This window comes from Salvia splendens, chromosome 19 (assembly GCF_004379255.2).
Source record: "Salvia splendens isolate huo1 chromosome 19, SspV2, whole genome shotgun sequence".
Lineage (NCBI taxonomy): Eukaryota > Viridiplantae > Streptophyta > Magnoliopsida > Lamiales > Lamiaceae > Salvia > Salvia splendens.
The window spans coordinates 4,175,421-4,247,509 of NC_056050.1; the positions used below are offsets into that span (position 1 = coordinate 4,175,421).

Here is a 72,089-nt window from a genome sequence, read left to right on the forward strand (position 1 = left end):
TGGGATGAAGTTAACTGTATTGTATGAATTTTATTAACTGTGTTATATGCATATTTTGTGAAGAAATAACAGTTGGGTGAAATAACTAACCTATTTGATGAAGTAATAACCTCATGAAATGAAGTAATATAAACTAACGTGTTTTGTATGCATATTTTGCTAGGAATTAAGATTGAATGAACTAACTAGCCAATTTGATGAAGTATTAACCTAATGACATGAAGTAATATAAACTGACATGTTTTGTATGCATATTTTGCTTTATAATTACATTGAATGAACTAAATAACTTATTTGATGAAGTAATAACCACATGAAATGAAGTAATATAAACTGACATGTTTTGTATGTATATTTAGCTGGGAAGTATACTTGTAATCAACTAAAGAACTTAATGATAATGTTACAAACTATTTTAATGATGATATAAACTATGTTTCAAATGTTGAATTGTTGTTATGTCTCTCTTATGTTACACATGGGAAAATCCTCTAACTCACAACGGGGTGAAAAATAAAATCAGAGGAGAGGGATGAAGAGTTTCGGAAGATGTAGTTTTTTTTAAAAAAAATTAACTCCTATATAAAGGAGGAAATTACAAATAAACTCCTATATAGGAGGAAATTACAACTAATGTCAAGAGAGCTCGAACTCGGCACCTCTTGCAATAATGTCTAAGCCCCTTGCCGCTAGGACAAAGGCTCTGGACGAGTTTCGGAAGGTGTAGTTGAGGCATGGTGACATGATGATGAGGACATTTGTAACATCCCAAAATTTTTGTGATTCTTTTTATATGTTTATTTGAAATTTGGATTACGAAACTTTTGTTTCTATGTGATTAAGTGAATTGCGTGAAACAATTGTCGTGAGTGATGTGGAATGAAGAGCTTGGTATTTTATATTTTTCAATATGGGTAAATAATTAATAGGATCATGCATTTATATTTTTCGAGCCAATTCATTGGAATATTCGGCCTTCCTAATTATTGAAATAATATTTCATTTCTTGGATTTAATTAATTGTTTTGGGAAATTTATCCAAATTAAATCCAAACCAAATGATCCCTAAATAGTACTGCATGAAAACTCGAACTCTAGCCTATTATCCTTGGGAGTTTCGAAAATCCCCTATTTAAAATAGGAGGATGAATTATTTTCTTTGACTTAATTGGTGCTTTGTTGACTCCCTTCTTTTGAAGTAGATCCAATTAAATCATGTCATACTTTATTTCTTCACCCAAATTAAATAAAGATTTGAAATAATTCCTTGGCTAGTTAGGCCTAATTATTTTCGGCCCCCTCATTATTTTTGTAGAGGAGAATTTATTGTTTCCTTTTTGTGAGACCCTTTTATTCAATTTAATACCTAAGCCAAATTAATTGGGAATGTGAATATTTCCTTGTGTTGCACCCTCCATATCACACGCCCCATGCTATTATTTTTCCTTGTGGGAATTTATTTATAGTTACCTATTTTATGGGAGTCTTTTCCTATAAAGAAATTACCAAATTTAAATCCTATTCTATTTAATTGAGGATTTAAATCATTTCCTTGTGCAATTCCCTATGGGAATTTTTGGCCCCTCCCCATTAATTTCCTACTTGAAGATTTAATTTATTTTGTTCCCTTGTTTATGAAATAATCATTATTTTATTTCCTAAGTTGTGAATATATTCTCTCCAAGTAAATATCAAATAAATTCCTTTTTAATTTTACCATGGAATTTTCGAATTCCTCCCCTTCCCACAAGCCTATTTTATTCTTTTACTTGTGGAATTTATTTAATTGTATTTACCCCACAATTAATTAATTAATTAATTTTAAACCTCCCTAACCCTATAAAAACACCTAAACTAAACCCTAGCCCCCATTTCTCACAAATTTTCGGCCCCCTCCCTCTCTCCCTCTCCCTCACACGCCTCTCCTCTCCCTCACTCTCCATCCTCTCCAAAAACTTCTTCCACCTTTGTTCTTGCTTCAATTGGAGTGGATTTTCCAAGAATTTCCGACGAATCGTGTCAACGTTTGCTTCTACCGTTCGTTTTCTTGATTCAAGAAGGTATAACTAAGTTTTTCTTCTCATCTCCTTCATTTAAACTTTATTCTTGAATCCTACATGCATATAGAGGGTGTAGGAATCATAGATCGCAAATTAATCGGTGGGAATGTGTGTTTGCATGAGAACTTTGATGAATATGCATTTTTGAATGAAGTTATGAGAAGTTTGATTTGAATCCTTGGTGAATGATATGAGTTTATGTGCAAATATGATTATGAGAACCTTTTAAACATGATTGTGTGTTATAAGCATGAAAAAAATTGGTATTTGGGATGAATGAAGAAGAAACCCTAAATTCGAAATTGTGATCTGTGACGTTCGAACAGTGGTTTCTGATGTGTAATTGACATATCAAACGATCGAATTTTGATATGAAATTTTTACTGAGTAAACTTCAAGGTGTCTTCTGTGTCTCGTGTGAATTTCAGCCCTTTCTGTCGAAAAATGAATTCTTAATAAATTTTTGAAGTTGACTGCGCAATTCTGCCAGAAACTGGTGTTCTCGCCAAGAAAGTTTCGTATTCTGTTTGACCGACCCAATGACCTCCGTTCGTTGTGATTCTTGTACTAGATGAAAATTTTAAGTGTCTTCTGAGTCGTGTAAAAGTTTCAGCCTTATTGGGCATTGGATGAATTTATGGTGAATTTTTCAAATGAACTGCGCACTGCCAGAAATTTTATGTTCCGACCAGAGAGTTTAATTATTGATTTGACTGACTAAACGACGTGATTTCAGTGTGAAAATTTGTCTGGATGAACTTGAATGTGTCTTCCGTGTTGTGACCAAAATTTAGCTTCATATGAGGTCGGGTGAATTTTTAGTGATTTTTACAACACTGTCGCGCAGTTCTGCCAGTTTTCTGCCTTGATAAAATGACACTTATTTCCAAGTTTAAAAGTATTATATGATGCATGTAAGTCCAAGGAACGTGTTTAACGATGTGATCACGTGTGATACGTTGAAATATATTATGGTGTATTTTTCCTCCTTTGTGACGAACGTTGGGTTGGGTAAATTGAGAATAACGATGAGAGAGAAACCATAGGACATGCATAGTAATATGATTTTGTGGAAGGCTAACTTGTGTTGTCGTTGACAAGGGTGATTGTGTATTCGTGAACTCGAGGAACGAGAGTTTCCATAAGTTGGATTGTGAATTGTTAAGCGAGAGGTGGGCTTTCTTTTCAAATCTCTTTATTTTCCGAAAATATTACGTGGTGTTATAAGGGTGGTTTAACTGTTATGTCATGCCATGTTTTTGTTTGTGAGATTGTTGCATGATGCCTAGTTCGTCTGAGCTTGCTCCGTTATGCTATAGGGCTGTGTTGTGAAACGAATTCGGGTCTGAGTAGGGCCGCAAACCCTATCAGGCTGTGTACACTGGTGGGATCGTGAGCCGTCCTTGCTAGTCAGCCGGTCTCGTGGGCGAATAGTGTGGCCACACTTTCGTCGCACTGTGATATGATGATTGTGATTGATGGAATGATGTGAAAAGTGGGGAGATAAATTGTCTGACCAGACTTGAAATGTTTTTGTGTTCTCGTGATATTTCTTACTACATATAAAACTCGAGATCACTGGTATGGATGACATAACTAATATAAAATGTTTTCGGCATGAGCCCATTGAGTACAACAAGTACTCAGCCCTGCATATTATTTTTCTTATGTGCAGGTTGAGCGGGATGTTGCGGAGGATGTTGAGTTGGCCTTAGGATGCGTTGTGTCTTCTTACATAGGCGTTATCCTTGACTCTCTTTAAACCTTATTTCCGCTGCTATGTTGTTTTTGAACTATGTTTCACTACTTTAATCTTTTCCGTACTATGTTTGAGTATGTTTTGGTTGTGTCAAGCTTGAAACGAGTATTTACAATGTTACTTGAAAATGATGTCTCCCGCTCTTTAAACTAAATGTTTTCTTAGGAGTTGATTGAGTTTTAATATTTATTGTTTCTCCGCTGCTTCTTTTAAAAGTGTTTATCATAAGTCGTTTTTATTTAATAGTAAAATTATAACTTTAAGCTTCTTTAAAACAAAAAAAAAGTTTTTCATCCTTTAAGGTAATTAAGTTTTCATAAAAGGCTATCCTTGCATGTTGTATCACGATCGCCGCGTTTATAGTACCCCTAGTATGGGCGGTCGTGACAACATTTGTGCAATCACTGGATGGGCCGTCTCCACACCCTAACAAATGGGCGGTGCCTAGAATCACGGCTCAGCCCATTGAGAGATGGGTTGGTATGTCAAATTTGGATGATTTATTGTATTGGACAAGTTTGTATTTATTTTTTCTTTTTTCAAATGTAGAGTTTGTATTTGGTTATGGGGTTTATATAGTGAGGATGGTGTGGTTTACTAACTTTCTCCTACAGTGGAAATAGTTGACTATTTTGGAGAAAACTCAAACGAATTTATTCACGCACAGTAGTAAACTACTGTAATGAATAACAACTACTACAATGATGTAATGAACCTCCTGGGATGAACAATAAATACTAATAAATATTTTATTAATAAAACACTTCACACAATCTATTCGATTTAAAGTTTGTCAAAAATGTAAAAAAATTTAAATTCAGAGTGTGATGAAGTAATAAAACAAATGGAATGAAGTAAATAACTACAGTAATGAAGTACGAAACCTACTGGAATGAAGTAATAAACTACAAAGAAATTAATGAAATACGAAACCTGCTAGAATGAAATAATTTTCTACTATAAGGAAATAAGCTCATCTATCTTGTCACAATTCTTGAATCATGCCGACCAACCTCGCCAAATTTGGTGAATTTACAGCCAAGCTTGGACATATCCTTTATTACTTTCTCAAGGCGTGAAACTTTCCGACTGCTGCAACCCTTGGTGTTGATGATATCAGGAGGATGGACTTCAATTTCACTAGGGACTTGCGAACCATATAAATTCTAAATCATCTTTCTCTTGTCACTTTAGGACAAGAGAGCCCTCTCGCTAAGTACTTGTTTTTTCATTTCAGCAATGATATATTTTAATGCACGATTTGATCAATATTGCCCTCAATAATCCATGCGACATCGTAAAAATCTGCATACCTACCACCACCACAACAACAAGAATCATCATTCAACCAGAATTTAAGTTCATTAGTCCATTCTATTACTTCATTTATAAAGGTAATTTAGTTCATTATAAGTACAATTATCACGTACTTATGCATACAATACACTTCAGATTATCATTTCATATTAACCGGAATTAAGTTCATTCAAACATGTTATTACTTCATTCAACTAGATATTTGGTTCATATTAACTAAAGCTTTATGCAAACTTATGCATACAACACAATTGAGTTCACGATACTTCATTCAACCAGCGGATTACTTCATTCAGCCTATCTGTTACTTCATTATTGATTTGTTTATACTACCGGCATGAAAAATTGAAAAAATATTCATCAACAAGGTTCAACAAGAGATTGTTCATCACATTGGTTAAAATACCTTATCAATGTTAAACACATATCAGGTATCCAAAAAAAATCGGAAAAGTCATGAACCATCAAATGAGTTGTCCTCTTCTTCTAGCTTATATGAATCTGTTTTTAAAAAGTGTCATCTGGTATTGTAGATCATCCACAATTGAAGCATTACTTTCTTCATCATTGGTCGTAGGAGTAGATCCATATCTTCAACCGCCGAATGAGTGGGTATAGTTTCAAATCCGTCAACATGTTGTCAATTTTCATATCATCCTTGCTCTGGGATGTTGAATTCACCATGGAAGTTCAGAACTAAGCTTCAAAAGAAAATCAGAATTACCCACGCACAAAGTAATCGAACTAATTAAACTTCTTCGCGTCGGGGCTTCGTTGTGCAGATATCTCAAGCTTTATATTCAGAGATGAATCACGATTTGATGAAGATTGCAACACAATTTGAGGAATATTGAGAGGTGAAGATAGAGATTTAAGATCATGAGAAAAATCGCAGCAGAGAATCACGTTGTATGGAAAATAACATGCTCCTTTCCATTAATACACTACAACTATTATTTTGTGAATAAAATAATAAAATATGTAAATTAAATTTTGACCACAAGATTATACTAATTCAAGATCATATTATGAAAATGGGTGGACAAGATTTGGTCTTTGGTTCGATTTTTAAAATTAGTTCGACATTAATCACAACTCAATGATCACAACTCTGTGCAATCATGAAAATAAAGTATTAGTATATATATAATGAAAACAATCATCATTCTAACTAAATTCAATTTGAAAGACAAAAATCACAAATATCTCAATTCACGACATCTCTTAAAATTTGTTAATTTTTAAACACATTAGACATATCACATATATAGTTCTTTATAATTAAAATGAATTGTCTAAAAACACCAAAAGTTACAATTCCGAAAGGGTACCATTTGAGTAATTCACAAAATGATTTTATTTTGATTAAAATTGTTCATTAAGAAAAAATTAGAAAATCTCATAGTTCATTTATTTAAATTAGAAAAAAGGAAAGCATGGGGAAAATATCAGAAAACGTTGAAAGTTCGTATATTTGCAGGGTAATAAGATGTCCTTTTGATTTTGCCACGTAGATGATAATATGGCAAGTGAACTCCAGATCAGCTTTAATTTGGCTGGAATTTTTTGTCGGGGTAAAAATTAGAATCATTCTAAGTTCATGTATTATATTAAAAAATAAAAGCTTAGGGAAATAAACAAAAAATGTTGAAAGTTCGTGTATTTACTAGCAAATAACTCCTTATTTTATAGTACTATTTACAAAATATTTATTGTTGTTTCATATCTTGTACATCGTGTAGGCAAAATAGTAATGACGTCCAAACAACCTAACGAAATGTATTAAAATGAAACACAAATGAAACCCGTTGTAGTATTTATGCAAACTTCACACTTTTATAACAATATCAAACAACGAAGAAATAATTTATATAAATGGTGTAATTACCCCTTGAATTTTCTTGTTTGATGATAGTGATAGTATTGGTTTTCTGTTAGAAGTAAGTCAGTCCAGGGGCGGACGCAGAAAAATATCTTAGTAGGGGCTGACTATATATATATGTCGTATAACCGCTATATATAGGAGTATTACTATATTTCGTTCTTTACATAAAAACAAACACTATTTTAATTTTTATTCGTTCCAGAATAGTAAATATTCTTTTTATTTTTGTTAGTCCTCCACTAACAATATTTAAATCATTTTCTTTCGATCCCTCTTTTATTTTATAAATTGCACATTAAAAACTCGTATCGTTTCAAAACTGTCTACTTTTACACAACGAAAATAGTACATAAAAAATATTCCACTATTAAAAATCACAAACACAACAACTATAAAAATGCATTAAACCCAAAACATTAAATCTATTGATAGGTTTATTATTTGTTAATATAGTACTCATCCGTCTCATTAAATATGAAATATTTGTTTTTTGTGATAAGATTTGATATAATGTTATTTTGTAAGTTAATGAAGAGAGAAAAAAATAAGAGAGAGAAAAAATAATGGTATTTTCATTATTAATGGAATAACTCATAAAAGAAAACATTTTATATTTGTTGGAACCTATAGAATACAGATTATTGAAAATAGGTTATGAATTTGGAAGGAAAATTAATACTCGTACTATGCAATTTGTGATTCCATCATAGTATATTTAATCTATTGAGAAAAAGAAAAATAAAACCATCATATGTATTTCATGATTTTATCTGTTGTATCGTTATGGAAAAGAATAGTAGCACTATTAATTTATAACAATAAATGAACAATCAAGAAAAGTCTTTTACATTCAATAAATAACTTGACACAGTTTTTGAGACACTAGTAGTATTATTATAATATAAATTGAATCATTTTCTTCACAAATACTCGGCGGCCATTGTTGTCCATTTCTTTTTGCAGTTTATATTTTCAGATTTATTTCAGCCCTTTTATCATATAATTTTTGATGATTTAGTCTTCAAAGACACTTATTTTGTAAGGGCTATGGATGATTTTTAAAAAATATAAAAGAACTTAGAAGTATAAAAAACAAAAAAATTACATTTTGGGTGAGGGCTTAGCCTATTATCAATTTCTGAACTTGTGGAAACATGGGTGTGCTGATGCATAAGAAAAGGGCATGCATCTTGTTATTACAAAACATTGGGCCAAATCTGTGCATATTATTACACAAAAAATTTGATCAGCCTTTAGAGAAGAAACGAGAGAGGTTGGGATCGTCCGACATCAATGAGTCCCACAATTCTGGGTTCAACTTTATCTTACAGTGTCGAGGCACAGCCAAATCCACATCCACAGGAAGTTTGTTCATCAATCTTGGGCACTTTGTTACTGAGATACGTTCAATGGAGTTGCAAATGATGGCTGCTGTTCCCTTGCATAGGCTCTTCAGTTTCGGAAGCTCATACAAGTACAACTGTATTAATTTGGGCAGGGTTAGGATACGACTTCCTCCATCATCAAACACATCTTCTATTTCTCCACACTTTGTCACAGAAATCCATTCAAGGTTGGGAACTCCTGATAGTATCCCCACCTTCCTAAGTCTTGGCAGCTTATGTAGCATTAGATATTTTAATTTAGGGAGGGTGAGGGAACTTGTTCCTTCATCTTCAAATATCTCTTCTATTTCTTTACACTCGCTGATATGAATGCCTTCAATGTTGGGAACTCCTGATAATGGTATCCTCATCTTGTCACACCTATCAATTCTTAACCGCATCAGAAAGGAAAACACAGGCTGTGCAAGTGCAGCTGATGCTCCTATTTCCCCCTTTTTGATCAACCGCATCCGTAGGCACACACTCACTAATTTATTCAATGTGGAATGATCTTGCTCCACTTGCGCTCTCCTTGTCTTTCTTTCAACCAAGCCCCCTGAAATGAACGTGCAATACTTTCATGTCAGTGTTGGTCTAACCAAATACTTTCTAGGTATTTCAGTATCTTCAGGATATAACGTGCAATGCAGGAAACAATGTTGCAATGTATTGAACTCATTACCTTGGCTACGATGATTCCTATTCAACCGATCAAAACTATATTTCAATACTTTATAAACATCACCATCTCCCATGACATCATTCCGTGAGACACGTTCTGTTAGTTCTACATAAGCATTTCTCCATGTATGAATGTCTCTCTCGCCCCTCATGCTTCCAGCCACCGTAACAATTCCTAGGGGCCGACCACCACACAATTTTGCCACAGATTTGGCAATTTCTTCTGCCGAAGAATCAAGTTCTTTCTCATTTCCTAGAGTTTCCTTGAACAAATTCCATGCCTCATGATCATGTAGATTTTTCACTTGAAACACTTTTTGGCAACAGATTTGACGACACACTTCTAAGGAGCGAGTAGTTATAATCAGCCTACAATACTCGACCGAAAAGGGACATCCAACCTTTAATAGATCAATATTTTCCCAGACATCATCTAATATCAGCACTGAATTCTTCATCTGATACAAAGTTTTATGTAGTCTCGACGCCCTTATGTCTTCATTATCCACACCCACAAGGTCCACACCTATAAAATGAGCAATCTTATCTTGTAAAGTCATAACACAAAATTCTTGAGAGACTGTAACCCAAATCACACGTCCCTGAGAATGTTGGAGGAGTCGATTGTGAATGTGCTTTGCCAGTGTCGTTTTTCCCACACCACCCATACCATAAACACCAATGCTCGACACTTCCCCACTCTCCAAAAGTTTCAAAACCATTTCCAAATTTTCATGAAAAGCTTGACCAACCATCCCATTTGTCAATAACTTATCTCCCCCACTTCCACAAATATCAAGGACAAGTTCACCAAAATTCCGACTTTGCTCAACAAGTGTGTCAACCTCTTCAATTAGTTTAGCTGGCAACCCTCCATCCATCAATCTCATAATAAATCCTTCAGATTCCACTTGAGTGCCCAACTCAACAACTTGCTTTTCAATGGACCTGACTTCTTCCAACCATTCCTCAACTTCACGTTTCCTCTTCTTTCGACCAGAAAGCTCCGAGTTCTTGATTTCCTCCTCAACATCAGATGCCTTAGCACCCAATGATTTCAACTTTTTCTGCAGAACTTTTAGATTGAGCTCAAATTCCTTTATACTCTTCACATTATTGTGTGCATTATCTGCAATTAGTTCCACCACCTTTGACAAAAATAACTCGAAAATCCGGCTTAACATTTTCGCCACCTTCGCTCTTCCCAGAGAAAACATAAACCAAAAACAAGTATTATTTGATGAGAAAAAAAGCTACAATCTCATTTTTCTAGCAATCATTTATCCAGTCCGAAATTAAATTTGCAAGTAATGAACAAAGTAGAAATCCAATATATGTTGAATATGTGAACATGATGCTATAAGTAAAAGAGGAAACGCTAGCAATCTACAAGCAAGATTATAATTCAAAATTTCCTTCATTTTTCACGTACAAGAAATTAAAATTTTCATTTCCCGAAGCCTTGTTGTAGTATTAGGAAGATCATGTCAAATTCTAACAAACAAATAAAAGCATAGATGTAAATTAGTATGAGAATTGTTACCTGAGAGATATGAAGAACTGAGCTGAGATTGAATAGATTTGTAGATCTAGAAACAGAGAATCACAAGATGTGTAAATATGACCGTGCAGAAAGGAAGAGAGATTCACTATATGAAGTTGAATTGGGTAACTTCTCCAGAGATCACATAAATAAAAAACAATAATTATTTGATGAGAAAAATAGCTATAATCTCACTTTTCTAGCAATCATCTATCTAGTCCGAGAATGAATTTGCAAGTAATGAACAAAGTATAAATCCAATATAGTATGTTAAAATATGTAAACATAATGCTAAGCGCTACCAATCTACAAGCAAGATGTTAGAGTTGACTCTAATTCAGATGATTATTCGAAATTTCCTATATGTTAAATGTACAATAAATTAAAATTTTCATTTCCCGAAGCCTTGTGGTAATATTAGCAAGATCTTGTAAAATTCTAAACAAACGAATAAATGCTGAAATGTAAATTATTATGAGAGTTGTTACTTGAGAAATGTTAGGCCACCAGCAATGCGTCCTGCGGATGGCTCGTATCTCGTCCCGCCGAGACGAGACAGCGGCAAGAGACACCCGTCCCACCGAGACGGCTCGTGGGCTGGCTCGCCATGCGCCTGCGCCACGTGGCGCGAGCAGGCGCCACGCGTGACGCCCACTCGCCGGCCCGCGAGTGGGCTCGTCACGCTGACGCAATAGATCATTTTTTTTTAAATTCGAATTTAATAAAAAAAATTTTAAAAATCGAAAACGGTAATAATACCGTTTTCGACCGTTTTCCTTTTTTTTTAATTTTTTTTACTATATAAATACTTTTATTTCATACTCATATCACACACAAATACACATCTATTCTTCCCAAATCATCTCCATTTCCTCTCCAGTTTTCATCTAACCTCTCCAATTGTCATCACAAAATGTCCGGCGACGGAAACTCTGGCGGTGGCGGCTCTGGCGGATTTGACATCAAAGCGTTTGGCGACTGGGGGGCATGTATAATGTCTTGGGTGGTTCCGGTTCGTCGACGCCGGTGAGATACCAACCACCCCATTTTGATGTTGATGCATACGCTCGTCCCTCCGCCCCGAGGAATTCGCAGGGAATATCCCAAATTCGCGATGATTATCCGGATGAACCCACTCCGGAAGGAGGACGTGGCGGTGGAAGTTCCAGGGCATTCGACGCCGTGGAGGAAGAGAAGGAGGCGGCCGAGGAGGAGGATGTAGGCCGACATCCGTACAGCCACAAGGACACGATGGCTATGTACAACGCCTGGATCAGTGTTTCGTACGATCCCATCGTCGGGAATCAACAAACCCGGAAGTGCTTCTGGGAAAAGTCACTGAGGCCTACAACGAGATTAAGCAGAAGGGGTCCCGCCGCCGCACATTGAAGATGCTCCATGCTCACTTTGACCGAGTCGACAGAGAGGTCAAAAAATTCTGCGGCATCTACAAGAACGAAGCGGCTCATTACCAAAGCGGAGCCACGGGAGCCGACATTCTGAGATCGGCTTTGCGAGTTTATATCGACGACACCGGCAAAGAATTCAGACATGTCGATGTTTGGGAGTCCGTCAAAGACGAGGAAAGGTGGGTCGGCGGTGTCCGGTGCAGCTCGGGCTCGACCTCGAAGCGCACGAAGCACACGGCGGGTGGCCAATACTCATCTAGTGGGGCGGTTCGGGCAGCGCCGCACAAGAGGTTGCCTCGCAGGAGGTTGACGGCACGGCAGACGATGCCAGGGGGTTCTCCCGTGGGCGCCGTCAGCCGCAAGGGACTAAGGCGGCGAAGGCGGCTAAAGGGAGGAAGGGCCGAGGCGAATCAAGCCAGGCGGGCTCGGGCTCGGGCTCGAACACCCTATTGTCCATGTACTTGATCGCCACGATGGCAGACACTTCCCGCATGACGCCTCCACAATATCAAGCCCATCTTGCCGGAATCGAGTATATGGCAAGACAAATTGGTATTCCGCCTTCAGGTAGATTGAGTGCACCGCCACCGCCTTCGGGGGATGATTCGCCGGCGGAGTAGTTTTTTTAATTTCAATAAAATTGTATTTTAAATTATGTAATTTTTATTTTTTTAGGATTTTAATTATGTGCTTTTTTTTATTTTTAGGATTTTAAGTTGTAATTTTATTTTATTTTATTTTATGAAGTGTGTGTTTATTAATTGAATTTGTTGGAAATAAAAATAAAAAATGAAATTGAATGAATAGTTAAGGGATGAGATGATTAAGAGACGGATAAGAGATGGAGGGTTGCATGTTCTGTCTCTTAGTTAAGAGATGGAGTGAAAAGTACAGTGGAGTCCATGAATAGTTAAGAGATGAGACGGTTAAGAGACGGATAAGAGACAGCGTTGCGGATGGCCTTAAAATCTAAGCTGAGATTGAATAGATCTGAAGATCTAGAAAGAGAAAATCACAAGATGTGTAATTATGATCGTGGAAAAAGGAAGAAGCAAAAGCGAGACTAATCACTTGTCCTTGACTCTGTCTTGCAGTCGATTATAATATTCTCCCTCCATTTCATAAAAGTGGAGTCATTTTACCATTTTAGTAACGTTCTATAGTAGTGGAATTATTTTCCTTTTTAGTAAAAGTCAAACACATTTTTGCTCACTTACTTTACTCTCTCTTACTTTATTCTCTTCATTTTTCTACCATTTTACTTTCCTACTTTATTCTAAGCTAATTTGATCATTATTTTTTAAATTTCTTCTTGTAGCACCCCACTTTTTGACATCTTAGCTATTCGCAAAAGGATGTCAATGGTTGACAAATTTTTTACCAGATACAACTTTAAGATAATCAAAGGAACATCGGACATTTATAATTGCGGAAGAAGATTTTCAAATGTCGGTTAGAGTACCCACAATAGTGTGGACACTTCCACCCGCCCCGCCACTTTTTTTGTCCACAGTCCCTTCTGATTTGTCCGCGGCCACAAAAAAAAGTTTCCGCAGCAATAGTGGACATTTTTTTAGCCACATTTCACTTTATTTTATTTTTTGTATATATATTAATTCAATTATATTTAAAATTATTGGACTGTAAAAAATTAGAAAACGATACAATACTAAAATTAAAAAAAAGTATTGGGACCAAATATTCGTTGTATTACGAATACGTAAAAATTATACAACGAATATTAAAAAAAACAAATAAAAACACCGCCACCGTCTACTCGGTGGTGGAGTCGGAATCCGCCGCCTCTTCTCCACTGCTTGAGCCTCCGTCGGCCGCTGCCTCCGCCGCCGGCCCAGCCGCTGCACCAGACAACCCCAGCTGATCATTGATTCTACACATGAGCGCGTAGTATATCTCCTTGTTGATCGGCTCGGTTGCGGTCTCGTAGAAACGATAATTTTCTTGCAGTTGTTTAATCAACTACACATCTAGGTTCCTGTTCAAGACGTCGTGGGGACCAGTGCCCATGGAGTGCGATCTAGAAGCGGGCTGCAAGATGCGTGATCCAGACGCGGCCGACGAGAAGCGGGAGGAACCTGCAGATCCACTAGCGTTTCGGATAGAGGCATGTTGCCCCAGAGGGCGTGGGTACCTAGTGTGTGTAGCGGATGACTCATCCGTTTGTGCGTCGTTGAGGTCGATTGATTGTGAGTAGCTGTCGCTGCTGTAGTCCCAGGCTCTGTTGTGTCTAGTTCGCTTCGCCCCAGGAGGATGCTCCTCAGCACAGATGGCCTTGAATTTCGGACAGTTCTCGAGAACGAGATACTCCCTCCAGGAGTTGAACTTAGGAAAGCCTTCAGTGTTGAATTGGGCCATCGACAGTTCCTTCACGTCGGCTTCGCTGTGACCACTCTCAGCAGTGAGTAGGTTGTTCTGGTATATGCCCGCGAACCTCTTGGTGGCTCTGAGAATCCTAGACCACTTTTTGCGGATCTGTTCTGCGTCACGCGGTTTGGCGCCTCTCGGCTTGAACTCGTTGTAGACCAATAGAACGCGCTTCCAAAAGCTTGTCTCGGTCTGATCGGTGCCAACTATGGGATCCGATGTGACGGCATCCCAGGCCCTCGCCACAACAATGGACTCCGCTTTGGTGTAGTGCGTCGACCGACTCGCTGTCGGCTCCACCCCCGCCAACTCGCTGCCGTCCCCGCCACTGCCGCTGCCGCCTCCTTCCCACCCCACCGTCGCCGCCGCTTCCACCCGCTCCACTGATCTCGCCGACTCCCGTCGGAACCGGCGTATCCACGCATGCTGGCGGAGTATCTGGTAAACTCGGACTCAGCAAACCCATCATCTGCTCCAGGTCGAATCTATCAGCATCAGACAAAGGAGATTGACTGGGTTGGAAAGGGGTATCCGGTCGTGGATGGTTGAGCGCGTCCATGTTGGGTCTGTAATCTCCGAACGCCGATCGACCCAAATTCCTCTGAAAAGAGGTCTGGCCCCGAAATTGGGTCTGTTGCCACGGCGAGGATGTCGGCGACCACGACTGGAATGGAGGGGGAGTGGGACTCGATCTCCACGGCTGAGATGGATGGGGAGTTGGAATCGATCTCCACGGCTGAGATGGAAGATAGTTGTCATATCCCGATTCGTCGGTGCCCGGTGATTCTTCATCTCCACGGTGCACTTTTAGAGATAGATAAATTTGAGAATGAATAATGGATAGAGAGTGAAATGGGTGTGAAGATGTGTGTGGAGGAGGGGTATTTTTAAAAAAAAATTGGAAATTAATTAAAAAAATCCAGCGACCGTCGGGCCTGATGGCCGCGCCGCTTGGGGACCGGCGCGTCCTCGGCGAATACCCGGCGATGCCACTTCCGCCCCCAAAATTGCGTCCGCGCCGGGGCGGACGCTTCTCCCATTATAGATAGTCGCGTCATCGGCGTTTCCGGGGTGGCCGGCGCGCCGCCCCTATTGATCGGGCTATACATGTCTGTTTTGTGGATTTCCACGATACAGCACCACCCCCAATAGTAAAGACATATCCACTTGTTGAAAGTGAGTCTCTATTATCGGATATCCAATTCGCATCACAGTACCCTTCAAGTACCGGGGGGTATCTCGAGAAGTGTAGCCCATGATTTTGAGTATGTTTTAAATATCTCAAAACCCTCACAAGAGCTCTCCAATGCTCTTTGCTTGGATTGCTCGTGTAACGACTCAATTTGTTCACGGCACAAGCAATGTCAGGTCGAGTGCAATTAGTCAAGTACATAATGCACCCGATGACCCGTGCATACTCTTCTTGTGCAACGGGCTCGCCTTTGCTCTTGCTCAAGTGAACGTCAAGTTCAATTGGAGTCTTAACCGGCGCACCATCATAGGCTTTGAATTTATTCAATATCTTCTCAACATAATGTGATTGTGTTAAGATGATTCCATCATTCGTTCTTAGAATCTTCATTCCAAGAATTACATCGGCTAGACCCATGTCTTTCATGTCAAAGTTTCTCTTTAACATGGCCTTTGTATCGTTAATTACTTGAGTGTTGCTACCCAAGATTAACATATCATCAACGTATAGACACACTATAACATGACCGTTATTAGTGCTCTTGATATAGACACATTTGTCGCACTCGTTGATTTTAAACCCATTTGATAACATCACATTATCAAACTTCAAGTGCCATTGCAATGGCGCTTGTTTCAATCCATATAGGGACTTTACGAGCTTGCATACCTTTTTCTCTTGTCCAGGTACTACAAACCCTTCGGGTTGTTCCATATAGATTGCATCTTCTAGTTCACCATTTAGAAACGCGGTCTTTACATCCATTTGATGAATCTCAAGATTGTGCAATACAGCAATAGCGAGAAGCACCCGGATAGATGTAATCCTTGTTACAGGTGAATAGGTATCGAAGAAGTCATGTCCTTCCTTTTGTTTAAAACCATTTACTACTAGTCGGGCTTTATACTTATCCACTGTTCCATCGGCCTTAAATTTCCTTTTAAGTACCCATTTACAACCTAGAGGTTTCGCACCTTCAGGTAGATCAACCAACACCCACGTGTGGTTTAGCAAAATTGAATCAATTTCGCTTTGAACAACTTCTTTCCAATGCAACCCGTCTAGGCCATCAAAGGCTACTTTTATAGATGTCGGTTCTTCATCTATAACCACGTCTTAGTACTGTATCGTTCGGATCGGGCCTTGCACGCTTGCGCGATTTAGGTTCCTCATCCGCTGATTTAGAACTAGTGGCTTCTTCTTCCACTGGTTTAGAACTAGTGGCTTCTTCTTCAATTCTTGTCTCAGAATTGGTTACGACTTTTTCTTTGTCTTTGCAAGGAAATGTATTTTCGAGAAATACAGCATTCCTTGACTCAATTGTTGTCCCTACTGTTATAGTCGATATTTCAGACTTGTGAACAACAAATCGATATGCACTGCTGTTAAGTGCATATCCAATGAAGATGCAATCAACCGTTTTAGGTCCAATTGTAACTTCTTTGGGCGGAGGAACCATCACCTTTACCAAACACCCCCACACTTTGAGGTATTTGTAGGATGGCTTCCTTCCCTTCCACAACTCATAAGGAGTAACATCTTTTCCTTTGAGAGGGATTTTATTCAAGATATAGTTGGCCGTCAAAACGGCTTCCCCCACATGTTATGTGGTAATCCTGAACTGAGTAGCAGTGCATTCATCATCTCTTTTAGAGTTCGATTCTTGCGTTCTGCAACACCATTAGATTGTGGTGAATATGGTGCAGTCGTTTGATGGATTATACCACTTGCGTTGCATAATTCCTCAAACGGGGCTACATATTCGCCTCCTCTATCGCTTCGAATCGATTTGATTTTACAACCAAGTTGATTCTCAACTTCGTTCTTATAATTTTTGAACGCTTCTATTGCTTCATCTTTACTTCTTAAAAGATAAATATAGCAATACCTTGTGCAATCATCTATGAAAGTGATAAAGTACTTTTTACCACCTCTAGTTTGCACCATCTTTAAATCACATACATCTGTGTGAATTAATTCAAGGGGTTTTGTGCTTCGTTCAACCGAATGAAACGGCAACTTAGTCATTTTTGCTTCAAGACAAATTTCACATTTATCTTGATTATCCACTTCATTAGCCTTTAGTAAATCTAAATTCACTAATCTTTTAATGGCTTTTGAACACTCAGTCAAGTAAGAGGAAGTAGATGCTTTATTTTTATTAGCCAAAGGCTTTGCAACACTGCGAGTTGCCACACTAAGCTTAAAAAGCCCATCGGTTACATAACCTTTTCCGAGGGATTTTCCAAACTTATACAAAGTAAACCTATCAGACTCAAATACAAGTTTAAACCCCTTATTAACTAGTATTGATCCTGACACTAGGTTCTTGCGGATGTCCGGGACATGCAGCACATCCTTCAAAGTGATCGTGACGCCAGACGTCATCATGAGAATCACGTTACCAACGCCGAGGACTTCGGACGATGCTTGATTCCCCATGTTGATCTTCCTCCCTTCAGCAGCAGTGTAGAAGGCAAACTTGCTCCTATCTGAGCAGACATGAGCAGTAGCGCCGGTGTCGATGTACCAGCCACCCTTGTTATCCACAAGGTTAACCTCTTCGGTGACCACAGCAATGAGGTCGTTTTCATCCCAGTCCTTGAACTCCTTCTCAACGACGTGGGCAGCCGGTTTCTTCTTTTTGCTGCGGCAGTCTTTAGCAAAGTGTCCTGGTTTGCCACACTTGTAGCAGCCGCCTTCAAACTTCTTTGAAGGCTGCTTTCCCTTCCCTTTGTCGTTTGGACGGTTTGGGCGAGGGCGTTTGTTGGAGGGACCGTCCCGCTCCAACAGGTTGGCTTTGGCTTCATTTGGGGTGAAGCCCTTAGCCTTTTGATCACTTTTGTGCACGTCGGCCTCAATGCGCAACTTCACGATCAAGTCTTCAAGGGTCATCTGCTTTCGCTTGTGCTTGAGATAACTCTTGAAGTCCTTCCAACTTGGAGGGAGCTTGTCAATGATCGTGCACCTTAGGAATTTATCGGGCAAGGTCATCCCTTCAGCCACTAGTGCGTGGATGATCATTTGGAGCTCTTGAACTTGCTCCATGATAGGGCGAGAATCGACCATTTTGTAGTCATTGAATTTGGCTACTATGACGTTCTCGGTACCTGCAGCATTATCTATGCTATACTTCTTTTCTAGGCTTTCCCACATTTGTTTAGATGTGGTTACATTGGAGTATACATTGTATAGGCTATCATCTAATGCACTTAATATAAAATTTTTACATAGATAATCCCCTTTCCTCCAAGCCTCATAGTCCGCCATGACTTCGAGCCTAGTCTCTTGGTCGCTTGGCACGGGCGGCTCGTTTTCCGTGAGGAAGTTGGCGACGCCCAATGTTGTCAAGTAGAACAACATCTTTTGGTACCACCTTTTGAAGTCGGATCCTCCAAATTTTGGTGGCTTCTCGGCGGGTGGCATCATTCTTGGTGCCAAAGGTGCCGAACTTGGTCCATGGAAGGACCCAATTCCCTTGCCCCCGAAGGAGCCAACAACATGGTTGGGCATAGAGCCCCCACCATTCATGTTGGGCATAGAGCCCGCCATGATCGTACTATCCCCGAAGGGACTAGCACTCGCATGAGACCCGAAGGCCCCAGCATTCGTGTGAGACCCGAAGGCCCCAGCACTCGATCCATTAAAGGACCCGAAGGAACCACTAAAAGTGGAACCAACCGAACCACCAAAGGTGGAACCACCAGTGGGCCCAAGGGGGTTAACAATCTCCCAAGGGGTTGTTGAAGAAGAAGGATAGCGCCCGGGAGTGGGCATCATCGTCGGAATCGATGAAGTGTTGACAGGTCCAGTGGTCGCCATGGTGGAGGAAATGGCAGCGGCGGAGGTGGCAGCAGCGGTGTTGGATTCAGTCGACATCTCCAGCAAAGGTTTAAGTTTCGAAAGTTATTAGTTCAGTTTAAGGTCCAAATTCCTTCAAAGGCAAGTTATCTCGTCTTGCGATTGTTGGTTTTTGGATTACAAGAGATAACAAAACCGGGCGTAATACAACCCAAAAGAAGAAATACAGAAGATGAAACTGAACTACAAAGAAAATTACAGAATTCGAAACAGTAACCGTGAACGAAGTTTAGCCGAGTCGAGGAGGCCTCTTCCCGCAAGATGAGATACGCCCCGGTAGTGCTCTTCGGTTTGGCGTGTCGTCCCCAAAGGTAAAACGGCTACGTCTCTATTGATGCAGCACCGCAATCAGTAGAGCTCCGGTGAACGGGATGGAGGAGAGAGCAGAGCTTCGACAGAAAACAATGCAGAGAGAGGGAAAGAGCTTATGATGCAGAATGCTTGTAGGTGTGTCTACTAATGCAGTGGTATGGCTAGCCTATTTATAGGCCAAGCCACCATGCAGGGTCAACCAGCCATTGAAGGCTCATCATGGCAATTCTTAACCGACATCGGTTACAGGCGTGTGGCTGGAGTGTGCCATTCGCGTGTGGAGCGTGTGGATTTCTCACGTGGCATCCGTGACTGTGCCTCGCTTGACGACGTGTCAAGCTACTTGGATTGCTGACTCGGCGGTGGTCCAAAAAGAAAAGCCCCAAGCCCACAAGATCCAAGTCCAAGATCGGGATCGGGATCGGGATCGGGATCAGGATCGGGCCCGCGGCCTGCGCCCACGAGCACGGGCTCGGGCGGGCGGGCGGCGGCGCGCGCGCGTGTGCGCGCGTGTGGGCTTTTTCACCCATCTTAATCCACTATAATTATTAAGTAACATAAAGGCACTTAATTTAAGCACATTAAAGATGTATTAATCTTCCAATGTGGGATAATTAACACTAGTTAATTATTCCCTAAGCTCCAACTCCAAGCTTTAATAAAAAGCTAATTATGCCCAACTTTAATCCACTATTTCTCACTCACCGGAAATCGGATTTGAGAAAGTGAATATACTACATTTATCTACGTAAAATGTAGATCGACGCTATGTCATTTAATTTCACAAAATTAAATGTCTCGTCACATTTATTATTTGGTCAAAATCCATTGACCGGGCATATTTAATCTATGATTTTTACAATTTGTAGATCTAGAAACCGAGAATCACAAGACGTGTAAATATGATTGTGGACTTGTGGTCTGTGGAGATTGGAAGAAGAGAAAGAGAGACTTATCAGTCATGAAGTTGACTTTGTAGATCTAGAAAAAGAGAATCACAAGATGTGTAAATATGACCGTGCAGAAAGGAAGAGAGATTCACTATATGAAGTTGAATTGGACTCCACTAACTTCTCCAGAGATCACATAAATAAAAAACAATAATTATTTGATGAGAAAAATAGTTATAATCTGACTTTTCTAGCAATCATCTATCTAGTCCGAGAATGAATTTGCAAATAATGAACAAAGTATAAATCCAATATAGTATGTTAAAATATGTAAACATAATGCTAAGCGCTACCAATCTACAAGCAAGATGTTAGAGTTGACTCTAATTCAGATGATTATTCGAAATTTCCTATATTTTACATGTACAATAAATTAAAATTTTCATTTCCCGAAGCCTTGTGGTAATGTAAATTAGTATGAGAGTTGTTACCTGAGAAATGTTAAAATCTAAGCTGAGATTGAATAGATCTGCAGATCTAGAAAGAGAAAATCAGAAGATGTGTAATTATGATCGTGGAAAAAGGAAGAAGCAAAAGCGAGACTAATCACTTGTCTTGGACTCTGTCTGGCAGTCGATTATGCTATTCTCCCCCTTCCATAAAAGTAACGTTCTATAGTAGTAGACTCATTTTTCTTTTTAGTAAAAGTCAAACATATTTTTGTCCAGTTACTTTACTCTCTCTTACTTTATTTTCTCTTTATTTTTCTACTACTCTACTTTCCTACTTTATTCTTAGTTAATTTGATAAGTAATTAATTTTAAAATTTCTTCTTGTAGCACCCCACTTTTTGACATCTTAGCTATTCGCAGAAGGATGTCAGTGGCTGACATATTTTTTATCAGATAAAACTTTAAGATAATCAAAGGAGCATTGGACATTTACAATTGGTTAAGAAGATTTTCAAATGTCGGTTAGAGTATCCATAATAGTGTGGACACTTTCACCCGCCCCGCCACTTTTTTTGTCCACAACCCATTCTGATTTGTCCGCGGCCACAAAAAAAGTTTCCACAGCAATAGTTGACACTTTTTTAGCCACATTACACTTTATTTTATTTTTTTATATTTTAATTCAGTTATGTTTAAAATTATCGGACTGTAAATAATTAGAAAACGAGATAATACTAAAATTTAAAAAGTATTGGCACCAAATATTCGTTGTATTACGGATACGAGAAAATTATACAACGAACATTTTAAAAAAACAAATAAAAACACCGCCACCGTCTACTCGGTGGGGGAGTCGGAATCCGCCGCCTCTTCTCCACCGCTTCCGCCTCCGTCGCCCACTGCCTCCGTGTAATAACCGTGATCTAATTTCTCGGAATTTATGAAATAAAGACTAGAAATTTAAAGAAAGAGAATGAAAAGAGCATTCGTTTATATTCTTGAGTAAACAAAACACGATATTTAGAATTTCCAATTTAAATAGTGTATTACAAATTTTGACGATGAAAATAAAGAAAAATACATAAGAATGCTAAGGGGAGAAAACGTTGGGGATCTATTTCTTTTCCCCGAGCCAAACCGCACCCACCGCGGCCCGTGCACCCGTCGATTCCGGGCAGCGAGCACGATGGCCGAGGCAACGAACCCGTCGCAGAGACAGCAGCTGGGCAGCCACGTTCTCCTCCAACCGCCCCAGCTCCCCTATGTACACCCTGCAGGAATCAAACAAGAAACATGAGTACAAGAGTCCTTTTGTCCCAAACTAAACACCAAGCAACATTAATTATAAGGTACTACAAGATCATGAAAAGCAAGATATGTTGCATATGGAAACAAAAGGGAAATCAGCTCTTTTAATAACCATGAGTACACTCTCACAACCAACAAAAATGCCCCTGCAAGAGGACCAAGAGTTGCAGATTTTGCAGTTACCAAATCAGCCAATAAAGGGCAGCCAAAGGACCCTTTTCTCTACACTAACAGCAACCCAGCAGGCTTTCGGTTACAACCATCCTACATATACTCCATGCCTTCGGTTCCACTCACTCCCAATCACATTATTCACTAAACTAAAAAGCAAGTTGGAGAAGTAAGGGAAGCTAAGGTTTCTGGGCTGATTTCAAAGACAACTGCAGTTTCAGCAGGTAATCCTCACGACACCACTTTGCATCAAAGTAGAACATACCTTAAGATGGGGGCAACCCCCAGCTCAGTTGGTCGAGGCTGTGAAAGGCTTGTAACCGTGAGGTTATGAGTTCGAGCCCTGCAAAGGGCAGTCTCTTGGCCTCCTGAGCTGTGAGCCTGTCAGCTATGGGCAACCTAGGTTGGTTTAACCGTTCTGTGTGGTTTGCAGGCTATTGCACAGGGCCGGGGGTTTACCCAGTGCGCCCCCTAAGGGTTGCGGCTGCGGGTTCCCACGTTATCAAAAAAAAAAAAAAAAAAAAGAACATACCTTAAGATTGAGGGAAATAGCGAAGCATAGAACAAAGCTTATAGAACTAATGTTGAATCTAGCAAATCACTTAAGATAGAACCTTAAATGTAGCTACTGCCATAAATGAGAACATGGGCTACTAGGTTTGAATTCTTTTCGCCTAAACGCAATGAACGAGTCCCATCGTCTCCAACAACACTCCCAACAATGAAGTAGAAAAACCCTAAGGCTACCAACCTTCAAGGGGGGGTTCATTTAATAAGAACTAAGAAAGGGAACTTAGTTTGAGACGAGAAGGTGAGCTCGGTAGTCGATTGGGGAACGACGACGGTGCCGAATGCTACCTCGCTGTACACGTGTCCAGGAAGTCCCGGAGGTGATGCCCTCTCTCCTACGCTGACGACGGCTCGAATCCGCAGAGCTCCAGCGCTGGTGGGCTGAACGGCGGACGGAGTCCAGCGACGAACACGGCGAGGTCTCCGTGACAGCAGCGGCTCAGGCCGTAGCGCATCACGTGCAGCCGAGACCGGAGGCGAAGACTAACCCGGCGACGGCTGAGAGACAGAAACAGCGACGATAAGGGCCTCGACGGCGAGCTGCCGCGCGCACCACAGCGGTGGTGTGGAATCTAGGGATTCTCATTTCAATTTGGGGGTTTTTGCTTGAAAAAGAATGAGGAAGAATTGAATAGCCGATGGAGAAGGGAGAATGTTTTGGCAGTAATTGGGCCATGCCCAGTTAATTGCTTTGGGCCTCAGTGAATAAAAACAGAAACGAAGGAAGCTGGGCCATTTTGCTAAGAAAAGAAAAAGGGGATACATTCTGGGCCAGAAAATAAATCTTTAAATAGCTGGTCCACGTTAAGTTTTATGGACCACCGGCCATAATAGAATTTAGTCCATGGGATTTGATTTCCCTAAGCCACGGAAGAAAGAAATTTATTAAGCCGTGTGAGATAGCTTTTCGAAGAATAATTAAAGCGGACTTTAATAGTCACAATTTTAATTGAAGAATTTAGATCTCTAAGTTTTAGAAAGAAAGAGATAAAATAAAAGAGCACACGCTTAGACATGCATACATGCAAGACAAGTAATTATTTAAAGCCTAATTTAAGTATATTAAATTTTGTAAAGGAACGTCGTCGCTCGACGCGTAATCTCAGGGCAGGAAAGCACCCGTTTTTGCAAGAGTTTAAGCAATTGAGGTGGGCTCTTTCTCTTCTTTCTTTTAAAGCGTGTTTTATGTGAAAACATGATTATTTGAATGGGTTGTCATGCCATGTTTTGTTGTATGATTGCCTATCTGTTGGCTATGCCAAGCAAGTTAAATAGAATTCGGGTCCCAGTAGGTCAGTAAATCATACTCGGACTAGTGTACACATAAGGACCGTGAGCTAGCGCCAGGTTGGCCGGTCCAGGGGTCGTGAGCTAGCGCCAGGTTGGCCGGCCCAATGATCGTGGAATGTGGCCACATTCCCGATTCACACAGTTTGATATGGCATATCATCAGAAGTTTAAAAGACTGCAGTCTATTTCAGAAAGAAATAACAGATTTTGGTGACCGGGACTTGTTTTCAGAACTAACAGAAAACAGTTTTCGGCATAAGCCCACTGAGTATATCAAGTACGCAGCCCTGCATATTGTTTTCTTTAATGTTCAGGTTGATCGGTCGAGGCAGAGGAGGTGTTGGGACAGAAGACTAAATAAGTAGAAGGATAGCTGGTGTTGTATGTCTTCATACATAATACATCTGTCTTGGTACTCTTCCGTTGCGTAAACTTAGACTTGTTTTTTGTAAAGACAATGTCCCAGAATTCACTCTGATTCAGTACTATGTTATCTTTAGCACATTCAGACAATGTTTCTTTGAATTAAGTTATATTCATGATGAGTCGAGACAGTTTCAGTATGTTTAGTCGCGAAATAGCTACACTCTCTTTGACTAGGGAGTTGTGGTCGTGACACTCCGCCGGCCTCGCCGCTGCACCAGACAACCCTAGCTGATCCTTGATCCTACACATGAGCGCGTAGTATATCTCCTTGGTGATCGGGTCGGTTGAGGTCTCGTAGAAACGACAGTTATCTTGCAGTTGTTTCATCAACTGCACATCTAGGCTCCTGTTCAAGACCTCGTAGGGACCAGTGCCCACGGAGTGCGATCTAGAAGCGGGCTGCGAGATGCGCGATCCAGACGCGGCTGACGAGATGCGGTAGGAACCTGCAGATCCTCTAGCATTTCGGATAGAGGCCTGTTGCCCCGGAGGGCGTGGGCGCCTAGTGTTTGTAGCGGAGGGCTCATCCGTTTGGGAGTCGTTGAGGTCGATTGATTGTGAGTCGTTGCCGGCGGACTTCCCACAATAAAAAAATTCATAAATTCACAAATTAAACAATTTACGGAATTAAAATTTCTACACAAATAGGGAAAAGAATTCCATTTAAAAAAAGAAAAGTATATTTCACCAAATTAAAAAAATACATTTCAATAATTAAAAATTACATCAACGACGACCCCTCCTCTTCCATACTTCTTCAATAATATCGTTCTAGAGTCGAACGTGGGCTTGTTTTTGGCGCATGTCGGCAAATGCACGGACTCGATCGACTTCGTCATGGGGTATCCCCATGCGTACATTGCTAGTGGCCACGCCGTGGCTTGGACCCGCAGCATCAGCATCATCATTGGCCCAATCAGTCAGTGCTGGACCTTCATCTTCGACAATCATGTTGTGCATGATAATACATGCGTACATGATGTCGGCGATGCTGTCAACGTACCACAGCCGTGTTGGACCCTTCACTGCCGTCCATCGAGCCTGGAGCACACCAAATGCCCGCTCTACATCCTTGCGCGCTGCCTCCTAGCGACCCGCAAAATATATCTTCTTTTCATCTGCTGGGCATCTGATCGTCTTCACAAAGACGGGCCGTATAGGGTATATCCCATCAGCCAAATAATAGCCCATGTTGTGCTGGTTGCCGTTGGCGATGAAGTTGACGGCAGGACCGACGCCCATGCACTGGTCGTTGAAAAGGGGCGACGACTGGAGGACGTTGATGTCGTTTTTCGATCCTGCTACTCCAAAATAGGCATGCCAAATCCACAACCGATAGTCAGCTACCGCTTCAAGGATCATCGTGGGATTCTTGGCCTTGAAACCAGTAGTGTACATTCCTTTCCAGGCAGCGGGGCAGTTCTTCCATTCCAAGTGCATACAATCTATGCTGCCTAACATCCCCGGAAACCCGTGCTGATTCCCGTGCATATCTAGCAGAGCCTGACAATCTTCGGGGGTAGGCTTCCGAAGATACATATCCTCGAATATCTCCCTATCGCCCTGACAAAAATACTTCAGGCACTCGCGGGCAGTCGTCTCGCTGATGTGGAGGTACTCGTCGAACATGTCGGTCGCGCCTCAGTATGCCAGCTGCCTGATTGCGGCAGTGCACTTCTGAATCGGCGTGTGGCCGGGTTTACCATCCGCATCCTCCCGCACCCTAAAATACACGTATCGACGCTTCAAAGCGCCCACGATACGCAGAAAGAGCGGACGATGCATCCTAAACCGTCGCCGGAATAGGTTATCCCCAAACCGTGGCTCCGGTGCAAAGTAATCCGCGTACAACCTATGGTGGGCAACGAGGTGGTCTCGAGGTACTATAGTGCGACAATGGATGGGTCGAGGCACCGCCAGTGCCGAGGCCGCTTGTTCCTCCCTCTCCGCGGTCTCCCGCACACGTGCATGAATCATCGCATCATGTGTTCATAATGCCCATCACCACCACTACCACTACCACTACCGGCCATTACGGATATATAAAAGAAATTTAGAGAGAGAGAAACTTGTTAATACAAGTGGTGCGAATGAAATAAAGTTCAACGGGATGTATTTATAGACATTTAAAAAAAATAATGCAATAAACGAGAATTCCGCACGGACGTCCTTGGGAGTCAACGCAATGGCGGACGTCCGCACGGAATTCCCCGCGGAATTTCGCGGAACGCCGCGGAACTGCGAATTTCTCGACGGAATTCCGTATCTGTGCGTGCCACGCACAATGGCGGACGTCCGCCACAGAATTCCCGCACACCGGTGGGAATTCCGCGGTGACGTCTGCCAATGCTGATGCTCTTACTTGACTTAGATATGTTACATTAAACTATCCTGCTAATGAACGATACGAGTTTTAATGTAAAATAGATAAAGTATATGAGAGATAAAGAGATTTTTTTAAAGGAGCATCCAATGGCTAGACAAATTTTTTTATCCGATAAACTTTAAGACAATTAAAGGAGCATTGTACGTTTATGATTGATCAAGAAGATTTTCAAATTTCGTTTAGAACAAAAGAACTTAGGTCATACCCCTCCGTCCATGAAATATTGTCCGAGTTTGACTTAGCGCGAATTTTAATAAAATTGGAGAAAAGTGAGTTGAAAAAGTTAGTAGAATGAGTATCTCACATTATATATTTGTTTTATAATAAAATGTGAATGTAAAGAGTCAGTAGAAAGTTCACTCTATTTACCAAAATTAAAAAAATAAAGTGGATAACTTTTTATGCTCAGACCAAAATAGGAAAAATAAAGTGGGCCAACACTTCACGGACAATAAATGTAAATAAATAATCGATCTAAGAACATGAAAATATGACAAAAAAAGTGTACATAGATTTCAGGCCTCTTCTTAGCAACCAAAAATATATATTTCTTCGGCCCACTCGAAACTCAGCCCAATAGCTTGAGGATAAGCCACGGCCTCTACCCAAGACCCACAACCTATTCTTCTCTTCATCCCATAAAGGCTTTCAATGTTCAAACAAGGATCATTAAGTGGTCAATGAAGATAGTATCAGCCACCTTTTTACATTTTAAGCCGTAAACAAGAAGAAATGCTTTAGTAGGTTTCTAAATTCTAAAGATAAGTATAATCTCAAATCAAAACCAATAAATTCTAAAGATAAGTATAATCTCAAATCAAAACCAAAACCAAAACCAAAACCAAAACCAAAACCAAAACCAAAACCAAAACCAATAGTTGAAAGGAAATAAGGTAGAAAAAGGAGTGTGGGCGGTGACCTTGATTTGGAGTTCTTTTGAATTTGGGAATTTTGGAAATAAGTTGAGAGAGCAAGCATTTTTGTAAGTTGGGCTGAAAATTGATTTAGAGGTTTGGGCCAGACAGAGAATTTAATTATTTGGAAGTTGGGCCTGAAAGGAAGATTGGGGCGACGCCCGAAATTCACATAATTTAAGTAATCCTTCTTGAAATGATTAACTCAAAAGAAAGTGAGTTTCAATAAAGCAACGCTATTGGTTAAATTCTCCGATTTAATTATTATGGGAGTTTTCGGAAATTACAAAGGATGAACTAAAGATAAAAGGAAATTAGTTAGGAGGCATGCATTCTAATGAGATAATTGTCTTGAGTCTAACTAGAATGGGCCAGAGAGTTTAATTATTTGGAAGTTGGGCCTGAAAGGAAGATTGGGGCGACGCCCGAAATTCACATAATTTAAGTAATCCTTCTTGAAATAATTAACTCAAAAGAAAGTGAGTTTCAATAAAGCAACCCTATTGGTTAAATTCTCCGATTTAATTAATATGTGAGTTTTCGGAAATTACAAAGGATAAACTAAAGATAAAAAGAAATTAATTGTTAGTGAGATAATTGTCTTGAGTCTAACTTGTACATATTGTTATGTTAATATTTTCACAAAGGACTATCTCCACGAATTAAGATCGAAGCGAGAAATTCAAGTTAGGGAATTTAGACAAATGAGGTGGGCTTTTATATCCTATATATAATTATAGGCTTTCAGTTCAAATACGAATTATGTTTTAAGTCTATTTTATATTGAAAATGATATTAATGTTAGTGTAGGCTTTCTATTAAAATATGATTATGAGCTTTCTATCCTTAAAAAGTACGATCATGACATTTTTAAATACCCTTTTATATGCCCTTTCCCAAATCCTTATTCACCTGTGCTTATATATCGACCTAGTGAGGTAATAACACTGAATACATAAATTTTATAAATGATATGATAATTTAAATTTAAAGGAAAAAGTTTTAGTTATCATTGTTCTTAACATGATGTATTTGCTAAAGATTTTTTTTTAACGTAAAAATTTTAAAAGTTGAAAAGTTGTTGACTGTTGGAATCAAAGGAAGCAGGACTATACAATTCTCCATGTTCAAGCGGCAAAGCTGAGTTCCGATCATATTTTAAAATAATACTTTATCCGCCGCATAAAAATATGCTCAGTTTCTATTTTCATTCGTCCTATAAAAATACGAGCATTTTCATTTATAGAAGATATTCCAATTTATTACTCATATACATCAAGTTATTTACAACTTATACCACCATTAAAACACTAATAATAATATGAGTCCCACTCACTAACACTATTTTAACTACATTTCCCCTCTTTTCTATAACTTCACCAATTTTGTCTTAATTTATGTGCCATATTATGCGTCCATATTTTTATGTGACGGATGGAGTAGTGATTTTTATTTGATTCTAATCCTAAATATCTATAATACTTCCTTCGTCCCTAAAAAAACATAAACATTGGAAATGACACGATTTTAATGCAAATTTGGTAAAATAAGAGTGAAATACTTGAGTCATTTTCTTATTGTTTTCTTTTCTCAAAATGTTAGTTGAGTCTAATAAGAGCACCCGCAACGCTGTGTCGTTGCGGTGCCTAGGCCGTTCCGGAGGAACGGTTCCGCTGCGGCACGCATTGCAGCCGCCGTGTCGTCGCCAAACCGTGCCCATGCCGTGTCGGGTGTCGTTGCCGCGGCCCACGGCACGACACGTTTCGCCACGCGCTGAGGCGACGTGGCGGCCTCCCATTCGACGCGTGACGCCCACTCGCTGCCCCGCGAGTGGGTTTCGTCACGTGACGCAATAATTCATTTTTTTTAAATTCGAATTTAATAATAATAAAAAAATTTGCAACGGTATTGTTACCGTTTTTTTTAGCCGTTTTGTATTTTTTTATTTTTTTTTATAATTTATTTACTCTATAAATACTCTTATTTCATATTCATTTCACTCACAAATACACATCTATTCCTCTCAAATCCTCTCTATTTCCACCTCAAGTTTCATCTCAAATCAACTCTGTTTTTCTTCTCCCAAATTTAATCAAATTAATGGATCCTTTTGAACAAATGCGTCAAATATTGAAACAATCACTTGAAGAAGATCGACGACGGGAGGCGGAAGAAGCCGCGCCGCCCCAACGACGCTCCCGTACGTACATCCATCGTAACCGGGAGGAAGCCGTCGCAAGGTTAGTACGCGACTACTTCTGCGATAACCCGGTTTGGGGAGATCCGTACTTCCGTCGCCGTTTCCGCATGGGGAAACCGTTATTTCTCCACATCGCGAATACTTTGGCAGCCCAGGAAGAGTTCTTCCAGGAAGGGTTCGACGCGGTCGGCCGTCCCAGCCACACGACGGTGCAGAAATGTACTGCAGCAATCCGCCAGCTTGCGACTGGACAAACGGCCGACATGTTCGACGAATACCTCCACATCGGAGACAACACTGGGCGAATGTGCTTGCTCAAATTCTGCAAAGGTGTCCGGGCAGCCTTCACCGACGAATTTCTCCGGAGGCCAAGCACGACTGATTGTCAGTTCCTGCTCGACCTTCACGAAACAGTGCACGGATTCCCCGGGATGCTCGGCAGCGTCGATTGCATGCACTGGCAATGGAAGAATTGCCCTGTGGCGTGGAATGGGTCCTACACGAGCGGCCACAAAGGCACCCACCGAACCGTTATACTCGAGGCCGTTGCCGACTACCGCCTTTGGATCTGGCACGCGTACTTCGGGGTCCCCGGGTCGAACAACGACGTAAATGTGCTCCACCAGTCCGACCTCTTGACCGAAGTTTTGAATGGTAAAGCGCCGGCCATCAACTTCGTCGCCAACAACCGGCTTTATAAAATGGGGTACTATCTCGCCGATGCCATCTACCCGAAGTGGCCTACCTTCGTGAAGACGTGCAGTGGGTCTGCGAACCCAAAGCAGGCTCTTTTCGCGCAGAAGCAGGAGGCTGCTCGCAAGGATGTGGAAAGGGTGTTCGGGGTTCTCCAAGCGCGCTTCAACATCATCAAAGCCCCGGCTCGTGGTTCATGGAGAACATGGTCGACATCATGTATACGTGCATAATCTTGCACAACATGATTGTCCAAGACGAAGGACCCGAGGCGGGAAATTGGTTCGACCCCGAATCCCCCGGAAGCTCAACCGCAAGTAGTCCGCCTCGAAATGTGGAGCGCATCCGTCTATACAAGAACGGTTATCTATTCGTGCAAGGACACGCGACTCTAGCGCCCACACCCAACTCCAACAGGATCTAATTGAGTACATTTGGGTAAACTTTGGCGGATGAAATTATTAAAATTGTGTACTTTTATTTTTTTAGGATTTTAATTGTGTGTTTTTTATTTTTTTTAAGTTTAAGTTGTAACTTTGTTTTATTGTTGTGTGTTTTTTAATAAAGTGTGTTTGTTTTTTTATTAAAGTGTGTTTTTTTAATTGAATTGAGTTGGAAATAAAAATAAAAATTGAAATTGAATGAATAGTAATTTAAGGAACGGTTAAGGAACGGAGGGTTGCAGGTTCCGTTCCTTAGTTAAGGAATGGAGTAAAAAAGTACAGTGGGTCCCGCAAATAGTAGTTTAAGGAACGGTTTAGGAACGGTATAGGAACAACGTTGTGGATGGCCTAATTACTCTCTCCATCCCATAAAAAATGAAATGTTTTCTTTTTTTAGGTTGTCCCATAAAAATGGAACGTTTTCTAAAATGGAAACAATACCATCTCTACTTTATCATCTCTAACTTTATTCTCTCATCATTGACTCACAAAACAATATTACATAAAATCATGTGCCGAAAAGCAAATGTTTCATTTCTAATGAGACGAAGGGAGTGTTTGATAAGGATTCTTATGATTGAACCCTTTCATATTCCCAAGTATGCCTAAGGGTGAGTAGGTATGATATACTTACCGAAACCACTATACCATATAGTTTACCGTAAATTCGGTATGCGAAAAATATCATACTTTTACCTTAAATGAAATTTAATTAAATCTTATTTACATGAGCATATTGTCATTTTCTACTTTCTTTTTATGATGCTCTAAAAATTTTTATATAAAAATACGTTTTTCTATCTTAGAAATTTTGTTTCCATTTTGCTTGTAGAGAAATTTGGGGGTTTAGTCATTTGTCCTATAATTTTAAGTAAATGCTTACGTAAATTTTTCACAATTTTGAGTATTTTATTTAAATTTGAAATATTTAAAAAAAAGATGATTATATTTTTTATTTGAAGTTATTTACAAATTAATAGATTTATTGACATTTAATGTTATTAAAATTTGAGATTTTTATTACATAAATTTCTTTTTATTCAATTATGCACTAAATTTGAATATTTTTTGTATAATAAACATATCTAATTAGATGCAAAAACAATATTATGGTTTGAACATTGGTATGATTTGTACGACCAATTAAACTGTAAACCAATAATTTTGTTAGTTCGTTTACCAGTCTAATTTTTAAAACATTGGATAAAACATTATGCTGATAAATCACGAGTGGATGGTGGGTTGGGAATTCAGGGCCAAGAAAATATCCATAGATGTTTTTTTTTCAGCGCCAATGATTTCATTTTTTTTAATGTAAATCGAAACAACCGTAAGAAACTCAAAAATTGCTGATAGGAGAAGATATTGGAAACATGATTATCAACGAGTTGTTAGTTTATTAATAAAGATGAAATGGTGTAATTCATTTAAAAATAGTGATTAAAAACAAAATTACTCGTATTTTAAAATGAAAATAAGAAAGAAAAGTACTCCCTCTCTCCATTCCATAGTAGTACAGTCAAATCATTTTGAAAAAAATAATTATAAATAGTTATGAAAAAAAAATAAAGTAAGAGAGAATAATGTAGATAAAACCCTTATACTTTCGGCTTTGGCTCCCGCGACGCTGCCACTGCTCACTTCCGTTTGCGTCTCCACTTTATCACTAAATAAATCTTCTTACTTATTAATTATTCATTGTGGAACTTGGTCCGATTATCAGAATACCCAAACACCAATTGCAATAAACGAAATCAAGAAAAAACAATCAACAAGGGAATTTACGTGGTTCAGCCGTAAAGGCATACGTGCACGGAGAAGGTGATCCAAACTTTATTCAGCTAACACCAAAGATACAAATGAGAATTACAACCGATCGAGATGATCAACAACACTCAAGCTCACATACAAAATGTTCTCTACAATCACAGCAAGAACAAACTATGAACCTCACTAAGAAAGTGTCTCTCATTTCTCTTTAATAAAACTTCAGATCACTCGGAAATGGTTGACACACGCAAATCGTCGACCGAAGGTGAAGGACGCCTATTACGTTCTGGCCGTACGTCTGGTTCAGGTATTACTCATTTGATTTTTGGCTTTGATTTTTCTTTAGGAGAGATTACTTCAACATTTGATTGTTGCATAAATCGATTACTTTAGGATAAATTACTTCACAGTACTTCTCTGATATTTGAGAGAAATATATCAAAAAGTGTGGCAACATAAATCATCGATTTAGTTCATTTTATGAGGATATTACTTCATTTCATGAGGCTATTAATTTAGTGTTTGATTTTTCATTTTTTTCGAATTTATGTGGTTAATGTGTGCTTCTGGTTCATTTCTAGACTCATTTGAATTACGTGGCATAAAATAATATGCATCTTCTAAATGTGATTTATTACTTTATAATTTGGAAACATTGCTTCATAATTCAGATTTCAAAGCACAATACTTTAGCCGCCGATTTTAATGGTTGACACAAGAAAATCGTCGATGGAAGGTGAACGACGGTGATTGCGTTCTGGCACAACGTCTGCTTCAAATAATACACTCTTTTGAAGCTTTATAGTTTTTGAAATTCTAATTTACTATATCTGTTTGTAATTTAGTTTCTGATTTTCGTCCAATTATTTCATGAAGCAAAGCGGAGGAAGGTCAACGTAGGCATCAAATATACTCGTAGGTCAGTAGCTAAATCATAGCTGGTGGATAATTCAAAACACAAGAAAAGTTCGTTTGATGTTCAGTACTCCAAGCCAAATCCCTATGCCAGAAGGTAAAAAGAAATTTATGACCTAGTCCTAATTCATGGGATGAAGTTAACTGTGTTGTATGAATTTTATTAACTGTGTTATATGCATATTTTGTGAAGAAATAACAGTTGAATGAAGAAATAACAGTTGAATGAAGAACTAATAAATTCATGAAATGAAGTAATATAAATTAACGTGTTTTATATGCATATCCTTTATTACTTTCTCAAGGCGTGAAACTTTCCGACTGCTGCAACCCTTGGTGCTGATGACATCAGGAGGATGGACTTCAATTTCACTAGGGACTTGCGAACCATATAAATTCTAAATCATCTTTCTCTTGTCACTTTAGGACAAGAGAGCCCCCTCGCTAAGTACTTATTTTTTCATTTCAGCAATGATATATTTTAATGCACGATTTGATCAATATTGCCCTCAATAAGCCATGCGACATCGTAAAAATCTGCATATCCACCACCACCACAACAACAAGAATCATCATTCAACCATAATTTAAGTTAATTCGTCCAAGCTGTTACTTCATTTATAAAGGTAATTTAGTTCATTATAAGTACAATTAATCACGTACTTATGCATACAATAAACTTCATATTATCATTTCATATTAACCGGAATTTTCATTCAAACATGTTCTTACTTCATTCAACTAGATATTTGATTCATATTAACTAAAGCTTTACGCAAACTTATGCATACAACACAATTGAGTTCACGATACTTCATTCAACCCGCGGATTAGTTCATTCAGCAAAACTCTTACTTCATTATTGATTTGTTTATACTACCGGCATGAAAAAATCGAAAAAATATTCATCAACAAGGTTCAACAAGAGATTGTTCATCACATTGGTTAAAATACCTTATCAACGTTAAACACATATCATGTATCCAAAAAAATAATCGGAAAAGTCATGAACCATACTTTCTTCATCATTGGTCGTAGGAGTAGATCCATATCTTCAACCGCCGAATGAGTGGGTGTAGTTTCAAATCCATCAGCTTGTTGTCAATTTTCATATCATCCATGCTCTGGGATGTTGAATTCACCATGGAATTTCATAACTAAGTGTCACGACCACAACTCCCTAGTAATAGTGAGCGTAGCTATTTCGTGACTAAAATAACTTCATAAATCATAAACTCATCATAAAGGAAATAATCAACTCGAAGGAATAGTCTCGAAGGCAAATGGGTACAAAGTCAAATCATAATTAGAGTACAAGGCCAAGATCATAAGTTCTTAGAACAACTACAAATGCAGCGGATGGTTCCAAGTCCAAGTAGTATGTATGGGGACATACTACTTTGGGCTACCTAACTACTTATTAACGAGCTCTTCCCAACACCTTCGTCACCTCAATAACGTTCAACCTGCACGTTAGTAAAAGAAACATGCAGGGCTGAGTATTTGATACACCCAGTGGGCATAGTGCAAAAAATACTTTTATTTAATTGTCAGCCATAGTGTTAAGGATATAATTCCTCAACGATAGGAAATCGCGTCGAACGTCGCGGGAGCTTTGCCCGTCGATCAATCCGGCGTCGAATTCTAGGGTTCGTGCTTTTGTGCACTAGAGAAAAAAGATAAATTGCGTAAAAAAAAGTATTTTATTTCTTGAATGATTAAAATGAATAACAATGTCCACTATTTATAATAGTGGACACTAACTTAATGAGCAAGACAAAAGATATGAAAAAGATATGCAAATCCATAATTAACTAACTAAATAATAATAATAATAATAATCGTATCAACTCCCCCGCGGTTAAAATCCACCTTGTCCTCAAGGTGGGAACCACGACACAATGAAGAGCGACGCGAACAGAAGCTTTGGCGAGCTCTCCCCTCCTGGATCAAAATCACACCGAATGGTTAAACGACTCCCTTCATTATTCCCATAAAAATTCACCGAGGGAAGACCGTGTTGGATACGAGTCATGGCAGACTTCAAAGCAATATTGTGGTCGTGATATTCCAGGGCTACAACGGGGAGCATGTCAATGCGTTCAAGAATACTCAAACAATGTGTGCCAATGCGCGGAGGGATCAACCGTGCATCAGCGTCGAGCGATGTTGATTGATGTTTCATACTTGCAACATCACCGACTTACAAATCCACATAGAGAACGACAATTTTCGTCAAACCTTTTGGAATACATATGCAACTTCATCTCCAACAAATGCACCTAGTTCAGCACCTCCTTTCTGAACCAATTCTTCAGATTCTAATCCAAGCTCATCCTTAAACAACCTACTCCTATCTTCTATTCCTACTTCAAGCTCATGCTTTGTTGTCTCTGATGCAGCCTTGTGCTCATCAACATGGACTTGAATCTCCGTTCTCTCTTCACATTCATGCATATTTGTTTCTAACTCCGTTATTGAGCTCGAAACTGCAGGTTGTTGAGGTAGATTCGAGGCCAATGGTGGCGCTGACACTGGCAGTGGCGGCAGCTCAAAAGGCGATGCTAGACTTGGCTGCCGTGGCGGGCAATCTGATCACGATAGTGGTGGCGGCTGCTGGTAGTATTGGTGGGGCTGGTTTGCAACGATGGTTGTTGTTAGTGGTGGCGGCTGCTGGTAGTATTGGTGGGGCTGGTTTGCAGCGATGGTTGTTGTTAGTGGTAGTTCCCAACAACAAGTCTGTTGAGCCCGGGGCTGATCGTATAGCTGAAATCCGAGCTGTTGTTGCTGGATAGGCCGCGGATCCCAGCAAGTGGGTTGTCTGAGTGTGGTGTGGTGTGGCTGCTGAGGCGGTTGATAAGGCTGATCATATGGTGAGTATCCCTGCTGCGTGCACAACCTTGGCTGGTCCCAACAAGAGGGCTGTGGTGGCGAGTACAAATCTGGCTCGTAGGACGATGGTTGCTGATACGCAGTTTCCTGGCGCAGCCATGGCAGGTCCCAGGAAGTGGGCTGACGGGCATGGTAGGGATGGTGTTGTGGGTGGAGTCGCCCATCCTGTGGATATGGATATGATGGCTGTTGATCTAACGCTCTGATCGGATGGTGCGGGGGTTGATATACGGGCTGCAACAATGGCTGGTAGGGCGCGTGAGGTGGCTGTGCGGCGGTGTACAGCTGGGGTTGGTCGGGTGGATCAGGTTCGGGTTGCAATGGAGGGAGCGTTGCTGCCACCCTGCGCTCATGCTCTACCAATCAGGTCTTGAGCCGGGCGAGCCTAGCGAGAATATTCTCCCACGTTGCTGCTGTTGAATTCAATTGCAAGCCTTCAGATGCTTGCGATATCTCCCACCATGAACAAAGATTGACTTCGGCCATGAGCTCTCAATGAAAGCACCACTTGTTAAGGATATAGTTCCTCAAAGATAGGAAATCGCGTCGAACATCGCGGGATCTTTGTCCGTCGATCAATCCGGCGTCGAATTCTAGGGTTCGTGCTTTTGTGCACGAGAGAAAAAAGATAAACTGCGTAAAAAAGTATTTTATTTCATGAATGATTAAAATGAATAACAATGTCCACTATTTATAATAGTGGATACTAACTTAATGAGCAAGACAAAAGTTATGAAAAAGATATGCAAATCCATAATTAACTAACTAAATAATAATAATAATAATAATAATAATAATAATAATAATAATAATCGTATCACATAGTTGAGTGAACACGAGATTTTTATTTAAAAAGGCCCGAGTCACTAAATTCTTCATAAAATTGATTGCGCAATCACATAGACATAAATACCATATCTGAACGTATGTGAACCAGGAATGTGTCCACATTCCACGACGGTCACTGGACTGGCCAACTCGAAAGCTAGCACACGGTCCCCTTACGTGTACACTAGTCCGAGTAGGGTTTGCGGCCCTACTGGGACCCGAATTCGATTTAACATGTTTCGCATAGCCAAGCAGATAGGTAATCGTAAAACAAACATGGCATGACAACATATTTATAACATATTCACATTTTAATACAATATCGCGTTTTGAAAAGAAAGCCCACCTCGTTCGCTAAATTCCTTAATTGAAAGTCCCTCGACTTGGTCTCACTTGAAGTGCGAGGACGCCCCTTTAGAAAAATAAGGTATACTTAAATTAGACTTAAGAAATTAATTACTTAGCGTGTATGCATTCCTAAGCGCGTGATCATTTTTATTTCTCTTTTCCTATATCCATAGAAAAGTCCTTAAGTACTAAGTAAATCAAGCGATTTAATTTATTTGGGAATTCACAAAATTATGCGATCATTAGTTAAATTCCGGAAATTTAAAATTAACTTCACGAAGTTAAGTAGCGGCTACCCATTATTTAATCGGCTTTATTAGGAAAACCTATCAACTAAATTAGATTTTTAGTCATGCTTGTATTTTTAATTGGTAGCCTATTCTATTATTATTTTACTATTGATCCATCCTCAATTTAATTCTCTTTGACTAAATACATAATTGGTTTAAATTGACAAGACCCAATCTAAATTAAATTGTGGTCCATGTCTTAAAATGGCCACATATATCATAGCCAAAAAAATCAAGGCCCAAACACCATTAAATCGGCCCACTACTAATATGGCCCAAAATAAAAATAATAACTACCCCAATTAAAGAAAGAAAAGACGTAGGCCCAATTTACTACTCTCCTCACCTCCGTCGGCCCCCCCCCCCCCCTTCCCCCTCATTCTTCATTTCACAATTTTCCCCAAATTGCAATTTGCAAAGGACATCCCTAACTTCTCTCTCCCTCTTCTTCCTCGGTGAACCTATCCACTAGCCGCCGTTCACCGTCGTCCCCAGCCGGCGCCGCGGCTGTGTAGCCGCCTACCTTGCCGTCCCGGTGTCATCGGAGCAGAGAAAGGGACGTCGCCCTCTCGGTGAAACCGCCTTCACCATCGCCCGTTTTCCCTTCCTCCTTCATCTCTCTCTTTCTTTTCGAACTCTCTCTTCCTCTCCGAGAACCTGTATCCGCCACCGTGGGGGTTCCACCGTCGAGCTTGACTCGGAGCTGCTGTCCCGCGGGATTCGAGGTGCATGCATCGGCAGCGACTTCGCCGCCTCTCCTCCGCGACTCGCCATTCTCCGACAGGTATGGTGGGCACATTTTATATTTATCATTTTTCCCTTGTTATTTTCTAAAGCTTAAATCTTGGATTTAAGAGTTCGATGTTCTAAATTGTAGGTTGCCCAGGTTGTGGTATTGTCAAACGCTAAGGGGGGTGGGGCAGCCCTCTTCGTCTCCAGGCTGCCGATAGTCTATCTCCGGCAGATTCATAGTCATGAGATGAGTTTCCCTAACTTGTGTCTTCTTTAGTTTGCCTATTATGTAGGGTTGAAGACTTTGTGTAGTTACCTTACTCGTTGGAGAAGTTTAGAACTCTAGTATGTTGCGTTATGTCTTGGTGTTACATAACAGGATGTGCCAAAGCTGTAAATTCTTTATCCTAAGCATGATGTTCACTACGAGGCAGAGGGTGTGCTAGTGTGTTTACTTGTTCTTCCATTATGCTATCATGCGGTTACGTGCTGAAATGGTGGTGTTCTATTTCTTGTTAGTGAAGAGATTTTGTTCTTTAGTGACGGATTAGGGGGTCTTGTATTTTGGCTGAGATGATCGAAAACTTAAATCTTCCTATAAGTTTGAGCATATTATGTGTTGTTCAAAGGCCTAACATGCTGTGCTTTAGTTTTCCCCATGAATGTGTATGATATGACGTATCAAAGTGGTGAGAGTGTTGATTACCTGCTGAGAATGAGGCTGTGAGGGGTTGAGGAATCTCTGACTAAGCTTAAAACGAGCTCACTAGTTTGCTATGTTGCTGAAATCTTCGATGATATGTGTGGAGGGGGATCTGATGAGTATGGAGAGGTTCCTTTATAGAGGAGGGTGTGTACTCTTGGGGCTTTAATGGGCTGTCCAGCCTCTTTGTTTTCATATTGCAGGGGATCCCTTGTTGGTGATCCTCACTACTCCTTTTAATTATTTCATTCGTCTCTTTCTTGAAGCATAAGTACTCTCTTCATTAAGGTTACTTGTTTGGTGATCCCTTGTTGGTGATCCCTTGTGCAGGGAGTGCAGGTGGCTGTTGGAGCTGGAGCGCAGGGTTGCTGCAGCTGTGCGGCAGTTTTCCTCCCTTTTTCTGGCGTGTGGCAGCCTGCGGTTATGGCTGAGGATGCAGGCTGCTGTATTGCCCCTTTTTGGCCAGTTCTTGACCTCTCTAACTAAAGGTAATATTGTCCCCTTCCTCACTTCCTTTACTAGGTAGACTCCTATTGTCCCCTTCCTCACTTCCTTTACTAGGTAGACTCCTATTGTCCCCTTCCTCACTTCCTCTAACTAAAGGTAATATTGTCCCCTTCCTCACTTCCTCACTTCCTTTACTAGGTAGACTCCTATTTTGTATGCACTTTATTACTAACCTTGTTTGGTCTGCATTTGAAGTTGTCATATTCAAGGAGGACATGAAGTTTGGCTGGTTGTGGCCGATGGTAGCCCTCGGCAAACAGGCTGCATTCACGGTCTAGGAAAGAGGTGGCTTGGACTCGTGAACAATAGATTCAAGGCGTTTAGCCCCTTGTTATTCCCCTGTGTAATTTTTTTCTTTTTTTTTTGTAAACTAATTCATAGCTTGGAATATATCAATGTTGTATTTTATTTACTTAAAAGGAATAAACGGACACGTATTCATTTTTATTCGAACCTTGCTCGTTCCCTTCATTTCCAGATCGATGTTAGTCATTAATCGTGCAAAATCGAACATAAGGATTGTATATTTCTCGAAATTAAAGTAACTAGAAAATGTCATTCACTCCATTGTTCGATAAATATCTTAAAAGTTAAGATCATCAGATTGTGGTCATTACACTAAGCTTCAAAAGAAAATCAGAATTACCCATGCACAAAGTAATATAACTAATTAAACTTCTTCGAATCGGGCTTCGTTGTGCAGATATCTCAAGCTTTATATTCAGAGATGAATCACGATTTAATGAAGATTGCAACACAATTTGAGGAATATTGAGAGGTGAAGAGATTTAAGATCATGAGAAAAATCGCTGTAGAGAATCACGCAGTATGGAAAATAACATGCTACTTTCCATTATTACCCTTCAGCTATTATTTTGTGAATAAAATAATAAAATATTGTTTGCCGGGGTAAAAGTTAGAAACATTCAAAGTTCATGTATATTTACATTCAAAAATAAAAGTTTAGGGAAATAAACAAAAAATATATTGGAAGTTGTGTATTTACTAACAAATAACTCCTTATTTAATAGTATTACAAAATATTCATTGTTGTTTCATATCTTGTACATCGTGTAGGCAATAAAGTAATGAAGTCCAAACAACCTAACGAAATGTATTAAAATGAAACGCAAATGAAACCCGTTGCAAACTTCACACTTTTTTATAACAATAGCAAACAGCGAAGAAATAATTTATATGAATGGGGTAATTACTCCCTCAATTTTCTTGTTTGATGATAGTGATAGTATTGGTTTTCTGATAGAAGTAAGTCAGTCTATCATCAATTTCTGAACTTGTGGAAACATGGGTGTGCTGATGCATAAGCAAAGGGTATGCATCTTGTTATTACAAAACATTTGCACCAAAATCTGTGCATTATTACACAAAAAATTTGATCAGCCTTCAGAGAAGAAACAAGAGAGGTTGGGATCGTCCGACATCAATGATTCCCACAATTCTGGGTTCAACTTTATCTTACAGTGTCGAGGCACAGCCAAATCTACATCCACAGGAAGTTTGTTCATCAATCTTGGGCACTTTGTTACTAAGATAAGTTCAATGGAGTTGCAAATGATGGCCGCTGTTCCCTTGCATAGGCCCTTCAGTTTCGGAAGCTCATACAAGTCCAACTGTCTTAATTTGGGCAGGGTTAGGCTACGACTTCCTTCATCATCAAACACATCTTCTATTTCTCCACACTCTGTCACAGAAATCCATTCAAGGTTGGGAACTCCTGATAGTATCCCCACCTTCCTCAGTCTTGGCAGCTCATGTAACACTAGATATTTTAATTTAGGGAGGGTGAGGGAACTTGTTCCTTCATCTTCAAATATCTCTTCTATTTCTTCACACTCGCTGATACGAATAACTTCAAGGTTGGGAACTCCAGATAGTGGTATCCTCATCTTGTTACATTTTTCAATTCTTAGCTCTGTCAAAGAGGAAAACACAGGCTGTGCAGGTGCAGCTGATGCTCCTATTTCCCCCTTTTCGATCAACCCGTTCATATCATCCAATTCAACCAGTTCAATTTCTTCAAGAGTAGATATTTGAGATGATAATCCTGCCTCACTCCTCCAAATGTACTCTATTCCTCCACAACTTCCAATTCTCAATGTCTTCAATCCATCCACAGAGTATATGCTCGGACCCACACATTCACATTTACTGATTGTTAGGTGCAAAATTCCCTCCGCAAATACTCTCTTATCTTCAAGGTTGCATTCGGACAGGATCAATTCTTTTTTACGACATATTCCTTTTCCTTCATACGGATATAAACTTACATGATATGATCCCACTCCTATTGTGTAGCAAGTGTCATGCATCCGACTCTCCCAACTTGTTATAAAAGAATTAAATTCATTCACATTTTTCACTCTTCCACTAAACTCCTCTAGCAGTTTCAGATTCTCAATTTCATCAATCACTACTTGCATATGGAATGGTAATTCTAAGTGCTGAAGATTCCCAAGTTTATGAAACAATCCTCTTGGAAGCATCTTCAGTTTACGCACATCCAATGCGAGTAATTTGAGATTGAATAATTCCCCAACACCTTGAGGGACTTCCTTGATGGCTGTAAATGAGAGGTTTAAATCCCTTAGTTCTTTCATCTCTCCCAAGTAAGGAACAATTTCCAGCTTACCACACCCCACAAGGAGCAATGCCTTGAGGCTCTTCATGGCACAGATTGAGTTTGGCACCTTTGTTATGTTAGTCCAGCTCAAATCAAGAGTGCATAGTCCTTGCATTTTAGAAAAGAATGAATCCGGAATAAACTCCAACCAAATATTATCCCGTAGGAGCAATGTTGAGAGCTTAGGACAATCGGGAGACATTCCTTCTTCAATTCTCCTTATGCCACTTTCCATTAAGGACACCTTCTCCAGATCCTTTGCCCATTCTGCTTCTTTGGGAATTTCCTTCAAAGACCGATTACCTGCTCTTACCATATATTTCCCCTCACATATCTTCAATGCCATACTTCTTACAAGATCATGCATCTTCACACGTTCCGTAGGATCAAACCTACTGAGATCAGCACAACTTTCCAGTAGGCACACATTCACTAATTTATTCAATATGGAATATCCTTGCACAACTTGCGCTCTCGCCTTTCTTTCATCCATCAAGCCTCCCGAAATGAACTCTCTGATCAAACGCTTTCTGCTCATTTGTTTATCTTCAGGATGCAACGCACAATGCAGGAAACAATGTTGCAATGTATTGAACTCATTACCCTGGCTATGATGATTCCTATTCAACCGATCAAAACTATATTTCAATACTTTATAAACATCACCATCTCCCATGCCATCATTCCCTGAGACACGTTCTGTTAGTTCTACATAAGCATTTCTCCATGTATGAATGTCTCTCTCGCCCCTCATGCTTCCAGCCACCGTAACAATTGCTAGGGGCAGACCACCACACAATTTTGCCACAGATCTGGCAATTTCTTCTGCCGAAGAATCAAGTTCTATCTCATTTCTTAGAGTTTCCTTGAACAATTCCCATGCCTCATGATGATTTAGTTTACTCACTTGAATCCTTTTTTGGCAACAGATTTGACGACACACTTCTAAGGAGCGAGTAGTTATAATAAGCCTACAACACTCGACAGAAACTAGACATCCAACCTTTAATAGATCAATATTTTCCCAGACATCATCTAATATCAGCACTGAATTCTTCATCTGAGACAAAGTTTTATGTAGTCTCGACGCCCTTATGTCTTCATTATCCACACCCACAAGGTCCACACCTATAAAATGAGCAATCTTATCTTGTAAAGTCATAACACTAAATTCTTGAGAGACTGTAACCCAAATCACACGTCCCTGAGAATGTTGGAGGAGTCGATTGTGAATGTGCTTTGCCAGTGTCGTTTTTCCCACACCACCCATACCATAAACACCAATGCTCGACACTTCCCCACTCTCCAAAAGTTTCAAAACCATTTCCAAATTTTCATGAAAAGCTTGACCAACCATCCCATTTGTCAATAACTTATCTCCCCCACTTCCACAAATATCAAGGACAAGTTCACCAAAATTCCGACTTTGCTCAACAAGTGTGTCAACCTCTTCAATTAGTTTAGCTGGCAACCCTCCATCCATCAATCTCATAATAAATCCTTCAGATTCCACTTGAGTGCCCAACTCTACAACTTGCTTTTCAATGGACCTGACTTCTTCCAACCATTCCTCAACTTCACGTTTCCTCTTCTTTCGACCAGAAAGCTCCGAGTTCTTGATTTCCTCCTCAACATCAGATGCCTTAGCACCCAATGATTTCAACTTTTTCTGCAGAACTTTTAGATTAAGCTCAAATTCCTTTATACTCTTCACATTATTGTGTGCATTATCTGCAATTAGTTCCACCACCTTTGACAAAAATGACTCGAAAATCCGGCTTAACATTTTCTCCACCTTCGATCTTCCCAGAGAAAAATTAAACCAAAAACAAGAATTATTTGATGAGAAAAAAAGCTACAATCTCATTTTTCTAGCAATCATTTATCCAGTCTGAAAATAAATTTGCAAGTAATGAACAAAGTAGAAATCCAATATATGTTGAATATGTGACCATGATGCTATAAGTAAAAGAGGAAACGCTAGCAATCTACAAGCAAGATTATAATTCAAAATTTCCTTCATTTTTCAAGTACAAGAAATTAAAACTTTCATTTCCGGAAGCCTTGTTGTAATATTAGGAAGATCATGTCAAATTCTAAACAAACAAATAAAAGCATAGATGTAAATTAGTATGAGAATTGTTACCTGAGAGATATGAAGAACTGAGCTGAGATTGAATAGATTTGTAGATCTAGAAACAGAGAATCACAAGATGTGTAAATTGGACTCCACTAACTTCTCCAGAGATCACATAAATAAAAAACAATAATTATTTGATGGAAAAATAGCCATAATCTCACTTTTCTAGCAATCATCTATCTAGTTCGAGAATGAATTCGCAAGTAATGAACAAATATAGTATGTTAAAATATGTAAACATAATGCTAAGCGCTAGCAATCTACAAGCAAGATGTTAGAGTTGACTCTAATTCAGATGATTATTCAAAATTTTCTATATTTTACATGTACAATAAATTAAAATTTTCATTTTTCGAAGCCTTGTGGTAATATTAGCAAGATCTTGTAAAATTCTAAACAAACGAATAAAAGCAGAAACGTAAATTAGTATGAGAGTTGTTACCTGAGAAATGTTAAAATCTAAGCTGAGATTGAATAGATCTGAAGATCTAGAAGAGAAAATCACAAATGTGTAATTATGATCGTGGAAAAAGGAAGAAGCAAAAGCGAAACTAATCACTTGTCTTTGACTCTGTCTTGCAGTCGATTATAATATTCTCCCTCAATTCCATAAAAGTAGAGTCATTTTATTATTTTAGTAACGTTCTATAGTAGTGGAATCATTTTTCATTTTTAGTAAAACTCAAACACATTTTGCTCACTTACTTTACTACTATTTTTCTTTTCATTTTTCTACTATTTTACTTTTCTACTTTATTCTTAGCTAATTTGATATTATTTTTTAAATTTCTTCTTGTAGCATCCCACTTTTTGACATCTTAGCTATTCGCAAAAGGATGTCATTGGCTGACAAATTTTTTATCATATAAAACTTTAAGATAATCAAATGAGCATTGGACATTTACGATTGGTGAAGAAGATTTTCAAATGTAGTTTAGTACAAAAGAACTTAGGTCACACTCCCTCCATCCATGTAATATTGTCTAAGTTTGACTCGACATTAGTTTTAAGAAATGTGAAAAAAAAATGAGTCAAAAAAGTTAGTGAAATAAAAGTCTCATATTTATATATTAGTTTTATAATAAAATTTCAGTGTAAGTGGAAATTGGAGTCTATTTACTAAAATAGAAAGAAAAAACAAAGTCAACAACTTTTTGCGGACGAACCAAAATGGTAAAATTGGACAACATTTCATCAACGGAGGGGTAAATAAATAATGGATCAAAAACATGGAAATTGGAGTAAAAAAATGTACATAGATTACTCTTCTTAGCAAACTAAAATGTCTTTTTCTTCGGCCCACTCAAAACTCGGCCCAATAGCTTGAGGATCAGGCACGGCCTCGACCCATGACCCACATAGCATGTTCTTCTCTTCATCCCTTTAAGGCTTTAAATGTTCAAAACTAGGATCATTAAGTGCTCAATGAAGATAGTATCTGTTGAATATAGATGGCGATCGACTCCAAGAATAATCAAGAACAGAAACAACACAAGGATTTTACGTGGTTCGGTTTAATCAAACCTACGTCCACGGGAAACTATATGAGGGTCTTTTATTCATTGATACTAGATGAAGATTACAAAAGGAAACACAACTGGAATGAAGAACAACACACGCTTTCTATGTAATCTCAAGATCTGGACACAAGTGTTTCTTTCTTCTTTCACTCTTTGATTCTCCTCTATGTGAATGAGTAGTACTCGATTGATTGTGGCACAACTCATCCATTGTCCCTTATATATTCTGTTGAGAGTGAAGTTAGTTAAGTTAGTTATAACTAACTCTTCCAAGCATAATGCATTGCTGAGTCTGTTGTATCCGAACCAATGCTCCGAGCCATCTCATCCGAACCAGGATCAAGCCAATTCACATGACCACAAACCTAACAATCTCCACCTTAGGTACGTGAATCATCCCTCATACTTCGTCTCCAACTCAAAACTCCACCTCACTGTGCAACCACACTCACCAGCCTCAAGCAGTGCTCGAGCTTAGAGACTGACAGTGCCTTAGTCAATGCATCAGCCGCATTGTCTTCTGTGCCAACTTTCAATACTTCTACCTCATCCTTTTCAATCCGGTCTCTGATAAAATGTAGCCGAATATCTATGTGTTTACACCTTTCATGAAACACTTGGTGTCTTGCCAAACTGATGATAGCTCCAGTATTATCACAAAGTACTCTGACGCTTTTCTTCTCTACACCAAATCAGCCAAGATTCCTTTTAACCAGATTCCTTTTTTCACTGCCTCTGTAAGAGCAATATACTCCGCCTCGGTGGTAGATAGCGCAACAACAGATTGAAGTGTGGATTTCCATCTAACTGCAGCACCATGAAGCCTGAATATGTAACATGTCTGTGACTTTCTGCTGTCCAAATTTGCAGCATAATCTGAGTCACAATAGCCAACTAATGGATCATCATCTCCAGAATCTTTTTTTTTAAACAAAATTCCAAGATTCATGCTGCCTTTTATGTACCTCAACATCCACTTCAGGGCATACCAATGCTCTCTTCCAAACTCCTTCATGCTTGTGATACTTATACCATGAGCCAAGTCTGGCCTTGTGCAGATCATGCAGTACATGATGCTTCCTATGATATTTGCATAGGGGATCTTCAACATTTCCTGTCTCTGATCTGTATTAGGAACCTGCTGTAGCGATAGCTTGAACTGTTGAGCTAGTGGTATAGATAACTTCTTCGAATCCTCCATCTGGAACCTTTTAATAACCTTGTTCAAATAATCAGTCTACACCAGATAAATTTCTCCTTCATCTCTGTTCCTCTGAATGTCCATTCACAGAATCCTTCTAGCCTCCTTAGATCCTTCATCTCAAAATCCCTACTCAATTCAGACTTTATTGATCTTATTTCATTCATGTCATGACAGCCGCAGCTACTAGCGTATCATCAACACATAGCACCAAATAGGCCATTGCCTTCTTTCCATCAGACTTTATATATACACAATTGTCATAAGCTGACTTGATGAAACTAATGAGTTAAGGTGTGCATCGAACTTGAGATACCATTGCCTACTGCTTTGCTTTAGGCCGTATAGGCTTTTCTTCAATAAGCAAACTTTATCCTCCTGCCCTTGAACAACAAAACCTTTTGGCTGCTCCATGTATATGGTTTCAACCAAATCTCCATGCAAGAATGTTGTCTTGACATCAAGTTGATGCAGCTCCCAGTTTCTTTGGGCAACTATAGACAGCGAGTTTCTAATGGAAGAGTGCTTAACAACCGGGGAGAATACCTCATTAAAATCCTCTCCTTCCTGTTGCAAATATCCTTTTGCAACTAATCTTGCTTTGTATCTGATCTTATTTCCATCAGAAACCTGTACTTTCTTCTTGAAAATCCGTTTAAACCCCACTGGCTTTTGTGAAGTTGGTCTGTTAGAGAGGATCCAAGTCTTATTTTTCATGAGTGACTCTATTTCCTTTTTCATAGCCTCAAACCATTCCTGCCATTCATTTCCCTTCATTTCTTCCTCATATGTAGCTGGTTCATCAAATTCTATACACTCTCCCACACTAAGTGCAAAATAGGCCATCTCATAGTTTGAGAATTTGGATGGCAGTTTTGGCATTCTTCTTGGTCTATCTGGCTGCATTTGGAACTACATGGGTAGCATTTGTAGGAGTAGATGGCTGCTCATTTTCTGAATCTCTCATATCATTATCTGCATCAGTAACTTCATTGCTGCCATTTTTCATTGGCTCTACCTCAACTGATGCAGTGCTCTTCACTTCAGTCAGATGAGGCATAAAAACTTCATTAAAGGTGACATCTCTACTTACTATCAACTTTCCATTTCTGGGTTCAGTGCACCATAGTCTGTAGGCTTTGGATCCACTTTGATAACCTAAGAAAATGCACTTTAATGCTCTAAACTCCAACTTTCCTTGCTTGATATGTGCATATGCTCTACAACCAAATGACCTTAGCTTGTTGAAGTCAGGTCTAGCATCTGGTATATCAAAATTCACAGCTGATGAGGGGGATTTATTTATTATCACAGCGGTTGTTGCTACAGCTTCACCCCAAAACCTCTTATCAACTCCAGATGACAGCAACATACACCTGACTTTCTCCATGATGGTCCTGTTCATCCTTTCTGCCACTCCGTTCTGTTGTGGATTTCTGGATACTGTTTTGTGCCTTTGAATTCCCTTATTATTGCAATACTCAGTGAACTCTGAAGATAGATACTCTAGGCCGTTGTCAGTTCTTAAACACTTGAGGCTAACTTTCTTTTCCATTTCAACCATTAAATGCAATTACTTGAAGAACTTTATAGCTTCTGACTTCTCTTAGAGTATTTGCACCCATAACTTTCTTGAAAAATCATCTATAATTGTCATGAAGTATCTTTCTCCATTCATTGTTACTGGCTGAGCAGGGCCCCAGATATCACTATGGGCATATTCAAGTACTGAGGCAGATGTATGTTTCCCTTTAGGGAATGGTAACTTCTTACTTTTTCCCATCATACACTATTCACATTTGCTGAGATCCACATTCTTCTCTATCTTGAATACTCCTTTCTTTGCAAGCTGTAGCATTCCCTTGGTACCCAAGTGACCTAATCTGATATGCCAAGTGTTCAAGCTTATTTGTTTCTAAGCAATGTTTGTACTTCCAGTGACAGCATCAGCTTCAAGATAGTAGAGAGTGTGTCTCTTTATAGCAGTCATCACTGTCTTGGAGCCTTTGTAGATGACCAATCTTCCATCCTCTGATCTACAACCATGACCTCTAGTTTCAAGAAGTCCAAGAGAGACAAGTTTTCTCTTAATCTCAAGAATGAACCTTACATCAGTGAGCAATATCACAGGACCATCAACAAGTTTCAATCTGATATTCCCTATTCCTCTTATCACACAAGTCTGATTTTTTCCAGGGATCACAGACCCATTTGATGCCTCAAAATCTTCAAACCAATATTTATGAGAACTCACATGAAAGCTGCAACCAGAGTTTATAATCCAAGCTTCTCTAATTGCCTCTGCCACTACATTCATTATCTGATGTGTTGGTTCCTCTTGCAGTATATCAGTAGAACCCTGATCATTTCCTTCTGCACCCTGCTTTCTTTTCCAAGAGAAACATTTTTTCTTAATGTGCCTCTGTTTGTTACAGTAATGGCAGCTGCGAGTCTCCTTCTTCTCCCCCTTTTGTTTATCTTGGAAATTCTTGGAGACTCCAACCTTAGGCTTGGACTTGTACTTGAATTTCTTGACGGTTAGAACCTATGCAGAAACCTCAAATTGGCCATTCTCTGATCTTTGTAGAATCTTTGATTTTAAGGCGTTTGCACCTCTATCAAAGTGATGGATTTCTCCCTCCCATATAACATCGCTTTTTGAAATGCTCAAACGATCTAGGGAGGGCGTTTAACAACGCAATTGCCTTATCATCCTCTTCTATCTTAGCATCAACATTTTCCAGATCATCCAATATCTTGTTGAATTGATCCAATTGATCCCCGGTCGGCTTATCATCATTGAATCTAAAGGAATGCAAGCGTTGTTTAATATATAACCTGTTAGCTAGCGACTTGGTCATATAGAGTTCCTCCAATTTCTTCTAGATCGCAATTGCAGATTCTTCTCTAGCAACTTCTCTCAATACTTTGTCGTCGAGATTCAAGATGATCACACTCTTCGCTTTCTTCAAGATCTCGAGCTGCTTTGCATCAGACTTCTCGTCCTTCTCAACTTGCTCCAAGGCTTCATCCAATCCTTGGTGAGTTAGCAGTGCCTTCATCTTGATTTGCGATAGACCGAAATCGTTCGAGCCATTGAATTTCTTGGCTTCGAATCTAGCCATCGCCATCGCCTTCTTCGATTCCCTCCACTTGTTGAATATAGATGGCGATCGACTCCAAGAACAATCAAGAACATAAACAACACAAGGATTTTACGTGGTTCGGTTTAATCAAACCTACGTCCACGGGAAACTATATGAGGGTCTTTTATTCATCTAGTACAATAGGAAACACAACTGGAATGAAGAACAACACACGCACTCTATCTAATCTCATGATCTGGACACAAGTGTTTATTTCTTCTTTCACTCTTTGATTCTCCTCTATGTGAATGAGTAGTACTCGATTGATTATGGCACAACTCATCCAATGTCCCTTATATATTCTATTGAGAGTGAAGTTAGTTAAGTTAGTTATAACTAACTCTTCCAAGCAGAATGCATTGCTGAGTCTGTTGTATCCGAACCAATGCTCCGAGCCATCTCATCCGAACCAGGATCGAGCCAATTCACATGACCACAAACCTAACAGTATCAGCCACGTTTTTACATTTTAAGCCATGAGCAAGAAGAAATGCTTTAGTAGCAACTCCAAATTGAACAAAAATTGCAGGTTGTCCTCAAGCTGGGGTTTCCAAATTCTAAAGATAAGTATAATCTCAAACCATAACCAATAGTTTAAAGGAAATAAGGTAGAAAAAGAAGTGTGGGCCTGAAAGGAAGATAGGGGCGACGCCCGAAATTCACATAATTTAAGTAATCCTTCTTGAAATAATTAACTCAAAAGAAAGTGAGTTTCGATAAAGCAACGCTATTGGTTAAATTCTCCGATTTAATTAATATGCGAGTTTTCGGAAATTAGAAAGGATGAACTAAAGATAAAAAGAAATTAGTTGTTATTGAGATAATTGTCTTGAGTCTAACTAGTACATATTGTTATGTTAATATTTTCACAAAAGACTATCTCCACGAATTAAGATCGAAACGAGAAATTCAAGTTAGGGAATTTAGGCAAATGAGATGGGCTTTCTATCCTATATATAATTATAGGCTTTCAGTTCAAATACAAATTATGTTTTAAGTCTATTTTATATTGAAAATGATATTAATGGTAGTGTAAGCTTTCTATTAAAATATGATTGAGTATTTTATTTAAATTTGAAACATTTTTTAAAAAGATGATTATATTTTTTATTTGAAGTTATTTACAAATTAATAGATTCATTGACATTTAATGTTATTAAAATTTGACATTTTTATTACATAAATGTTTTTATTCAATTATACACTAAATTTTAGTAATTTTTGTATAATAAACATATCTAATTAAATGCAAAAACAATATTATGGTTTCAACATTGGTTTGATTTGTACGACCAATTAAACTGTAAACCAATAATTTAGTTAGTTCGTTTACCAGTCTAATTTTTAAAACATTGGATAAAACATTATGTTGATAGATCACGAGTGGATGGTGGGTTGGGAATTCAGGGCCAAAAAAATATCCATAGATGTTTTTTTTCAGCGCCAATTATTTCATTTTTTAATGTAAATCAAAACAACCGTAAGAAACTCAAAAATTGCTGACATGATTATCAACGGGTTGTTAGTTTATTAATAAAGATGAAATGGTATAATTCATTTAAAAATAGTGATTAAAAACAAAATTACTCGTATTTTAAAATGAAAACTAGTATCACGCCCCGTGCGATGCACGGATCATTTTAATTTCTTCATATTTATTTCATTATGCGAAATAAAATTTGTGAAATGATAAACAAAAGAATATTCGACATCCTCTTACTTTGGATTATATTTTTTCAATCACAATAACCCCACATGGCCACAAGAGTGCGTTTAAATGCTAACTTTTCTTTAAAATGTCAATACGATCACATTAAAATTTCAACACTTATTTGTGTTGACATTTAAATATTAATATGAATTAACCGTTGAGTTATAACTGCAGGAGCAAGTTTACGTTGCAATAATTTAAGATTGCACTGGTGAGACACTTCCTAGTCGAGCTTCATTTCATTGCAATATAGTGACCCTATACACTAAAAACCCAAACCTTGAAACCTAAATCATAAACCCTTAACTTTAAAATATACTCATCATGACCAACAAATGATGTTTAATTAACTCATAATTAAAGGGGTTGATTCGTAATTGAAAAGAAACAGTATGAAAATTGTACAAAAAATATTGGTAATAGTAACAAAGAATTATACAACTAAAACATACTAATAAACTCGAAATAATTCATACAACAAATTATAAAAACTTTGGAGAACTCTCGGTCATAACAAAAGGATGAGGAGCATTTGAAGCTACTATCATTCAAATTCGGCAATTGAAAAAATTGATCCATTCACGTCATCTATAAAATACAAATCTAATTTATAATTACAACATTTTAATGATCAACAAGCATATCATAAAGATTAAAAAATATTTAGAATCAATAAAAACTAAAAACATCTTCCATAATAATATGCATAAAAACTAAAAACATCTTCCATAATAATATGCATAAAAACTAAAAGTTAGCATAAATTTTCTAAACCTTTAAAATTCTACCATACATCTTAGAAACACATAATGTAACCATACATTCAAAATATACATCATACAACTTCTATGCAGCAATCAAACCTACTGTATCTTGCGAAATAGGCCAGCAATATAAAAAAATATAAGCTTCTATGGTTGAATTTATAATACATACATTCAATTAGCACTCCACGTTTCTTAAGAACTAAAACATGGCATAATATCATCTCTTCAACTTCTAGTCTCTTCAAATCCATTCCCATATAAACAAAACTTTTCACATTCATAATTTTAATAAAAATCCATATTGTCTTATTATCTTCAAAAAACTTTTCATTATCCCTAGTTATTACAAAAATAAATAATACTGTACACTTTTATTTAGAAATGTATACTACCATTTATTATAAATTAAATCATAATGAATGTCTTATAGCAGTTTTTTTACCCTTTCAAATCACGTTCATATAACTGCAATATCTAAAAAATCTATTGATAATAATAATTTTAATCAATAAATTACTTTTTAATTAAAATGGCATTTCTGTAAATATCCCTAAAACTCCCCTTTTATATATGTATAGATAAGAAAGAAAAGTACTCCTTCTATTTTGAAAGAATAATTATATATAGTTACGAAGAAAAAATAAAGTAATAGAGAGAATAATGTAGATAAAACCTGTTATATTTTCCCTGGCGGCTATATATAGTTTTCAATTACGCTCTCTTGTTTAACTACAGAATAGAAACACAGCAAATGAATATGAATAGGAGAAGTGAAGCAAAATGAGCAAGGGAAAAGAAGTGATGGCAATGGATGGAAAAGAAGTGATAGCAATGGGGGCTGAAGGCGAAGATGATCATGAGAATGATAATGGTGGAAGAAAAAGAAAGTCAAGAAGCCCTGATCAAGTTTCACCAAAGAGGCTCAAGATTCAGCAAGACCTCAACCTCAGGCATATGTTGCTCGACAAATACAAACTCAAGCCCGGGGATTCCGTGAAGGGCTTTGGCTCCCGCGACGCCGCCACTGCTCACTTCCGTTTGCGTCTCCACTTTATCACTAAATAAATCTTCTTGCTTATTAATTATTCATTTCTTTCTCATTAATAAAACTTCATATCTCCATATTATGTTTTATATCATGCATCTTCTTGTGCCTCAAGATTAATTGATTATGTTTTTCACCCCTCAAATTTAATACTTTTAATTTTAGATTTTCTTGGAGTATATTCTTTTTTTTCTTAATTATTAAATTTATACTTTATGATTGAATTTTACGAGATAAAAGAAAGATTCATAATTATACAAATTTCGCAGTTTATTCGAAGAAAACAAGCACCGATTGAACATGTAATTACACAAATGAAGCCTTGATTTCCTTTTTCTTTCACTACACACTATATTTATTATTGGTGTTTTTTCTTGAAGAAAACCATTCATAAAAATGGCCTTATTTATATTTTAAATCATGGTTGATCAAACTCATGAGTCATGATATTGATAATAATGAAAACCGTTCAAACTAAATCTTAAACTTCCAGCGTTAACGTATTGCATATTATATGTAACTAATTCACGAAAGAATATTCGTCAAAATCTCGAATAAAACTAGTCACAAAACTAACAGTAAAAAATGTACTGTAAATCGAAACTCAACTTGCGAAATTTTAAAATTTTTTGTTAGGGTGTACATAGTGGATGCACAATGTCTAATGAGAGTAATGAATTCTAAATAAATGAATTAATGAGAAGGTGAATCGGTACCATTCAAAACTAGTACAATAAATTAGTCTTTTGCAAAATTTTTGAAGATTCAGACCATTGAGTAAAGAAATGCTTGAAATCCAATCTACACCATTCAAACACTGTAGTTGAGTTGGCACGAAATTTGTGAAATTATTGTTCAGTGGTTAACTAAAGAAAGAATAATATACGAGAAAGAAAAAGAGAATATAGTAAAAGGAGGGGGATTAAAATTTTTGGTTAAAAAGAAAAATGACTCAAATTATCTTGAAATGATCCAAAAAGAATTAGTACAATTCAACTACCTTATGATATAATGAGTTTCGTATTGGGTTAAACTTATTGAATTAAGTCAAAAAAGAGAAGCTCATTCTTCTCTTGCTCATCTTCAAATTCTTACTTAGTTACGATACAAGAGAATATTAATTTGGAGTGCAATCAGTTGCTGAATATAGCGAATCTGAAGATTAACTTTCACATATATAGGGATAAAAATTAAAAGAGGAAGTGGGCAAGGGGGAAAAAGGTTTTCTCTTTCTTATTTTCATTTTATGTTTAGCCTATTACAAAATTTTAAATACTAATTACTTTTTGTAATGACTATTCCTCAGGTTATTTAAGTTCGTTCGTTTCTTCTTATTTTCCGATTATATTTTTCCCAAAAAAACAACACAAATGAACCACCCTAAGAAATTTCATTACAAAATCTTTTTCGATCTTGTAATTACTTATACTTGTTATAGCAGAAAGTAAGAAAGAGAGATGGAAAAACGAATAGTTTTTTTTTTCTTTCTGAAATTCGCAAGATCATCATGACCATTGAAATTCTAATCCGACAGCAAATTATATATACTGTTATTGTAACATCGTAATAGGTCATTATATATATAATAAAAATAAATACTATAAAGATTTACGAGTCTTTATTTGAATCGGGGTAATATATAGTTAAAAATGTTTTGGATTAATAAATAGTATTTCCTTCGTTCCATAGTAGTGGAGTCATTTTGCTACTTTGGTACGTTCCGTAGTAGTGGAGTCATTTCCCTTATTGGTAAAAATCAACACGTTTCTTCTCACTTACTTTTCCATTTCTTTTACTTTATCATCTCTACTTTTTCTTCTCCCCTACTTTATTATCTTTTTATGTAGGAGTAATACATTACACACATTTTTCTTAATCTTTGTGCAGAAAAAAATGCATCCACTACTATGGAACGGAAGAAGTAGTATTTTACAAATTGTTGGTAGTGCTGAGTAAATGGTTCGCTCTTACTAAAATTAATACTTCATCCGTCCCATAAAAATTTTTCCATTTTTGTCATCCCACAAATATATATTTCATTTTTGGAAAGTTATATAAATTTAATAATGTAGGTCCCATTATCCACTATTTTACCATACAATTCTTCCATTCTATCTCACTTTACCAATTTTATCTTAATTCTTGTACCATATCCATTGCCCATATTTTTATAAAATAGAAGTGTTGATATAAACCTAAAAAAAGTAAAATATCCATGCATGCCCCTAACTAAAATTGAACGACTTTTTTTTATAATATCGAGAACACAGCAAAATAGCAAGTCCCTAATTAATTAGTTTCTGAAAGAAAAATGATCTTGAAATTGATAGCAAAGCATCAAGAAATTAAGCCCAAATAGGGGGAAACAGATCATCATCTATTAATGGAAATAGTAACAAGACATTTCTGCTACAAATTAAAGGAGTATGAAAGAAACTAAATTGATAAGGGATTCTAGTTATAGCGTAGCATCAACAAAATGGCAAAGTAATGAATTTGAGAAACAGATTAGTTTTTGATAATATTGAGGTTCAATCGGAAGTTACCGGCGGTGCGATAGCCAAAGCCTTGAACTAAATCCCCACGGTGGACATGGTTTGCGCGCGCCACCTCCTGCCATCCCTTCAAATACAAGTTGTTGAGTTTCTTGTTTCTCTTTAATTCCAATTCATATCTCGCTCCATTTCCATTTCCATCTCTCGTCGGAACCTTCACACCAACACCATCTTTTTCTACCTCTTCTCTCTCTTCATCCGTTAGGAACCCCAACACCGTTTCTCTGTGCGCTCCGGTGATCAATAACCTCCCGTGCGCTGCCTCTGTAGCTGCAAGCTTCTTTTCGAATAACAAATCTTGATTAGGGTTTACTGGAATTGGGGCTTCTTCTTCTTCTTGTTGATTGGGGTTTCTGATAATACTGAGGTTCAATCAGAACTTACCGGCGCCGTCGCGGTACCCGAAACCCTGAACTGAATTCCCGGCGTTGACTTTGTTTGCACTCGCCACCTGTCCCCATCTGTTGAAATATGTCGTCGAATTTCTCTTTAATTCCAATTCATATCGAACATTTGCAACTCTAGTCGGAACCATCAGACCAACACCTATTTCTTCCACCTTGTTTCTCTCTGCATCAGTTAGAAACGCCATCAACGTTGCTCTGTACGCTCCGGTGATAGTCAACTGGCTGCCTGTAGCGTCTGAAAATGTAAGCTGCTTTTCGAATAACAAATCTTGCGCTGGAATTGGGGCTTCTTCTTGTTGTTGGTTGGGGTTTCTTCTTGCTAACTTTCTTTCTCTTGAATTTGAAGCGAAGTTCATCCTTCTCTTGCTCATCTTCAAATCCTTTCTTCAATAAACAATGCTCTAGCTACGATCGGAGATTAATTTCTGTTGCTGATTAATCAAGTATACCCAATTTCAAGATTTACCTTCTTATATATATATATATATATATATATATATATATATATATATATATATATATATATATATATATATATATATATATATATATATATATATATATATAGATAGATAGATTTACCCAATATTACTTCCTCCGTCCTTTGTTAATAGAGTTATTCCTCCTTTGTTTACCGAGCGCCAAATTAATAAGTTATTGCTCTGTTCTTTGTTAATAGAGACATTTCTTTTTGGCATGGAGTTTAAGAATAGTGTATTAAGTGGATGAGATATAAAGTAAAGAGATTAGGTGAGAATAAAGTGAGAGGATTACTTTTTGCCAAAAATAAAAAATGTTGAAACTTTCTAAAATATAAAATTGACTCAATTAACATAGAACTTAGCGAGAAATTGCCTTAACTTTTGAAGTCTCGTCTAATAGAGTTGTTTCTTCTTTTCTAATGATATTTTGCAGGAAAAAATCAACAAAAATGAATCACCCTAAGAAATTTCGGTGCGTCATCCTTTTTGATCTTGTAATGATATATTTCTTATAGCAACGGGTACGACAAAGATAAAAAAAAGAATACTTTTTTTTAAAATTCGTAAGATTATGACCGCTGAAGTTCTAATCCAGTAGCAAAGTACACTATTATAAATATTATGCAATATATAGCTTGGTTGTAGCATATATATATAATAAAAATAAATGAAAAGATTTACTATATATGTTTGCCGTTAAATGTTCATTTTTTTCCGCGCGCCAATAAAAATCTCATTTCACTTTTATTATTTTTAGCAAGTAATTTTGATATCCACTAACTCATTTCACAGAATATTCACTCGGCCGGGTGGAGCTCTTTTAGTCCACTTTTCACCTATTTTGCCTAAAACACTCAACATAGGCGTGAACTCCAAAACATATAGTAATTGACTGGAAATAACCATTTTGAGCAAAAAAAACTTAACAATTATGCACATCAACATACCAATCACAACACAAAAAATACGAGCTTGTCAACTCCCCCAAACTTAGACTCTTGTTTGTCCTCAAATAAGAATAAGAAATCATGAAGAACAAACTCGTGCATAGAGGTGGGATTGATGTATTACTTCAGAAATTTTTCAAAACCAGTCCGAATGGAGGAAACATACAAAAATCATTCAAACATTAATTGGAGCTATTGTCTCGTATATCGCTTGGTGTCAATGCTCTCACAAGGTTTAGGGAGTGCGATTTTCTCCCTTTTTCATCTTCCCTCTCACTCAAGTGTATAAAGAGGTAATATAAGCACTTAAATCAAGTAAGATGTAATGCTTACCATAGGCTTATTCAACTTCAAACGTCTCCTCTGCTCGGATGTGAAAGTGAACCTAAGATCAGAATGGTCTTTATTCGGGTTGTAATGTAGGCTCTTTGGACGGTAGGGAATATTTAAGCTATAGTGACTGAAAAATATAATTGAAGCACACATCTCCACAATAACCATTCACCAAAACAACTCTCAAATAAGCTAGATTCATCAAGCTTCCTCCTAACTTCCAAGACCCACTTATTCATATCCCCATCACACTTTTTATTTATTTACATTTGTTTTTCTAGACTTCGTCTACCTTATACCTCATTTTCTATTTTTTTACACCCCTTACTTAAACACTTATGACAATGTGCTTCCCTTCCTTATAGGTTTTCACTTTAGAGAGTGATTTAAAACATTGCTTTCCCACAACCAAACACATTTTTGGCTATGAAGGCTAACTAGAGGTTTTACAAGTGTATGAAGGGTAATCAAAGAATGCCTAACTTCATCCCTTAAATTCACATCCACTATATAGACTCGACTTGACGAGGAGCAAGTTCTAGAAACAAAACAAGTACCTAATCAAATCACACATGAAAGAAATATGGCTCAAATCTCACTGGGATTATACACCAGGGCCTTCGCCATATACCTCAAGACCGGGTTTCTAATCGAGTTGATTTTGGCTGTAAATGGATTGAAAGCCTCCTCGTTACTAATCATTCTCCAAAATTCGTCTCGATTGTAGTCTGCAGGCCGAGGGTCATCAGTAAGTTCTTCTTCACCTTCTCCCATCAACTGGAAGAGCTCATTGAGCTCTGCGACGGTGAGGTTGTGTTCTTCATTCAAGACGGAAAGACATCGACTCTATTTTCTTCCCTGAGGTCTCCACATTGAGTGTGGTGAAGAACTCTATTGTGAGGGCCTTGTATGACCCGAACTTCTGCGTGAAAAGGTACGTGAGATGCCCTGACTCAGCGAGGAGGTCCCACAATTGCTTGATACTGAGGCCGTTAAGCGTGCCCCGGTTGGGATACCTTAAAGGTAAGCTGTCCAACGCGGCTAAGACGTCCCATTTCTTCGACTCTCAATTTCGAAGGATGACACCAACCTTTTAAGGTTTGAGGGTGTGTGGGGCCATGTGAATTTGTACCTAAAATGAGGAATATTAGTACAAGTTCGTTCTTCACAACATATTAATCAATAAGGCTTTTGAACTCCTCCAAACTTAAGTCCACAATCAAAGATTTACAGAAATTAGGAAGATAGACTCAATTCCTAAAATCAAAAGCACCATCACCAAGCAAAGCATATAGGGCAAACAAGCTAGTTAGATTTTAGAAAGATAGGCTCGATTTCTAAAACCCATATTACACAACTCAACCAAAATAGGGAGATAGACTCGATCCCTATGTCCACAAAATCATCAATTTCACCCCCCACTAGGTAGTAAACACTCAATCAACAAATCCAACACTCTCATATTAGCAAGCAAAGATAAACAAGTTTCATACCCAACATCAAGCATCAACTCCAAGCAATTAACAATGTAATCCCAAAACTCAACAATTCATAGTCAAAAGCTTCACCACAAACAAAATTCATCAACAAACACCAAAGCTCATAACAATTCTACAATCCAAGCAAAAGACTATCAACAAATCAACTCATAGGTGCAACAAACTTCATACCCATCCCATAATACAACAATATATCCATGGAGAATGAAGATTAGAGGGGAAAAACATACCTTTGTTGCTTAGAAAGATGAAATTTCGAAAATATGTGTTCCTCCTTGAATTCTTGAGCAAAACCCACAAATTAAATGGTGAAATTCTTCCAAAACACAAGCGCAAGTGATGGGTGGAGTGAAATGTCATAAAAATGGGCTATCGGGGCATGACCTGTTTTACGTGATACGGTTCGGGTGCCATTGTTCACGAATTGTGAATTGGTAATTTTGGTTCAAAATCGTTAACAATCGGAAAAACAATATTAATACGTATCATACAAACACAGATATGATAACAGTACAATTTAATTCGTGTTGACACGATTCAATACCGACAAAATGCAGATTAACATTATGAAAGCATGAACATATCATGAATGTTAGATATAAGGCCAAACCCGAACACCACACCGTAAATTCGAAACAAATACAACCAAATAATAATACAAAACACAAATGTAGACTACATTATGAACTAGAACGAGATTATAGACGACATCCCAAAATATATATGCTAGCTAGTGTCTCGTCTACAGGATAAGGCCAAATCCGAACATTACAAACAATGAAACCTTAGATATGACCACAACTCGTATAAACACGAACTCACAAATGTAGACTAATTTTATAAACTAGAACGATACACATTCTTGATCCCTAAACTCTCGAGTTATAAAAGGCTAGGAGTGAAAACCATGGCGAAAGTACACTTTTTAGATGCATCCTTAAACATATCAACCTTTAGAGTAGTTCTTGTCATGTTAGAGTAGTAGATGAGCTGGTTGTTGTTTAGCAACATCAAAATGTCACCAACTTTGAAATTTTTGATAGGAAAAACATAAAGAATTTTAGTCTTATCAAAACCAAAACGAGTAGTACTCAATTTGTGCTCTATGGTCCAAGATTCCTCGACTTGGTATTCCTTCATCAACCAGATGACAATTTCATCGTCCCATGTGTATGAATAACAGAGAAAGTCCCTCAAAGTAGCCAACTTCCCGTTTAGACGGCCACGTCCATATATAGGAGGAGGAGGAGTAGAGAAGATGCTAAACCATTCCATTTCAACATCAAAACCACAAATCCACATTTTTTGCTTCGGATCACGTAAGGTCCAATGAGGGTTGCCATTTAATGCAGATTGTGCCGTAATAGAAGGGAGATTGAAACCAGAAGGAGCGCCATCTTCAAAGGCACCTCCACATTCTTGATCCGAGGGTGTATACATGATGGGATCTGGAGAGAGTATTGATACAGGCCACCTTATACTGCCCGCTTATTTTGCTCAAACCAAATCCAAAACTCAAATAACAAGTGTATGCCTTAGGGAAGTCGAGGTAGACATATTTACGAGTGATCGGATTGCATATGTGAAGACAACATGTAGGATTTGAGTATGTGGTTACAAAAACCAATAGAAGAAGCGATCCATTAGCAGCGAAACCTGCTATTGATGATCCTGTTGGATGTTTGACACACAAAATATAAGAACACTCAACAAGGATGAAATATGGAAGATAAGTATTAATAAGCTTCTCACAAAAGGGATTACAAAATACACAAAAGTGCTTCAGCACAACACAACACAACTCTCTCAATTTTCCTCACTTGAGCTACGGCTCTTTTCCTCTCCAACTCACTCACTTCTTTTTCTTTCTTGATTGATAATTTTACAAAACACAACTATGCTATTTATAGGGAAATATTTACTAGCTATCATATATGTATACACTACGTCACCTATTACTTAATATAGAAGATAACAAATGTTATCCACTAAATCCACCTCCTAATGATCAATATGGTACGTGGCTTTCATGTAGCCATGAGGAAACAAAATTCATCCACGTATAATAACTAGGTAATGCACCTACTTCATCACTTTTCTTAATCTTGAAGTAATTGAGTTTAATAAACTCAACAGATCCGTGATATATTTTGGAATCGGTGAGCCGATTGTAGTGAAGGTCATGGCTCTCCAGATCGGCTTCTTCTTCGTCTTCAATTTTGAAAATAATGCAATGTGACAACCAATTATTCGACGTCACACGAGCTAGGGCGGGTGGGGTTTTGATTTCGAAATCGTTGGACTCGAGCAGATTGAGCCATGGTTTGCAAACGCACTTGCTAATTGTAGCGCTTCAAGGAGGGAGACGTGAGAGGATGTTAGTGGTGATTTCTGATGGTAGATTTGTGAAGAAATCTTGCTCCATTAATGGAGACAGTGTCTGATGTTCAAACACGCTGAAGTAAAAGAAAATAAGGTGACAAAATGTTATTTTTCTTCTATATTTTCCATTTATTTTTCTTTTACATTTTCTATTTTATGGTGAAATATGTTTTTTTAGAAACATTGTTATTTACATGTAACACCCGCTCCTTTAAAAGCCATTTGAGGAAAAATGACAACTCTCCTTTAACCATAGGAGACAAATGACTCACCAAAGAGAGCAAGACTAATCCAAACAAATAAGAATTATTAGAAGAGTATCTAGTATTACAAATCCAAACAAATGAGAGTTGTTAGCCATGTACCTAATATTACAAATCCAAACAAATGAGAGTTATTAGCTAAGTACCTAGTACTACAAATATGTAAAGCCCCACTTTTTGAACCCTAATTTTTCGAACCCTAAGTCGAGTGCTTTTATTTCTTTGATGGTCGCGAATTAAATGACAAATAGTTATGTGACTTCCTTGGTGACCTAATTTTGTTTTGACCGAGTCAAATTCGTTGATTTTATGACGTGACTTTTAAATAATTGATGCGGGATGAAATATATTGCGGTGAATTATTTCTTCCTAAGGGTGAGTGAGATTTAAATAGGATCATCAATAATTACCTTGCCCTTTTGTTGAGCAATTTTCGACCGCTATTAATTGTTGGAGAGGAATTCTATTTTCTTGGATTTAATTAATAGCGTGGGATAATTATCCAATTAAATCCAAGCCTAATTACTTTATTTCTTCATGAGAAAATCGACTCCTATTGTTGTACTAAGGGAGATTTCGAAATCATCCAAATTTTGTGAGAGGGAGGAATTATTTATTATTTATTTGGATCCCTTATTTATTTCTTTCCATGAATGAATTGGAATATCCTAGCAAATCTTACCTTACTTTATTTTATTAAAGATTTGGAAATTTTTCCTTGTGGTAGGGCCAAATCACACGCCTACTTCCTTATAATGTGGGAGGATTTTTATTAATTTTCTGCTCCGTATTATTTTATTCTACTCGGTGAAATACAAATTTAATCATAGGCTAATTAAATAGCCTATGATTTTCGAAATTTCCTCCTTATTCCTCCCCAAATTCACGCCACTCTCCCCCTTCAAATCTCCCCAAATCCTCATCTAATTAATTCTCCCAAATCTTTAATTAATTGTGGGGTATTATATTCTTAACTCTATAAATAAGAGACTAAACCCCTAACCCTAGCCACCACAATCTCACACGCCTACTCCCTCTTTCCACACGCCCATCCCCTCCACTCCTCTCACACTTGTTCTTCTACTCCACTCAAGATCCTTTGCACCCTTGCCAAGAGTTTGTTAAAGAATCAAGATTTCTATTTGTTCTACCGATTGTTTCGATCAAGAAAGGTACAATCAAACCTCTATTCTTCATCCTCTCCATTCAAACATTCTTTTTACTCCCTCATGCATATAGTGAGTGTAGGGATTTCAAATCTAAGGATCTAATAGGTGGGGAATTTGTGTTTGTATGTGTATGCGTTTTTGAATACAATTGCGTGAAGTCTAAATAAATCATTGGTGAATGATGTGTGATTATATGAAAACATGAGTGTGAGGACTCTTTTAAGCATGTTTGTGTGTTAGAAGCATGAAAAGGTTGTGTTTGAATGAATGAGGATAAAACCCTAATTCGAATTTTGGAAACATGAAAAAACGGTGAGTTCGGACAGTAGGCTCCGATGCATATTTGACCGACCGAATGAACTCCTTTTTATTCGATTCCTTTTTCTGAGTAAACTTCATGGTGGCTTCTGTGTTGTGTGTGAACTTCAACCCTTTTGGACAAAGGATGAATTTTTGGTAAAATTTTGAAGTTAACTGCGCAGTTCTGCCCTAAAATGTTTTCTCGACCAATAGGTTAGGTTTTCGATTTGACCGACCTAAAAAGGTTATTTTGACGTGAATTTATAACTGGAAGTTATTTGATGAGTCTACTGCATTGTGGTAAAATTTTAGCCCCAACGGAAGTCGGGTGAATTTTTAATGATTTTTAAAATATGATTTCGTAGTGCTGCCAGATTTCTATCTTTACAAAAAACAACTATGTTGTTATGTGAGATGATATACATGATTTATATATGTGTTAAAGAACCACTCTATGATGAAGTGATGTGTTATTCAAGGATGTATGCTATGGTGTGTTTCGTTTTGTCGATGGGGAAAAGGGAAAAACGTGGGGACATGCATAATTATGAGTCAATGTTTGTGACTGATTGGTAATACATATTATCTAAAGGTGATAACTCGTGCGCGAAGCATGATAACAAAGGGAAAGCAGTACTTGAAATCTAAACGGTCGAGGTGGGCTTTCTTTTAACTAAGGACAATGTCCTAAATACTTTGTCGGTGGAAATTACTATGTGTATCATGCCGTGTTTTGTTTTAACGTGCCTATCTGGTGTGGCTTTTGCCACTATTATTTAAATCGAATTCGGGTCCTCGTGGGGCCGCAAACCCTACTTGGATTAGTGTACACCCAGGGTAGATCGTGTGCTAGCGTACGGGCTGGCCGGTCTAGTGACCTGGTTTGCGGCCGCATTCCTTGTCATGTATTGGCAGATATGGCTAACGTCTATGGGAAAATGACTGATCAGTCGACTTTTACTATGAGAAATGATTTTGAGTGCCTCGGCCCTTTCTAAAGCTAAACCCCGATGGTTACCTGCGTATGACATGATAAATTATATTTTACTTAAAAATATTTTCAGCATGAGCCACTGAGTATTATTTTATAGTACTCAGCCCTGCATGTGTTTTCCTTATATGCAGGTTGAGCGGCGACGAGCGGTTGGCGGTGTTGAGCAAATTAAACAAATTGATAGTATTGTCTTGAAACTCCGAGTGTCGTCGTGTCTTCACACATGACTTCTCTCTTCTCTTGGATGCTTCCGCTGAAACCTGTTTTACTTATTTTTGGTTGATCTTGAAACTATTTTGATTTCCGTTTAAAATCTAAAGGCATGATATGTTTTTGAGTACGTTGAACCCTTGTTATTTTGAATATCAATGATGATAATTGTTTTCTCTATTTGGTCTATCTGTCAAAACGTCACCCTGACCCTTTTCCTATTGATTATTGTTCATTAATTACATTGGCCAAACCCCTTTTATAAAACCCTAGTCCCTTTTCTTTGATTGCATTTAAGTCATGTTAAGTCGCGATCGCCGCATTTAATAACCCTAAAGGGCGGTCATGACGGTTTGGTATCAGAGCCTCAGTTCTTTCCGCTCTGGACCCAAGAGTCTTGTTGAGTCAAAGTTTTTCATGTGTAAATTGATAAATCGATAATCGTCGAAGGCTCAACACCACGACTCGTCCCCGCTCAACCAAGAAGAATGAGGTAATAAGTATCTTGATTAATATTGATCTGAAACTGTGAAATGTTGTAAATTGCAATGTGAATATTACTCTTGTGAGAATGAAGATATTTCTATGGGAATCGAAGCTAATATGACGTCTTTGAAAATGTTGCTTGGAAGTGTGGGATGATGAAAATACATGGATATGAAATTGCTTAATACGACTATGCCAAAAATGATGAATATTGTTGTGCACACCCCGATAAGGAAAATCGGCGAATATGTGATTGGACTTCTATGAGTTGGGATAGATGAAATTCTAAATGACTGAAAATTACATGAATTGTGAAACGTGAAGTATGAGTGTGATTACTTGATTATACTATGAAACAACACCTGTGGGAAATAAGTAAATACTATGGCTTTTGGAAAATGTTGTGAAGATATGAACCGAGAGACACTATGAGATTATACAATTGCTTTTGTTTAACAGTGATGCATGATGGCGTTGAATGTGCTGGATATTGAAGTAGGATTGTGAACTTGTATTGGTTGATGTTGAGATTTGCTATTACGTCCACGAAACTGCAAAATTTACTTGAAGAAAATACAGGTTGCTTCCAGGAACGACAAAATTCTATGCTTAGGCGGTTAAAATTTCATGACTATGAAACTGTGAAATGCAAAGCATGATACGCGTGTAGTTGCGAGTTGTGATTGTGATACAGATGAGCATGAACTGCATGATTTATGAAATGCGATTCAATGGATGATTGATTGACTGAGTGTTGATATTCACATATATTAATGTACGATGTTTGTTATGCTATGGAACACCAAATGATTTATACGAATAAATGTGTTGATTGTGCCATATATGGATGACATTTATGTGGTGAAAATTTATGACCGATGAAGTACGAGGTATTGTGTAGAACCACTATTAAAGTGAAATGTCGAACTTTTGAACTTCGTTGCGAACGTAGGAGCCATATGAAGCTTGAGTTAGGTAATGATCAAATATACGTTGAAGTACGAGACTTCAAGCTATACTTGAAGTTTTAGAGTGCCTAAGAGGTAGGCCGGACTGAACGTGCTAGAACTTAGTTGTAAGTTGACAACTGCAATATCACTCTGCAATATCACTTTCCTGAGTGATAAAACCAACGAAGGTATATATTTCGAACTTTGGTGTATCCTCACAATGGAGAGATCATACCTAAGATCTAATAAAACTATTCAGTCTTGCATACCATGCCAAAGTGGCGATGCGACATAGGTACGATGGCGTTTACGACACTGTAAGACCACGTGTGCAATGGCAATGCATTTCGAAAACTACGTGGCGTGGCAAGAAGACTTTGAAGATGCGACCATCAAAAATAGTTATTAATTTCGACGATACGATGAATCTCAACTTGGAATCAACGATTTCATAGAACGATGTTACCATGTTTAGGCTCGCGAAAATGTGCGAGGGAGTGCGACCCTCGTAGCTAGAATGAACGTTTTACTTTCAACAGTACTTACTTGGATTCTAAGTTCCTTTCGGGACGTTTTGAATAAACGTGAGCCCTTGTCTATTTAAACACATTGGTTGACTCCCAATTTGCAAGTAATGTCCATTATTTTTTTTGCCTATATCGAGTCATGACTCACTTGTCTCGAAAGTTTGTGGTTGTCTTTGTAACGTTGGATTGCTTGATTGAGTAGTCTCCTTTGATTCATCATTCATAAGGACAATATTTTGACCTTATGAACTTCCGTCCTTGAACTTCATTCCTAAGGTTGTTTGCAGCTATGACCTTCAGTATGATCACACCTCCAGACATGTTTTCTTCAAAGAATGGAATATTATTCTTGGAACTACTGGTTCACCTCTTTATTTTGTAACCATGTATGTGACAAGTTCTTTCTTGCAGAAGTGAAATTCTTTTTAGCTCGGTTCACTACATACAACACCAAGTTAAGGCTATCCTGTTTTCCTCTTCCTTAACGGGTTGATCGTGTTAAATTTCTGAAAAGTTCCATTCACTTTGAGTTGTCTTTAACAAACCCGCGAACCCATTGATGTGATTTCATTTTTTTTCCAATAACAGATGTTGTCGAACCATCATTTGTACTACTTCATGACATTTGTCCATGTTTCTAAATCCTGCCGCGACCGATAATTTTAGGCATTGACATGTTTGAACGATATCCTTCATTGCTGTCCGGAATTTTGCAATTTGTGATCTAGCAGTAGGCTATGGAATTTGAGAATTTTTGCAGTTTCATCCTGTTTCCATGACCTATCTCATGTTCTTCTGAGCTCTCATCAGAAGTAAATTCTCAAAGCTCTATGGGTTTTATTTGATACCTCTAAACCATTTAATTCTCAGAATGGAGGGGTTGAGTCCAATGAAACTCAATCATTGCATTGTTGTCCTTGTTTCCTTGATTAATTTTGGACCCTTCCCGACTAAAGATGTCCTTAGCAATGTTGCAACAATTTGAAATCTGTTCATATCCAAGTAAGACTGTTCGGTCAAATTTCGCATCCTTGATACTAGACGGTAGGGAAATGCAGTAGTCGACTCGGATATACACAAGGAATAAGTTTCTATAGTCAGACATGCTAAAAAATGACACACCAACCAGAAACGTCGACATAACCGACGAGATACATATATGAGTGAACGATCGATCGAACGATAAGCGAATAATGAATATGAGAAGATGTATTTACAGTCACCATCGTGCGAGGAAATTGTATAGGAAGTACAAGCCCCTTCATAGAGTTTATTGCACAAAATAAATATCGTCAACAAGAGAGAACATATGAAAGGTGACGAGAAAGAGCCACGGGACGACGAGATGATCGAGAAAAGAAATGTGTGATAATACCATGAGTATTAGAAAATTGTGTGGGAGTTGGAAGACAAAACGAGGAGAGTTAATAGAATTTTTCATGGGAGAACCGGCCAAGGGCCGAATCATGGATACGCGCACTGGAGCGAATTTTCACAATCCTAGGATGCAATGATCGAGAACGGTTAAGTTGTGTGAACTACCAACTGACCGACGCTGCTGACTTCTGGTGGGACACCAGGATGAAGACAATGCCCCGAGACCAAGCAGAAGGAATGACTTGGGAAGGCTTCAAGGCGGAAGTGTATAGCAATTACGTGCCGAAGAGCTACCGGAAGGCGAAGGCGTCTGAATTCTACAATCTGACCCAAGGACGTATGACCGTGCACTCAACATCATGGCACGATATGCACCTGATCAAGTCGATACTGACGAGAAGCTGTCTGATAAGTTCCGCGATGGACTAAGGCACGAGATAAAGATGTCATTGGCGATGGGAGATATTGACATAATTTTAGGGATGGATTGGTTGACCGTGAATCTTGCGACGATTCGTTGTAAGGAGAGACAAATATCTCTACAAGCTCCGGGAAAGGAACCCATCGTGTACCATGGAATCTCGACGAACCGGCAAACCGCTATAATCTCTGCACTTCAAGCTACCGCAATGATGAAGAAAAGGCATCCCGCATATCTCGTTTATCTCCACGGAGAGGAGATGGAGGAAAGGAAAGTGGAAGACGTCGCTGTTGTGCGAGAATTTCCAGACGTTTTTCCCGAAGTGTTACCTGGACCGCCGCCAGATCGACAAGTGGAGTTTACGATCGACCTCGAACTAGGAGCCACACCTGTGTCTAAGGCACCGTATCGAAAGGCGCCTAAAGAGTTGGAGGAACTCAAGATACAACTTCAAGAGCTCATGGACCTAGGATTCGTTAGGCCTAGTGTCTCACCGTGGGGCACACCGGTGCTTTTAGTCAAGAAAAAGGACGGGTCGATGAGAATGTGTATCGTCTATAGAGAGTTGAACAAATTGACTCTCAAGAACGAGTATCCACTGCCGAGGATAGATGACCTGTTTGACCAACTCCGAGGAGCCGGTGTGTTTTCAAAGATGGACTTAAGGTCCAGATATCACCAACTGAGAGTTCGAAGGGAGGACATACCGAAGACCGCATTTCATACAAGATATGGTCACTATGAGTTCGTTATGATGCCGTTCGGTCTAACGAATGCACCTGCGGTATTCATGGACTTGATGAACCGGGTATTCCATCCGTACCTGGATAAATTCGTTTTGGTCTTCATAGATGACGTCCTGGTCTAGTCAAAGAACGGGAAGGAGCACGAGGAGTATCAACGAATCATTTTGGAGACGTTGAGGACCGAAAAGCTATACGCCAAATTTAGCAAGTGTGAATTTTGGCTGAAAGAAGTAAACTTTCTTGGACACATTGTATCGGCAGAAGGAATCCAAGTGGATCCCGCCAAAGTTAAGACTGTACAACAATGGAAGTCACCGTCGACACCGAACAAGATTCGGAGTTTCCCGGGGATTGGCAGGATACTGCCGAAGGTTCATAGAAGAGTTCTCCAAGATAGCGAGACCAATGACCCAACAACTCAAGAAAGGAGTCAAAGTCAATTGGACCCCGGAGTGTGAGGCAAGTTTTCAACTCTTAAAGGAGAAATTGACCACCGCGCCAGTGTTAGCTGTGCCAGAGCCTGGAGTAAACTACGTAGTCCGCACCGACGATTCGGAGGTGGGACTAGGATGCGTGTTGATGCAGAACAACAAAGTGATCGCCTAAGTGTCACGACAATTGAGACCGCACGAGTTGAACTACCCAACCCACGACTTGGAGCTAGCAGCAGTAGTGCATGCCCTAAGGATTTGGAGGCACCATCTCTACGGAGTTCGACATGAAATCTTTACGGACCACAAGAGCCTGAAATATTTCTTCGAGCAGAAAGATTTGAACATGCGACAGCGAAGATGGCTCGAATTAGTAAAGGACTACGATTGTGGCATCAACTACCACCCTGGCAAAGCAAATGTAGTGACAAATGCGTTGAGCCGAAGGAACCATTCGCAACTAACTGCTTTTCTGACGGAAGAGGAAAGTCTAATACGAAAGTTTAGTAAAATGCAATTGGAAGTGGTAAGGGCACCTGAAACAATGGAAGGCCGAATTACCACCTTAGTGGTTGAACCAAATCTAAGAACGAGAATCGTTGCAGCACAACGGATGGATATGAAACTTGAAGAAATTCGAATTGAAGTGAGAACTGACAAATCTTGACGTTTTAGTGAGGAGTCCGACAACGCCCTCACTTTTGAAGGGAGACTGTGCGTACCAAACGACGTGGAACTCAAGAACAAGATCATGAGTGAAGCTCATAAGACTCCATACACCGCTCACCCGGGAAGCACGAAGATGTATCAAGACTTGAAAAAGTCCTTTTGGTGGAATGGCATGAAGAGAGACATAGCGGCATTTGTGGAGCACTGCTTAGCCTGCCAGCAAGTGAAGGCTCTACGACCGTACGGAAAGTTG

General features: G+C 38.5%; 2 protein-coding genes and 3 long non-coding RNA genes across 10 annotated transcripts; 2 read left to right on the forward strand and 3 right to left on the reverse strand.

The window, feature by feature from the left end:
* Window positions 1-8,122: 8,122 nt before the first annotated feature.
* On the reverse strand, window positions 8,123-21,256 carry LOC121779732 (probable disease resistance protein At1g61310). 3 transcript variants are annotated; one of them, XM_042177130.1, is made up of 4 exons: window positions 21,171-21,256; window positions 10,631-10,676; window positions 9,089-10,287; window positions 8,123-8,962 (listed from the first exon to the last, which is right to left on the reverse strand). In XM_042177130.1, exons 3-4 carry the CDS (start codon window positions 10,269-10,271, stop codon window positions 8,268-8,270), a joined length of 1,878 nt encoding a protein of 625 aa, XP_042033064.1. In that variant the 5' UTR covers window positions 10,272-10,287; window positions 10,631-10,676; window positions 21,171-21,256; the 3' UTR covers window positions 8,123-8,267. The 3 variants fall into 3 exon arrangements, with proteins under 3 accessions (XP_042033064.1, XP_042033066.1, XP_042033065.1); XM_042177132.1 differs by having other exon boundaries at window positions 9,089-10,280; window positions 21,171-21,237; XM_042177131.1 differs by lacking the exon at window positions 21,171-21,256 and having other exon boundaries at window positions 10,631-11,170.
* Window positions 21,257-22,134: 878 nt separating this feature from the next.
* Window positions 22,135-24,227, reverse strand: LOC121779735. The gene is made up of 2 exons (XR_006045923.1): window positions 22,876-24,227; window positions 22,135-22,402 (listed from the first exon to the last, which is right to left on the reverse strand). It is a non-coding gene; the product is annotated as an uncharacterized LOC121779735 (long non-coding RNA).
* Window positions 22,401-34,442, forward strand: LOC121779736. Of its 2 annotated transcripts, XR_006045925.1 has the most exons (5): window positions 22,401-22,834; window positions 24,258-24,328; window positions 33,526-33,609; window positions 33,974-34,038; window positions 34,179-34,442. It is a non-coding gene; the product is annotated as an uncharacterized LOC121779736 (long non-coding RNA). The 2 variants fall into 2 exon arrangements; XR_006045924.1 differs by lacking the exon at window positions 24,258-24,328.
* A 4,514-nt stretch (window positions 34,443-38,956) lies between these two features.
* LOC121779734 lies at window positions 38,957-40,964 on the forward strand. Its single transcript, XR_006045922.1, has 3 exons — window positions 38,957-39,359; window positions 39,453-40,498; window positions 40,713-40,964. It is a non-coding gene; the product is annotated as an uncharacterized LOC121779734 (long non-coding RNA).
* Window positions 40,965-41,651: 687 nt separating this feature from the next.
* LOC121779731 (probable disease resistance protein At4g27220) lies at window positions 41,652-45,849 on the reverse strand. Of its 3 annotated transcripts, none has more exons than XM_042177127.1 (3): window positions 45,741-45,849; window positions 45,305-45,350; window positions 41,652-44,960 (listed from the first exon to the last, which is right to left on the reverse strand). In XM_042177127.1, exon 3 carries the CDS (start codon window positions 44,942-44,944, stop codon window positions 41,915-41,917), a length of 3,030 nt encoding a protein of 1,009 aa, XP_042033061.1. In that variant the 5' UTR covers window positions 44,945-44,960; window positions 45,305-45,350; window positions 45,741-45,849; the 3' UTR covers window positions 41,652-41,914. The 3 variants fall into 3 exon arrangements, with proteins under 3 accessions (XP_042033061.1, XP_042033062.1, XP_042033063.1); XM_042177128.1 differs by having other exon boundaries at window positions 45,305-45,394; window positions 45,741-45,840; XM_042177129.1 differs by having other exon boundaries at window positions 41,652-45,394; window positions 45,741-45,840.
* Window positions 45,850-72,089: the final 26,240 nt, after the last annotated feature.

Bases quoted from the DNA above. Each gene is read 5' to 3' on its own strand.
- LOC121779732 (XM_042177130.1), bottom strand. From the start codon at position 10,271: ATGTTAAGCCGGATTTTCGAGTTATTTTTGTCAAAGGTGGTGGAACTA. The intron at 8,963-9,088 runs GTAATGAGTTCA...CGTTCATTTCAG, and splicing joins TAGGAATCATCGTAGCCAAG to GGGGCTTGGTTGAAAGAAAG.
- LOC121779731 (XM_042177127.1), bottom strand. From the start codon at position 44,944: ATGTTAAGCCGGATTTTCGAGTCATTTTTGTCAAAGGTGGTGGAACTA.